The sequence below is a fragment of the Cupressus sempervirens genome, chromosome 3, assembly GCF_028749045.1.
Source record: "Cupressus sempervirens isolate cs-2001-9-10 chromosome 3, ASM2874904v1, whole genome shotgun sequence".
Classification (NCBI taxonomy): Eukaryota; Viridiplantae; Streptophyta; class Pinopsida; order Cupressales; family Cupressaceae; genus Cupressus; species Cupressus sempervirens.
This window is the reverse complement of record NC_143120.1, coordinates 376764712-376836800: the sequence shown is the minus strand read 5'-3', so window position 1 is coordinate 376836800 and position 72089 is coordinate 376764712. Positions and strand designations below refer to the sequence as shown.

The following is a 72089-nucleotide window of genomic DNA, read 5'->3' as shown; positions in this document are numbered from 1 at the left end:
TTAAGCTTGACTTATCAAAAGCCTATGATAGGGTGAATTGGAAGTTTTTAAAATGTGGGTTGGAAGCTTTTGGGTTTAATAAAAGATTTTTGGAGATGATCCTTTTGCTAGTTTCCTTTGCCACCTTCTCTATTCTTGTTAATGGTTCTCTAACACCTTTCTTTTGGGCCTCTCGTGGGTTAAGGCAAGGGGATCTACTATCTCCTATCCTATTCATTCTCATGGTTGAATTTTTAGGTAGATATGTGGAAAAAATGGTTACTTTGGGGGAATTTGTTGGACTTGGACCTTCTTCTAAGACTCTTACTTGCTCTCATCAACAATTTGTGGATGACTCTAATGTTATGGGAGAAGCTTCTATGAGGAATGCGAGAAACACCAAGAAAGCTCTTGAGGATTATGAGCAAGCTTCTAGTCAAATAATAAACTGGAATAAAAGTGTGATTTATTTTATCAATGTTAACGAGAATAGACAATATAAAATCAAAAGAATCATTGGTTGTGAGATTGCTACCCTTTTGGGATCATATCTTGGCTTACCCCTCTGTCTTGACCCTCCTGAAACTTTTTGAAGTTCTTTGATTGACAAAATCCACTCAAAGTTAGTAGGCTGGGAAGGATCCCTCCTTAGCTAAGCTAGTAAGGTTATTGTTCCTAAATCCACTTTGTAGAATATGCCTTTGTATGTTGTGAGTGTTTTTAAGATTCTTAGGAAGTTTTCTTTGGCCATTGAGAAAATTTGGAAACAATTTTTATGGATGGTTATGAAAAGAAGGAAATAATAGCTTTGATTGGTTGGGATAAATTTTTCATGCCAATCAATAAAGGAGGACTTAGCTTTAGAAGGGTGATAACTATGAATGATTATTTACTTGCTAAGCTTATTTGGAGATGGAATCAAGAGGAGGGAGAATGGAGAGATATTTGGAATGATAAATATAACAGGGAGAATCAAGGGTTTAACCTCTTCTTTAATAATGAGACTTCTCAAGGGGGTTCTGTGATCTGGAAGCAAGTTTAGAAAAATAAGCAAATTATTAATAAAGGGGTCAAATAAAAGGCTGGAAATTATAGGACTATTCATTTTTGAGATGATATTTGGATTCTTAATCATACCCTTAGTTCTAATCAGAGGTGGAATGGCTTTATGGATCAATGCAAGAACCTTTTTGGAATTTTGTTACACATTATTGGGAAGAGGAAAATCGGGTTAAGCTCAATAGAGTGGATAACAATCTTAATGATCTCAACAAAATCTTGAATGTTGTCTCTTTAGTTGAAGAGTGTTGAGATAATGGGTGTTGCACACATTGCATAATATTTTTATATTTTATTATTTTATTTTATTATGTAATGTTGTGCCTAGATAGATGTGCAACATGTAAAGATTTCCATGAAATATTCTTGATGAGTTGCATTGTAACATTGTGAAAATATTTCATATAATTATTTAATATTGGGGAAAAGAATTAAATGCCCAATATTAAATGTGGGGTCAATGGGTTAGGTAGCACATGGTTTATGTAATACCACTTAGTGGTTTTGTGAGACTTGCTACTATATAAGCAGCCACAAGGGTAGTTGTTCTAGAGTATAAGAGTGAGAAAGGAAAGAGTTGAGCGGGACAAGGCTTGACAGGTTAGCCAAGGGAGCATTTGTGAAGGTTAGAAGCATGGCATGGGATGTGTGGATTCATGCTTGTTCACATAGTTTTCTCGGTTGTGGCTATGGCCATGAAGGCTTCCATGGTTGTATTGCAATGGTATTTTTGCTAAATAATACATGGTGATGGATGCTTTTGGAGGCTGGGTTTTTCTCTCTATGAGGGTTTCCTAGGGTATATCTTGTGTCACATTTTTGTGGGTATGTTGTCTATTCTCTTGCATGTGAATTTTAATTCTGTATTTATTTTAGATCTATTATGGGTTATGTGGAAATGGTTATATTCTTTGTTGCCAAGTTTCTTTACAAGTGGTATCAAAGATATGGTTTCATTATTGTAACCCTAGATTGAATCCATGAGAATGCATGAGAGGATAAAAGAAAAGAGCAAGATATATGAATGATTTATTGTAGATCTAAGGGCTTTGGGTTTGCTGTTATGATGGGATGTTAAAATATTTGGGCATGTGAAATTGTTGGACAAAAGAGTTTTTTTTAATGTTTCATTTAAAATGAGGGTTTTGGGGGGAGCTTGTAGAAATGACCTCTTGGGTAAAAACATACCTCACCATTGGATCTAGGTTGACATTTTCATAAATTTTGATATATAATATGCCCTAGTTTGGCCATGTTCAAAGGAAAAGAAAGAATTTTTTGATTTCATCCCATGATGGCCGTCAAATTTAATCCCATCAAAATTTTCGTCACAAAAAAAATAAAATGAAAAATCGCAGCGAAAATGGTAAAAAGACTGTCTTAGTAAAATGGCCATAACTTTCTCTCAGATATTGGATTTTAGAGTTATTACAGGCATTGGAAAGCTAATTCAAAGCACTCCAAGATGGTGTAGTTTGGTTCTATGATTTTAAAATTTTGGCAGGTTTTAAGAGCCCTAAAGTCAGATGTTATTTGGGTCTTTCTTAGATCCTATTGCTGTAGAAGCATCTTTGACATTTGCATGGTGCACTTGTTATCTTCATGGTGTGTGAAGATGGTTAGATCTTGAGGACTCATGGAGTTCTTGGTTATCTTCATGGTGTGTGGAGATGGTTCTTCCTGGTATGTGGAGATGGTTTTCTTCATGCTGTGTGGAGATGGTTGCATCTTGACGACTCATAGGGTTCTTGGTAAAGGTGTGGTTTATGCTTTTATTTGGCATATTATCCTTGGTGTGAGGATGGTTTCATTATTATGTCATGGTATACTCTCGATACATGTTTAGAGTTGTGACATGTTATAGTATGTTCATGTGGAGCATGTTATCTCTTTAGTTGAGATGGTTAGATCATGTTGTCATGTTTATGTTCCTGAGGCCATGGTTGGAACTTTGACATTGATCTTGGTTTAGTTTCTTGGTATTGAGTACACTGATCATAAGCTGGATAGTTAGAGATGGTGGTGATGTTGATTTCTCTTGGATTAGAGAAGTATTTGTTGGGATGGTTGATGGTTTCAGCAAGAAGTTCGAAGAGCAGTCACCTGATATGGACTTGAGAGGAGATTGTTCTTAGATGAGTCTTGGTTGGAGACTTGGGTATCTTGATGAGCATTCTCATTCTCCACTCGTGGTCTACTCGGCAGTTTGCTACTTGAGAGGTATAGCCTATTGTTTCTCTCAGTTGCATTATATTTATGCTTGTCTTTCATGGATATGGATCTTGAGCTATGATACATGAGTTAGTTCTAGAGGGTTCATTTGAGAGATGGTTTAGCATTGGTTATCTCCATTTTCATATGTTGTTATAATGGTTGAGTTTAGGAGATGGTTTTATATTGGCCATATTCCTTGGATTAGGAATGGTTTATGAGTTTGATCTTCTTGTGAGAGGCTTACATCCATGATTAGCTATATGGTATGGTTTGGGTCTTGTTGAGGCTTCTTGTTGGGGTTTAATGGAGGAGATCATACTTGCGTGTGCAGAAGGACATGATACAGGTTATGATTTGCATGGTTTCTTTGGTCTTGGTTATCTTCCTAGATGTTCAGTTTTGCTTACATTGGATTTGAGATTGGTTAGAGATTGTGATCACTAATTTGTGCTCGTGTATGTCATGTGAGAGATGACATGGTTATTCCTTTATCTCTTTTCTCTTTTGGTTGTGGAGAATTTGGGAGACTATTGGAGACTTGTTACAAGAGTTGTTCTTGCAGGATATCAGTTTATGTATTGTGGATGTCCTTGATACTACATGGATTCACTTCTTTGAGATGTTGTCAAAGGATTGGTTATAGATTTGACATTATCTTTTGCAGTGGGAGCTTCTTGGTATATATGTGGCACGTATTTCTCTTGAGGCTTGTGATTGTAGGTTACAGATTAGATATGTTGATGATGTGAGATTCACTTGGTATACCTTTTGGAGGTATGGATAGTTGGATGGGTTTGGCACTTTTCTGTGGGTGTTATTTCAGCTATGGATATTTTGACAACTATGGATACATGTGATTACCTTTGGATTAGATTTATTTGTGCTTTGAATTTTAGTTGGTACATGATTTTATGATCTTCTAATGCGATAGGTTGGGTGGCTTTCTCTTTGGATGGCTTCTATGTATGTCTAGTGGCAGTGGCATAATAGGAGGTGAGATCATTCATGTTTGAGATGCTGGATACTTTGATTTTGTTGCAGGTACTAGGATGGAGCACTTGGTGTGTTTTGATCCATGATGGTGGATGTGCTTGGAGGGATTGTTCCCTTGTTCATTTATGTGGCTAGGGATTGACCCTATGCAATGTATACAACAAGTAGGAGATTGTTGAGATAATGGGTGTTGCACACATTACATAATATTGTTATATTTCATTATTTTATTTTATTATATAATGTTGTGCCTAGATGGACGTGCAACATGTAAAGATTCTCATAGAATATTCTTGATGAGTTGTATTGTAACATTGTGAAAATATTTCATGTAATTATTTAATATTAGGGAAAAGAATTAAATGCCCAATATTAAATGTGGGGTCAGTGGGTTAGGTAGCACATGGTTTATGTAATACCACTTAGTGGTTTTGTGAGACTTGCTACTATATAAGTAGTCACAAGGGTATTTTTTGTAGAGTATAAGAGTGAGAAAGGCAAGAGTTGAGCGGGACAAGGCTTGACAGGTTAGCCAAGGGAGCATTTGTGAAGGTTAGAAGCATGGGATGGGATGTGTGGATTCATGCTTGTTCGAATAGTTTGCTCGATTGTGGCTATGGCCATGAAGGCTTCCATGGTTGTATTGCAATGGTATTTTTGTTGAATAATACATGGTGATGGATGCTTTTGGAGGTTGGGTTTTTCCCTCAATGAGGGTTTCCCAGGGTATATCTTGTGTCACAATTTTGTGGATATGTTGTCTATTCTCTTGCATGTGGATTTTAATTCTATATTTATTTCAGATCTATTATGGGTTAATGTGGAAACGGTTATATTCTTTGTTGCCAAGTTTCCTTACAAAGAGGAGGATTCTTTAATATGGAAATATAACCCCAATGGGTTGTTCTCTATTTCTTCTTTGTATGCCAATGTTTTTGAGGAATATTAGGTGCCTTGTTGGGCTAAAGCTTGGTTTAAAGGAATGAACCCCAAGGTTAACATATTTTCTTGGATTCTCTTATATGATAAAATTCTTACCACTGATAATTTGATGAAGAGGTATGAATCTTTTCATTAGGTCCTATCTTTGTAAGGAAGCGAAAGAGTTAGTTAATCATCTGATTATTCACTATTCTTATACTAGAAGGTTATGGGAAAGGATCTGTGGTTTGCTGGATATGGTTTGGGTCTTCCCCCTTAGTATTCAAGAGTTTTTTAAAGGATGGAAGTCTACCTCTCATAATACTTTGATTATGAAGTTATGGATTTCATCCCCCCTTTTCTTTGTTGGGGTGTATGGAAGGAAAGAAATGATAGGGTGTTTATGGGTAAGGAGACTAATTATGTTCAGTTGTTCTATAAGATTAAGCATCTGGTGATAGAGAATATTAGGACTATTGGGAAAGGGCATCAATATCAGAATGAATGGGAAGAAAAGGTGATTTAGAACTAGAATTTGGAAGGGTTAAGTGTTATTCAAAATAGTAATAACCTTAGGAATTTGGCTAGGCAAGATTGCCCTCCTTAGGGTTGGTGTAAGATTAATTTTGATGGGGCCATAAAGGGCAACCCAAGGATTGCAGTTTGCAAAGTCATCATCAAAAATATGAATGGGAAAAATTTGGGTGTGATGGCCATCCTTATTGGGGAACAAACAAATCATGTGGCGAAAGCTAGTGCGAATCTCTATGGTCCTAGTTATGCCAAGAGTATGAATTTGGACAAGATTTGGCTTGAGGGGGACTCCCTTAATATTATTAATTATCTTAATAAAATTAAAAATCCTTCTTGGAAAATTCATAATATTATATGTAAGACCATTTATTTAATTAATCCATTTGAGATTTGGGTTATCACTCACAACTATAGAGAAACTAACCATGTTGTTGATTGGCCTACGAATGTGGCTTGCAAAAGTCATGAAAAGTTGATTTGGAATCATGGTGATAATATTCCCATCAAGGGGTTATCCTTGATTGAGAATGGAAAGGTGAGAAGTAGGCAAAAAAAAATTATTAATGATGAATATGGCACTAAGGATTAATTATGATTTGGGAAAATCTAGGGTGTGGCAGGTTATAATTAGATTGGCAAGGACTTTTCATTCATTGTCACATGGATTGTGGGTTTGTTTATTTATCAATATTCTTTGCTATGATATTGACATTGGGTTTTTCTTTCTGAATGTTTATTCTGAGATAGTGAGGATCTACAACAACTTGAAGAAGATGGGAGGAAGGACAAAGAGGGTTGAACTAGCTAGCTGCAAGGACTGGAAGAAGAAGACGAAGATTTGGGAAATTCTAGAATAGGGGAATTTCACAGGTTTTATAGAGAAGATTAGAGGTTGCAACTCTTCTATTACTCACCAATTTATTAAGACCTAGAAGGATGGGAGTATTTTGGTGAGTAATCTAAGAACGGTGGTTATAGAGGACATCATTGCAAAAGTTGTGAGCCTTGATATAAAGGGAATCAATTTTTACAAGGATAGGAAGCTTTCCGATCAAGCAGTGGAAGAATTCATGGATACGGCTAAAGAGTGTAATAGGTTGGTTAAAATTGGTAATTCTTATTTTAGCCCTGATTCCATATCTCATCCTTGGAGGTTTTTCATGTTCATAGTAATTGAATACTTAACTTTGGATGACCATTTTACTAAGATATTTGGGTACCATTTTATGCTAGTAAACCATTTTAGGCATAGGGTTAGGCTTAATTTTCCCTTCTACCTCAGGCAATCATTGGATAATACAAGTTTAGCTATTCAAAAGGATCATGATGGTGATTGTAGTTGTCATGAGGGGCTTAATGGTTCTATTTATGAACCTCCTCAAATCTAAAAAAGTGGACAAACCCCATTATAGTAAGAAAACTCTAGAATGTGAGACTGAGGGGAGTGAATAGGATGAGGGATTTGATGAGGATATAGAGGATGAGGTTGTGGAGATAGAGGTTAGGAAGAGGAAAAATCTCAATCTTGGGAGCTCGTCTAGGAAGAAAAGGAAGATTAAGGAGGTTGAATCTGAGATGGATACATAATCTAAAGAGGAGCTTGAAGAGGGTAATGGGAAAAGTGGCATCGCTGGTATGGTTACTAGAAACAAGGGGAAGAATATGTACAAGGTTTCAAACATACCTTTTGATGATGAACCTTCAATTAAGAGGATGGAGTGAAAGGGAAGAATGCACTTTCTCAAGGGAAAGCTAATGTTAAAGGGCCTAAGGAGATTGATTATGAAAGAGACAATTTGGGTGGGGATGAGGATTACCTAACTCATAACAAGGACAATGAAGACCAAGGGTTTTTGAAAGGGATCTTTGGTAAACCAGGGCTAATGAAGATGGACATCAGTAGTTTGACGCAGCAGATGCAAGGCATTTTGAGAGAGTTTGATCAGCTCAACAAAACTACTTGAGACGAGAGAACTCTAAGACAACATATTGATAGACTTTTCGAGTTGATTGGTAATGCTAAAGGGGTTAAGAATCTTATGAAATTTGTTCCACCCCTGGAAGCCAAGAATAGAGCTTTGGATTAGTTGAATAAAGATTTCCATAAAAGGTTGGATGGTCTGGATAACAAAGTGGTTAATATGGAGAAGTCAGTTAAGAAATTGGTTGATCAGAATTGTTCTATTCTGAAGACTATATCAAACAACATTAATATTCTTCTAAACAAATTTGAATAGGCGAAAGGTTAAGGCACCAAGGATATGAAAGATGACCATGAACCTAGCAAGCGTACCAGGGCTAATTCAAAAAAGATTGAGGTTGTCGAAGCCAAAGAAATGGATGATCTAAAGACTTGTGCAAATAACATGAACATCCTTGTAAGCCAGACAATGGATTTACTGACGACCCTGTAGCTGATTTTGTGCTATCTTTTTTCTTTCTTTTTGCTATCTTTTCCTACTGGTTGTTTTATGGCTACATGTTTTAGCTAGTTCTATTCTTAGGTGCTGATGCATAGTTCTAGATTTTTCAGCTATTGTTCTTATGTTCCTTTATAAAAGGTTTTAGGGCCTTTACCTATTTTTACTTAATCAAAACTATTAATTTTTAATTGAATAAAGAATTATTAAAAAATAGAAAACATGAGAAAGTTAAAATTAAAAATAATATTTCTATGTTTATTTCTTAAAATTATAATTATTTTGATTATTAGTTTTTATAAAACAAAACACTCACATTATAATATAAAATAATTATATTGAAATGAACTTTTCTATTTTTTATCCCTCTCAACATATCCTCTCTCGATTTTTATTTTCATTTCCATTTCCATTATATACCTCTATTCTCCGTTTTTTACTATTTGCATAATTTCAATGCATTGTCCCTTGTTTAGGTGATAGGCTATTTGTAGAAACTTTGTTCTCGAAAATTGAATTTTTGACAGAAAAGTTGAGATGGCCAAAAATTTGTATATCCTTCTCGTTAATTATTTATCAGTTAGTTTTTATCTCACTCCACTTTTAAAAGTTATTTAGTTATTGTTATTTAGATTAAAAGTTATTTAGTTATTGTTTCTTTTTCTTAATTATTTATTAGTTAGTTTTTATCTCACTCCACTTTTAACTCTTGTTTTGATATTTATTAGTTGTCATCTCCAATTATGATCTCCACATTAGTTAATGTTGTGATCTCTATTTATTTAACTTTTGATTTTAAAAATTGATTTAACTTTTAGTTTTGAAATTATTTTAATTATTTTAATATTAATTTAGTTTTTTCTTTAAATATTTTTTTTTCATTTCTATAATTTATTTAGTCAATAGAATATTTGTTAAAGAGGTTGCTATTTTTTGATATTCCTCTCATTAATTTTTCATAATAGATTTTTTGATGGGTTTTTTTAAATGTTTTTTTTTAAAATTTGATAAACTGAATTTAAATAAATAATATTTATTAATCTATTTAAAATATTTTAGTAAATATTATGTTATTTAAATTGAAAATTATTAATAATCTAATTTGTTCAATAAGATTTTTTTTAAATCTTCATTTTTGGCTATTGTTTTTCTTTTCCTATTTATTTAAAAAATAATTACCTGATCTCCACATTAGCACTCAAGTTGTGATCTCTATTTATTTAACTTCTAATTTTTAAAATTGATTTAGGTTATAGTTTTTTAATTTTTAAATTTTTAAATTTTTTTTAATATTAGTTTATTTTTCTCTAAATATTATTTTTTAGTTTCTATAATTTATTTAGTTAATAGAATATTTGTTAGAGACGGTTATTTTTTCATATTTCTCTTATTAATTTTTCATAATAGATTTTTTTTTTATCGGTAAATGGCCAAGGCCATGATAATATATTATTATTAGAAATAATTAATTACATTAGCATTCCACTGTTCAAATGGGCACTGGTAGGAAAGAACAGGGAAAGAAAACCTCCAGTCTCGCTCAGGACTATAGTCCAATATTATTACAAATTAAAAGGGGCATAACCTAGTCAGAATATCTAAAAATACCTTTAGCATCAAAATTGGTTACATCAAAATCAAAATACAATGCTTAGACCACCACCTTCTCTTGGCAAGATATCCATCTTGAATAACCAAAGAGACCAATGTGATCAACCCTATCTAGTTATCTTGCAATCAAATTGGTTAATAAAGAATATCGAGCATGATATAAAGTTTTGTCTAAATCTAAGGCAAGAATGATAAGATCCTAAATAGATACTAATGATAACATCATTCATGATTTCAAAACAAATACAATTAGTAAGAAATCATTATGCCTATTTTAACCAGATAAAAGAGAATGAAATAGACCTATACATAAAGGTAACATTGATATCGTAATAGTTCTCAAAACTACAACTAAATCTCAAATAAAATATAAATAGCCAAATCTTAATTTACAAATGGGCCAACAACATAAATAATAGATCAAACATTAAACTGTCAAACCAGAGAAAAGCTTAACAAATTAAAAACACAGACTGAAAGGAAAACAAGACGACATCAAAATTAGCAAAGAACAAGGAACTACAATCACAAACCATTAATCGAATGCATACCAATTATTAGCCATACTGCACATAATTAATTAACTAAAACCCTCTATCATACATAGGAAAAAGAAAATATAAAAGAAGAACAGGAGTTTCCATACATCTAGGTTAACACCAAACCTCAATTAGCCAAGAAGAATAGGAGCTTCCCCTTAATCGAAAGTAAGCAATCTCCAAATAACCAAAAAAATGGATTACGAAATGAGAATTTGCTAAATCATACTGAACTAGCTAACTCAAAGATGATTATCTACAATATTTTATACAGTCATAGCAAAAAAAATTACTATGATCTTGAGCAGGATTTACAAACATCAACTCAAAAAAATACTAGTAGAAATCAGTAAAAGTTCTACCCTATTCATACATGCTCTAGAAACAAAAATTGAAACTTGATTCCATGAGTCATATAAAAGGACTAATAGGGCCACCAAACAGTGCTAATAATTGTTTGTATTGATGATAATATATCTATTTACAAATCCATAATATAAGAGTATCAGCAACTATCAACTTCTGAATTTTAGATATTAATACAAAATGCTTTAAACCATCTAGATACACCAATACTATATAATTATAGATAGTTACAAAACTTAACAAGGCTACTATGGAATCACACGAGACACTAGACCTAAAAAACTACTACCATCTAGAAGCCCTATTTTGGGAAAACCATAATGACCTCAGAGATGTCATTAGGGTTTTCCATATGAAAGTTGGGGGGAAATTCGAAGGCAGATTTTACTCTGTTGTTCTTTTTTGCATTGGGAGTGCAAAATATTAGGGCATCTAGATCATCAAATGTTACTCCAGGATGGATATAGGCATGGAAAACATTGAGATATTTGGTAAGCCAAGCCCTATTTTCCTCTGCCACAATGCCCCTCCAATGCATAAGAAATTGGATACTTACCACCATCTTGGGTCATTCTTTGTAAAAAGCTAAGTTCTCCCAAATGATCAAAGATGGATGTCAAAATGCAACCTCCAAGTCTAGATCCCCCGGTGGAAGAGCCATATACTTTTTCGGAGCAAAATTCAAAACTTATTGTCAATGCTCCTTACCGCTTGTTCAAGCCCCTTCCTCCAAGTTGAGTGAAAAATGACACAGCAAAGATGGATTATATCCTCATGCTCCACCCTAGCTCTTGCCAGGCAACCAATGAAGGATCTAATAATGTCATTGTTTGTTCTCTAGGTGAATTTGTAGTCAAAGACTCCTTCCCCGATTGCCCTGCTCACCGCCATCCTAGTCATATCATCTATCAGGTTCAATATTCTATTCCAACATTTTGGTTTCACGTTCCCATAGAAGGTCATCATGTAGGATTCCTTAGTATGGAAAACATGAACGTTGGGTTCTATTGCAAGTAAGACCAAATTAGAATGCATAAAGAAAATGATAGCAGTGGAACCCAACACTCCGAAACCAATGAAATGCCACAACAAAAAACCTACAAAATGAATAGTCTAGAAGATCTCTCTATCATGACCTAGAGTCAAGATGATGCAAACAGCTCACTTCATGGGGTAGACATCAAAAGGCAAGAATCCAATCCAAATCATAATAGCAAGGCAATCAATGAAACTATCACAAGTAGATTTAAAATCATCACCTAAGCAAACCATAAGAAGGAAAGATAAAACAAAAGGAAAGAAAAAATTGAGGGACTAACGAATCAAAAACCAAATAAAGTTAAATAACATTAAAATTAAAATAAAATAAAATTCCAAAAGAGCCTAGGGTTAATATATAGATAGAAAGATAAAGAAGCCACTATATTAAATTGATAATCTAGAAATTGATACCATCTGCTCCTTTATTGGCTAAATGATCTGCCTTTTGATTTCCTTCTTGGAATATATGATTTATTCGCCAATCAGCAAGCTAGTCAAGAAGAATGAGGACCTCACCTAGCTTCGAGTTAAGAATCCAATTGGGAGTAGCACACTTTCTTATCGCATTTAGGATGATCTGAGAATCACCCTCTATGATGACCCTTTCCAAACCTAACTTATGAAAAAGAAGAAGACCTTTTTCCAAAGCCTCTCATTCAGCCAAATTGTTAGTTGTAGGTTGAATCGATGCGGCTTCCTTAGCTATCTATTTGCAAGTGTCGTCATTGATGATGCAACCTAACCCTGTCGTACCTAGGTTGCCTTTGGTTGCCCCATCAAAATTGAATTTATACCATCCATGTCCTCCCCATCTAAAGATTTCCAGACCCATCTGGAAGATTTTTTCGAGGGGATTTTGATCTTATAGTCACTCACTTTGGTACCCCATATAGAGACTAATTTCTCTTTGAGATCCTATGGAAAGGGTTTAGAGATAATTGGGGGGTGTCTGTCCCAAGAATCCTCCCAAAATAAGGCCTCATCACCCAAACTGACATCCTAGGAAAGAAAGTTGCAAATCAAATGTCGACACTTTATCAAAAAATACCAACTCTCAGATCCTCTGGGAAGGTTCTTCATTCTAAAGATGGATAGAGGATCATCTGTGTTAAGATATTTATTGTAAAATATCTTGGCCCATTTGTGGTTCTTTTCTTTATATAGGCGCCAAATAAGTTTTGCACCTAAGGCTTCATTTTGCCATTGCAAGTTCTTAATACCCAAATCTCCCATGTCTTTAGGTTTACAAATATTCTCCCATTTAATGAGCTCTAGTGTTTTTATCTTCCTCACAATCCTTCCAAAGAAAATTCCTAAGCTTAGCTTCAAATTTAAGAAGATTACTCTTGGAGAGAGGGAGACATGAAAGAGGGAAGGTAGGAATGGAAGATAAAATAAATCTAATTTTTGTACTCTTACCTGCCTTGGAGAGCCATTTATCTTTCCAACTTCCAATCTTAGCATCCACTTTGTCCAAGGTATTGCACCAAACCTTGCTAGACTTTGATCCCTTTTCAAGGGCAATGCTCAAGTATTTACATGGAAACTACCCTTTTTTATAACCCACGATTCTACAAAATTTATTATCCACTTCTTTTTTGGTATTCAAGAAATAAATATCAGATTTGAGCACATTTACTTTTTGTCCAGATGCGCCCATATATGAGTTAATGATGGTTTTTAGCTCGTATGCTTCTGTCGTTGTACTTTTGCCTTAGAGAATTGTGTCATTTGCATATTGCTGATGCATAATATTAGGTATGTTCCTAACAACCTTAATACTAGAATTTTTTTGAGTATTATAAGCATGTGACACAATCCTTCTAAAGGCCTCTGCCATAATAATATATAAGGAAGGAGATAACGGGTCTCCTTGTCTAATTCCCCTAGAAATTTCAAAAAAACTTTTTGGTGTTCCATTGATCAGAACTAAAATCTTGGGGGTGGAGATGAATTTAAAAATGAGATTGATCCATTACCGCGAAAATCCAAAGGACTCAAGGACCTTGCATAGGAACCACCAATCAACCATGTCATAGGCCTTTTTAATATCTAATTTTATGAACATGCAAGGTTCCTTGCTCTTGCATGCTGAATGAATAGTTTCTTGGATGGTGAGAATACCATCAAGGATCGGCCTTCCTGGGACAAAGCTCGATTATTCCTCAGAGATCAATCTTGGTAGGAACTCCTTAAACCTATTTGCCAAAATCTTTGAGAAAATTTTATACACCATATTACAGAGGGTGATAGGTCATAAATCCCTAGGTGTCTTAGGTTCAAGATTTTTGGGTATCAGCATGAGAAAGGAGTAAATGATTTCTGATAACAAAGCACCACCATTCCTCGAACCTTCAATAGCTTTCCAGAAATCTTCTCCAATGATTTCCCAACATTTCTAAAAAAAGAAAGCCTAGAAACTATGGGGGCCCAGAGATTTATCGAGATTCATATTGAAGATGACCCTTCTAACCTCTTCTAAGGAAATAGGTTTATTCAAAACCTTATTATCCCCAAGAGTAATTAATTTTGGGATAAATTTGAGCATTTTGACTTACTCCTCTATGTTCGACCCTTCATAATTATTTAAAAGTCCCTGAAATTGCAAAATGAAGGTATCTACAATTTCACAAGGATTTTTGATCTGAACACCCAACTAGTTTTTAATACTGACTATTCTACTCTTTGCCTTGTTATGTAGGGTGGAGTTATGGAAAAATTTGGTATTCCAATTCCCCTCATCTAACCATTTCTCTCTTGACTTTTGTCTCCATAAAGTTTCCTCTTTGGATAATATTTCCTCTTGTTTAGCTAGGAGTTCTTTTTCTAAAAAATAACACTCATTGTTCATACCTAATTTGATAACTTCCAGATTTAAGTTGCTTAGTTTCTCTTCTATGCCACTTTTTTCTTTGAAGATATTGTTGAAATGTTCTCTATTCCATCTAAGAATTTGTTCTTTAAGCATTTTCAACTTAGAAACAAAAATAAACATTTTTGAGCCTTTGACTTTATCTTGCTCCCGCCATTCCTTTATATTTTTGATGAAGTTAGGATCTTGAAACCACATTTTCTCGCATTTAAATGGGTTCCTAGTAGGTTTACTAGGTTCTACAAATTCTAATTGGACCAGGTAATGATCTGACCCAACAATAGGCAATATAGAAGAATGAACGTTGGAGTTATTTGAAATCAGATCTTTAAAGAAAAACCTATCTAACTTTGCAATGTACGCAAAATCTTGCCTCCTATTATTCCACGTACAATTCCCATTATTGATAGGGATATCAATTAGATTATGATAATTACAACATGCTCTAAAATCTAGAGATGACTGCGAGAGATGTCTAATGCCTCCTATTTTTTCAGAAAGATCTAAAACAGTATTAAAGTCACCGCCTATTATAAAAAAACTATCCTCCAAATTATGTATGAACATACTAATTTCTTCTCAAACAACTTTCTTCCCTATATGACTAATAGGACCATATACATTAATTAAAATGAACTGAAGATTGGATTTCAAACTCTGGACCCTAACACTAATCCAATTATTGTTACATTTCAAATAGTTTATGCAAACTTTCTCAGGGTTCCAAAAAATACCTAAGCCCCCTGAAGCACCTTTTGATTCCTGAAATATTGTAGCCCATACACCAAGAATCTTGTCTAATTTCAATCCTTCAGCCTTATCCAGCTTTGTTTCCTATACCAAAATAATATCTGACTCAAATAGTTTAAGGTCATGTTTTAATAACCTTTTCTTGCTAGGGGCATTTAAGCCCCTAGCATTCCAAGTAGTAATTTTCATGGCTCTTCGGGAAGCCACTTCCCCTTCCCAATGTTAAATAACTAATCTATCTTTTGTTGTTCTTTGCTAAGACCATCCGCTTCTTTGAGTTCCTTCAAAGACCTTCTACCTCTTTTTCCTTTGGCTTTGCCATATCTGGGAGTGGACAGACCCTCCTGGTTCATCTGAATACCTCGATGCTCTAAGTTAGTTTGAGCACTAACAATCTTATTGTAGACCTTTCTTTCTTATTCATCCTTTTCAAGTTCTCTTAAGATATGATTCATTGTTTGACTAATCTCCTATTTCTACAACTACACCATCTAAATTATCTTTATTTTCCCCTTTATCTTTTTGTTATGAAGATACTGCATATTCACTAAACTAATTCTGACCCCTATTATTGTCCTCAGCCTCAATGTTTTGTAGATCTCATCACAAATCCTCACATGTATAGTTATTTCCACCCAATTTAAGAATCTTCTAGATCAAATCCTTCTTCTGAATTTCTGTACTATTGTTAATGTCCTCAAAACAAAAGACCTAAATTAAATCATCCATTAACTGATCAAGATACTCATCTTTTGATTCTTGCATTGTCAAATCTAGATCCAAAACACTATCCTTATTTAGAAAGTTCTATAATTCTTTTGTCACAAAGATTTTTGCACTCTCAATGTTTCCGTCTTCATCTTTCTGATTACCAACTGGGGTAAATGGTGAACTGACAATAGCTATTGGAGTCTACCAAAACTTGGAAGCTTTGTAGAATCTCTCTCTGTTAGGTGAAGTAAATCTGTCCCTTGGCTGACTTCCTTCCCTTTTAGTGATTTCCTAAGTTATAGAGTGATTTCTTTCATTAACTGGACTTGATTCAAATAACAATGAGTTTTCTAGATCCTCTATATTCTCTTTCCCCAGATCTCGTGTTGCCTTTTGCTGGGAAGATGATAGTTTCTATCTGAATTATCCTTAGTTATGCAATTTGAATTTTTGTTTGGAGTGATTTTGCAGATAGGTGTATGCAATTCCGGCTGAATATTATCACTAGTGCTTAATACATTTACTCCCCTTTCGCTGGGATCCGATTGATCTTGAGAATAGCTTGGCTTAATCACGCTTTTAACCCTACCATCGTCTTCTTTTGAAAACTTGCTTTGCCCTGTAACTTTCTTTGAACCTTCTTTCCTTTTTTTGGATCTCTGTTTTGTTGTTGACTTGTTCCCATGAGTCTTAATAGGACTCTTCTTCTTATCAACCACAATAATTGATTTGAGCCTTACCTTAGCTTCTATTAAATTCTTATCCTTATCCAAGTCTTTCCTATCGGTCTACAAAGAATCAATTGATCTCTCATTGTTATGATCTAGCGATATGGAAGTTTCTGGATCTAAGCACCCTTGTCTAAATTTCTTCTTTTGAATTCTTATCCAGGGAAACTTGCTGTTAAAGTAAAAAGTAAGTAGCATAGTTTTGAATCGAATTTTCCTATCATCATCTAGCTTGATGATTTTGGATATTTTCCCTTCAAATGTTTGAATTTTTAGGTCATAATCTGCTCTGTTTGTTTTCACCTTCCCATGCATTTGAAGTGGTTGATTGAACTTGGTTTTGATGAGCAGCTTCACATCATTGCAGTACTTAAAAGAAGAGTCAACACTTATGAGCTCTCCTAATGTAGACCCTAGTGACCTAAGGATCTCTATTTGGTTTAATTATGGTGGCAAGGATTGGACACTAAACCATGTAGAACACATAAATTCTAACCCTACTATATTGAAATTTGGCCTCCACTCCACAAAATCAACAACATAACCATTGAAAAAGCATTCAGACACATCAATAAACTCTTTTTTGATGGATTCATCCATACACTATAGATAAAGAATTCTATCTGAAAAGTGAGAAATACTTACCTGTTCTTCGCAGTTGTCTTCTAACCAATATGAGAGAAGACATAGATCTCCCTTCGGGCCATTCCATATTGCAAAGATTCCCACTTCTTGACAATCACACCATAAATCTTTAATTTCTTCATTGGTGATGAAGATGGGGTTAACTTCAACATTGGAGGGTGCCTAAGAGCCTAGTTGACCCTTAGGGTTTGGAGAAACTACAAAGATCTTAGCCACTGGTCGGCGGTGCAGAGGAATATATAAACTCGGATATGGAAAACCAGAGGCTTCATTAGACTTATAACTAGTGAATTGCAAAAAGATTGGTAGTCTCAAACAAATTGGATCCTACTGGATAAGGAGGTAACTTGCTTGGACCTGTATGAGCATACTTTGTTAGGTTAAAAACCCTAATCTTCTCGTCCAAGCTATCAATGGTAAAAATAGGCTGAGGTTGGAAGTCACCCAAAATTTCTAAAATAATATGACCAGGATCACTCTGGGAAGTATTAGAGATGGCTATCTGTTCATTTGCTTCCTTTTGTTGGGTAAACGTTTCATGGTGGGTGTGCTCGTTCTGACCTTCTATATCTTCCAGTTTATCTAAAGCTGAGAATCTATTCACAATTTTGATCGGAACATTACAATTCTTCCAATGGATGGCCGAGGGGTGAGGTCTAAATTGATCCCTCAGAGCAAACGATGAATGTCTGCCTATGACTTGTGCTTTCTTAGGGTTTTTGATTCTCTGCTCGCGAGTCTGTTCACGACTCTACTCTGCTTTTTTGGTTCTAAGGCCGAAATTTGCCATTTTTTTAGTTTCTTTTTTATTTCATAATAGATTTTTTTGATGGGGTTTTCTTAAATGATTATTCTTTTCCATATTTGATAAATTGATCTATTTAAAGATTTTAGTAAATATTATGTTATTTAAATTGAAAATTATTAATAATCTAATTTGTTTACATAAGATTATATTTTAGCCAACAGGGTATGTAGGAACTTTGTTCCTAAAAATTGAGTTTTTGACATAAGTTGAAAAATTTGTTAGTTTGGCCGAAAAATTGCAAATCATTCTCATTAATTATTTACAAATTAATTTTTATCTCACTCCACTTTTAACTCTTGTTTTTATATTTATTACTTGTTATCTCCACTTTTAACTATTGTTTTTCTTTTTCTATTTATTTAAAAAAAAATTACTTGTGATCTCCATATTAGCTCATATTGTGATATTTATTTATTTAACTTTTGATTTTAAAAATGTGTTTAGATTTTAGTTTTAAAATTATTTTAATTAATTTATTTTTATATTAGTTTAGTTTTTATTTAAATATTTTAGCCGATAAGTTATTTGTGGGAACTTTGTTCCAGAAAATTCAATTTTTAACGAAAAATTTGCAAGTTGGTCGAGAAAGTTGTCAGTTTGGTCGAAAAATTAAAAATCCTTCCCGTTAATTATTTACCAGCAAGTTTTTATCTCCCTCCATTTTTAACTCTTGTTTTGATATTTATTAGTTGTTAACTCTACTTTTAACTATTATTTTTCTTTTTCTATTTATTAATTGTGATCTCCACATTAGGTCATGTTGTGATCTATTTATTTAACTTTTGATTTTTAAAATTGATTTAAATTTTAGTTTTTAAATTATTATTATTATTATTTTTATATTAGTTTAAATTTTTTCTTCAAATATTATTTTTTACTTTCTATAATTTATTTAGTCAATAGAATATTTGTTAGACATATTATTTTTCTCTATTTCTCTTATCAAGTTTTTATAATAGATTTTTTTATGGATTTTTAAAAATGATTATTTTTTCATATTTGATAAATTTAATTAAAACAAATAATATTTATTAATCTATTTAAAAGATTTTAGAAATATTATGTTATTTAAATTAAAAATTATTAATAATCTAATTTGTTCGCATAAGATTAAATTTTAAATATCCACTTTTAACTATTGTTTTTCTTTTCTTATTTATTTTAAAAAAATTACTTGTGATCTTCAATTAGATTATGTTGTGATATCTATTTATTAAACTTTTGATTTTTTAATTGATTTAGGTTTTAGTTTTTAAATTACTTAATTTTTTTTTAATTTTTTTTTATATTAGTTTAGTTTTTTCTTTAAATATTGTTTTTTCAGTTTCTATAATTTATTTAGTCAATAGAATATTGTTAGAGATGTCACTATTTTTCATATTATTTTTTTGTATTTCTCTTATTAATTTTTTGTAATAATTTTTTTGATGGGTTTGTTTTTTAAATGATTTTTTTTTCATATTTGATAAATTGAATTTAATTGTAAAATCTTGAAATTTTGTGATCTCTATTTATTTAACTTTTTATTTTTAAAATTGATTTAAGTTTTAGTTTTTAAATTATTTTAATTTTAATTTTTTTTATTAATTTAACTTTTTCTTTAAATATTATTTTTTAGTTTCTTTAACAAAACCTACCAAATAAAAAAACTCTGCTTGCGAAAATGCTGAAAGCGAACACTTCACTCAGTTATCGAGGCCCGAATCGAGGGCAGAGGAACAAACGGAGACTCTCCAGAAATGCATGCGCCATCGAAATAGCGAGACATGGAAGCTCTCTAGCGAACCAGAGCAAATTTCTTAACCTAAAATATGGTAAAATAGATATAAGATTCGATGTTCCTACGACCAACAGATTCAAGGCTCTAGATAAATCAGTAGTTGAGGCCACCAGCTTCCGTCCAAAAGAAGGGCCTCAAAGACTTACAATCAATGCGGAAGCTTCCTCTGATATCAAAAACCTATCTGGAATGCGCCCCCAGTTGCCTATATTCACAGTAGAACATCTCGATAACCAGATCCAGGTTTTTAACATGACTAAATATGTATTTCCAAATTCTTTCAAATCTTTGTCCCCTCCAGGAAGCGCTTCAATTCCCTCTAATCTTCCAGATGTTAAATCTGATTTAAAACCAACCTCCTCTCCAATCTATATACCCCCTCATAAACGGCTTAGCAACCCATCCCCTTCTCCTAACCCTAATTGTTCTCTTGGATCGCTGCAACCAAACCCCCTTGACAAACCAGTTCACATCACCATTGATGATGTTGAAGATTCTTGGTTCGACTGTCTGAAGAGAGGGATCTTCGCAATTTGGACTGGCCCTTCCAAAGACATCCATCTCTTAATGGAATGGCTATCGGACAATTGCCAGGAACAGGTAAGTATCTTTCACCATCATGAAAATGTTTTGTTTTTAAAATGTGAAGAAGAGTCTGTTAAAAATGAGTTTATTGTTGTCTCAAAATGTTTCTTTAAAGGTTTCTGTGTCAAATTTGTTGAATGGGTTCCTATTTTTCATATTGATAAGGTGGATTGTATGATCCCATTATGGTATTCCATGTCTCTTCCTCCGGAGCTATGTGATGTTGATATTATCTATGAAATAGGCTCTGCAATAGGAGTAGTTATTGCTATTGATGCTTCCTTTTTTAGCTGTAACAGTATTAAAATTCTCATCAAACTTAATATTAATCACCCTTCAGAGTTCCAAAAGAAAATTATTGCCAAGAAAGCCTCATATGATATAACCTTTCAAGAGTATAAAGGGAAGATCATTGATATACTAAAATCTGAAATTAAAAATAATCACAAACCTGAGGTCCTTCCCCTCACATCGCACTTCAGGGACAAATTCCCAGGACTAAGTTCTAAATTAGACAGAAGGAATAAAAATTCAGGAAACTACCGATCAGAGATTCAGATTGGACAAAATTCTCAGGCAGAACAGAGGGCTTCATTGATAAAAATGATGCCAGATGAGACAGAAGGTACCTTATTAATCTCAAAAGCAGATTTAATAAAGGATACAAGAGTATTGAAGAACGGTGTTTGTAGGAAAAATGACAAGGAACTCAAGGGAACAGAAAAATGTGACAACAAACATAAGACCAACAAAAGGGGATCTGATGGAATTAAGATTCAGCTTCCAAATGACAGAAGAGAGCACCCCAGAAAAATGAAAGAACCAACTGTTAGACAGTACAAGGAAAAAAGCAAGGCCTTAGAGAGAAATGAATTATTAGACAGAGCAGACAGTAAGGATTATAGGACAAACAAGGAGAATTTGGGAGATCAAGTTTTCCCTCCCTCAGAATTGGATTCTATGAATCATATAGAGAAGGAAGCCCAGGATGATAGAAAATGGAAGGAGAAGGAAGAATCAGCAAAAATCAGAATTGAGGTAGGCAATAGAGAAAAATTTGGTCAAAATCATGAAACAACATGCAAATCAGATGGGATTTGGAACAAAGACCAAAATCCTGAGCAAGGCACAGTAAGGCATGAGGCTCCTGCAAAGTATAAAGAAAGATGTAATAAGGAGGATGGAAATGAAGAAAGCAGTCGAAAATCAAAAAAAATGAAGGGGCCTAACATATACATATATCAGGAGGAGATTGATGGGAACAAGGATACTGCAGGACAAGGAGAGATACAAAACAGCATTACAGAATCAACAGATAATCAAGATATAGGTGAAGCAAAAAATGTCATGCTTTTCTCTTCTCCCAAGGTGTGGATGGAAAAAGCAGCTTCTAGAGCAGAAAAACAGGATTCTCAGCATTTGAACACTGATCTTATCCCTGAATCAGAGTTAACCACCCCGCAAATTGAAGGTGCTAGAAGAACTTCAAAATTTTGGCAAACACCAGATGGATATCCTTCCTCGCCGTTCACCCCAGAGGAGATTCAGTCACAGATTCGGAATGATGGCAAAAGACTAGAAGTCTCTATCATTAAAGACTTTCAGCAATTTTTAAATGAGGACCTAGAATTTACACCAGAGGTTGGATTATCAGAGGTTGAGGCTAACAGTCTTGAGCAACTATCAGAGGAACTTATTAAGGTGTTTGACTTTGATAATTTATATAAGAGTACTACCTCTCAGAAAGAGAGGCTGATCCAAAAAATTATCAAATTGGGAGGAGATGATTATACTGCTGAAGATCTCCAAAGGGATATGATAAAGATCCAGATGGAGGATAGTGCAAGGAAGCAGGACAAACAGAGTGAGAAGAAGTCAAAAGACAATCAGGTAGGTGAACGGACAAACATGGGAGAAAGAGAGAATAAAAAATTGGAGGAGGACAGTCTCGGGAGTAAAATCTGCAAAGAATTGGAAATGGAAGAATTTGAAAGAACAGAGGAATGCATTTGTCCAACAGCATAAGAACTGGGTATATTTCAGCAAGAGCTTGGTATATAAATGAATTAGGAAGGTATAACCTCTCCAAAATATGGTAAGCCGAAAGGAAAAAGGGGGAGGAGATCACTGAAGGATTTGCGTGAGGCTGAAGGCCTAGCTAGAGAATAGAGGAAAATTGATGAACTCCTAAACATGGGTAAGGGGAAGTGCCTTCCTAAGACTACATGAGGATAACTTCATGGAATGCTAGGGATCTAAATGCCCCCAGCAAGAAAAGGTTATTAAAACAACATTTAAAAAGTTTTAATTCAAAAATAATATTAATTCAGGAAACAAAACTAAATAAAGTAGAAGGAGACAAATTTAACAAAATGTTAGGAATGTGGGGTTCAATCTTCATAGAGGCAATAGGTGCCTCAGGGGGTTTAGGAATTGTTTGGAACTCTAAGAAAGTTAGTCTAACTTATTTAGTTAATAACAATAATTGGATGTGTGCTAGTATACAGAGCCTAAAATCAGATACGAAATTCATCCTAATCAATGTGTATGGTCCTAATAATACAATAGGAAAAAAAACTGTTTGGGCTGAATTAAGTATGGTTATTTCATAACACAAAGATTGTCCGATTATATTAGGAGGCGATTTTAATACGATTTTAAGTTTAAATGAGAAAATAGGGGGTACTCAACATCTCTCACTATCATCAATAGAATTCAAAGTATGGATCGACAAATTTAGTTTATTAGAAATTCCTCCAAGCAATGGTATATTTGCGTGGAATAATAGAAGAAAGGATAATGATTATATTGCAGAAAAGTTAGATAGATTCTTTATTGTAGGAAATATCTCTTCTTACAATAAGAACTTCCAATCCTCCATTCTTCCCTTCGCAGGATCAGATCATTTCCCAGTATGTTTGGAGATTTCAGAACCTTCTAAACCATAGAGAAATCCTTTTAAGTGTGAAAAGATATGGTTTCAGGATTCAAAATTTTTAGAACTGATTAAGACATGGTGGACTCAAGCGGACTTCACTGGGTCCAGAATGTTCGTTTTCATTTCGAAACTCAAATTGTTGAAAGAAAACATTTTGAGGTGGAACAAAGAACACTTCAACAACATTTTTTAAGAAAAGTTGGAAGTTGAAGATAAACTGAAAAACCTGAACCAGGAAATTATAAAATATGGCATGAATTATGAGAAATATACTTTAGAAAAAGAGCTCCTCATGAAACAAGAAGATATTTTATCCAAAGAGGAAACCTTCTGGAGACAAAAATCCAGAGAGAAATGGTTGGAAGAGGGAGATCGAAACACAAATTTTTTTCACAATTCTACTATTTAGAACCAATCTCTACAGAAGATATCTAGTATCTAGACTCCGCAGGGTTTGCGTACAGAAAATCCTATAGAAATTGCAGACACGATAGTCTCTCACTTAAAAAATTTACTAAATAATTATGAAGGGTCTAATAGGGAAGCACAGGCCCGAATGCTCAAATTTATTCCAAAATTGGTCATGACAGAAGAAAATAAAAATCTAAATAGACCAATAACATTGGAAGAGGTAAGGACTGTGGTCTTTAATATGAGTCCAAAAAAATCTCCAGGCCCAGATGGGTTTCAAGCTTTCTTTTTTCAAAAATGTTGGGATATACTTGGAGAAGACCTATGGAGAGCAATTGAAGCGTCAAGAAATGGTGGATCCTTGCTGGCTGAAATCAATTATTCATTCTTCACACTTATCCCTAAGAAGGAATGTTCGAAAAATCCTGGAGACTTCCGCCCTATAGCTCTGTGCAACACTATTTACAAAATTTTCTCAAAAGTTATAGCCAATAGACTCAAGGCAATTATGCCAAAATTGATTTATGAGGAACAAATAGGTTTTGTTCTAGGTAGATCCATTTTGGATGGCATACTCATTATTCAGGAAGCTATCCACTCGGCTGCCATAGATAAAGAACCATGTATGTTTATGAAATTAGATATACAAAAGGCTTACAATATGGTTGATTGGCATTTCCTACGCAAAGTTCTAGAAGCATTTGGCTTTTCACGTCAATGGGTAAATCTAATATTTAAGTTTATCTCAACTCCGAAGATTTCTGTTCTCATAAATGGGACTCCTGAAGGTTTCTTTGAAATCTCCAGGGGTATTAGGCAAGGAGACCCTCTATCTCCCTCTCTCTTCATTCTAATGGCTGAAGCCTTTGGTAGAGCAGTCTCCTATGCTTATCAGGTTCGAAAGATTTCAGGGATTTCTGTTACCAGAAACCTCCCTAACATTACCCATCAACAGTATGCAGATGACACTATTTTGCCTGGCAAGAGTTCGATCCAAGAAGCTATGGGTTTTAAAAATATACTTCAAAATTATATGGATGCTTTAGGGCAGAAGGTTAATAAAGATAAATCCGAAATATTCTTTATGAAAACCTCTCCGAAAATGGAAAACAAGATATGTGGAATTATGGGATATAGAAAGGGTAATGTTCCCTTGTAAGTATTTGGGTATCTCCTTGGAAAAGAACTCGAGATACATCAAAGTTTGGCAGGATATGATTGAAAAGGTGGAAAAGCGGATTGGGAGTTGGAAGAATAGATGGCTCTCTAAGGCTGGTAAGATTACTAAGATACGATCTGTCCTCTCAGCCATCCCAATTTTCCCTTTGGCATGTCTTCCTCTCACAAATTGGATGTCCAAGCGATTCGAATCTAAACTTAGGAATTTCCTTTGGAAGGATAAGGAAAATGATAAGAAACTCGCTCTCATTAAATGGGACAATTTATGCAAACCTAAAGAATGTGGAGGTTTAGGATTGAGGAAACCACAATGGAAAAATGAGGCTCTGGGAGCCAAACTTGTATGGAGATTATACCAAGAACATGAGCACAAATGGGCTAAAATTTTATATCATAAATATCTGGATCCGACGAAGCCGGAATCGCTGTTCAAAATGGGAAATTTGCCGAAAGGGTCGAAATGCTGGAATTTCATGGTAAAATGCAGGGGTATTATCAGCAAATACCTAACGTGGGACGTGGCTGCAAGAGATAAAGCCTTGTTTTGGGAAGACTCCTGGGATGGGCTCCCCCCTTTAAACACACCTCCCAATTTAGAAAACCTAATAATAAGGCTAAAACCATTGTGGGGTAGTAAGGTTAAAGATTACAAAATTAAAGAGTTGATTGATGGGGAGCTTTGATGGAGATGGTAGTCAATAGATGATTTAGATCTTGATCCGGAATCAGTTGTAGCCTTCAAAAAGATCATCTCGAATAGGAAAATAAAACAATCCGAAAGGCCAGATAGTCTTATTTGGGCTGGTTCAAAGGATGGATTATACAGTGTAAAACAAGGTTATCAGGCTATTATTCATTCACAGCAATGGAACTCGGTGGAGATCCCATTAAAATTGTGTTGGGATACAACTTGTCTTCCTAAGGCCGATTTCTTTCTATGGCTTGCCCTTCAGAACAGAGCTTTAACAGTAGACAAACTCGCTAGATTTGGTATAAATGGTCCTAATTGGTGTGTCATGTGTAAACAGAACAATGAAGATGCTGATCATCTCTTTCTCAACTGTCCTTTTGCACAAAATTGCTAGGAATGGCTCAAGTCCCAACTAAACTGGGCTACCCCTCTACAGAATTCTCTTAAAGGGCTCCTACGTTCATGGCCCACAAATATGGGACATGGGGTCTATAGAAAATTTTGGAATATTTGCCCATCCATAGTTGTATGGGAAATATGGAAAGAAAGAAACCGTCGTATTTTTAAAGATCAAGAGTGGAATCTAGGTAGATTTATTCTAAATCTAGAAGCTTCAATAATAGAAGTAATGAATGCTAATCTGAGGAAGACAACGCATGTGGAAGGATCTTTCTCATATTGGGATGGAATTATGAAGAAATTATGGTCCAACCTTATCAATCCACCACTGGTGTATGCGGCAAGCAATAAAGAGGCAATGGAAAAATGTAAATGGGTCCCTCCTGCCCCAGGTTGGCACAAATTGAACTTTGATGGGACAGCGAGAGGGAACCCGGGTATAGTTGGGGTAGGATGTATTTTAAATGATGAGAATGGCAGATGGGTAGCAAAGCTAGTTGCCCCCCTTCCTCCTGTTTCCAATAACGTGGCAGAACTTGAAGCCTTTGAGAAGGGTCTTCAACTCTGTCTTAAATTAAGCCTCCCCAAAATCCACATTAAAGGCGATTCTCAAGTCGTTCTTAACGCTATCAGACAAAAAAAGACCCCAAATTGGGTCTTGAATTCGAAACTCCAAGAAGTGCTAATTTTAATAGAGCATTTCGAGGAGATCAATATCAGTCATATTTATCGAGAAGGTAACTCATTGGTAGATGAACTTGCCAATAAGGGTGTGGATGGAGAATCAATTTTATTGTTCAAGTTAGATATCTCCCCTCCTTTATAATAACAAGATAGTTACTTATCAATATAATCAACTGCAGATTGATACGAAAGTTACCTTTTTGGGCAAATCCCAAGCCTAGATATAGTTCCTATTCAAAAGAATTTCATTTATATTCAACCAATTCACAAGCATTAATATTTAGCAAAATATTATCACATCAACTCAAGATATAATTTAAGCAATGTATCATATTGTCAAATATTTATATTCTTTAAAATAATGCTAATTCCTATATCCTTCTAATTTATAATCCTTCATAATAAATCACCTATCTTATAGTATTTAAAAATTATTTTGAAGGTCCAAATTTTAATAATTACTTAATACTGGTTTTTATATATTTATAGTCATATATATATAATAATAATAATAATAATAATAATAATAATAATAATAATAATAATAATAATAATAATAATAATAGTATCATTTATATTATTTTAAACTACAGGTATATAGATATAATAATATTTTCTTATATATATATAACCAGAGATCAAATATGTTAATCTATTCAGAGATATTAACATACCTGTGTTAGATAGTAACATTAACAAGTATTATAAGTATATAATTAGAATTTAATTATTGAGTACTTTTGGATTAGGATTAAGGCTATTATTTTAATCATTAATAAATTACGCCTTATTTATGATATGTAATTAGCATTCGTAATCTAATTATTAGATAAAACTATCCAAAACCTCCTTCTTCTAGCAACATGAATGATTATTCAGTACTGATATTAATTTTCATTATTCTTTCATTTCAGAAAGAGTACGCGTTGTTCCTTTTTCCCTATATGTCTCTCCGAAATCGTTCCTAGTGGAATATTTAATTATAGTTAGTTAATACCCGTATGATTCGAGCATGCCAAAGCTGAGCATGATCTCACTCCCATCATCACAAGATATGGAAGGATCTCCCAAGCTTGTATGAATGACCTAAATTATCATGACAGGATACGAAGTTAGGTTCCAACATCTGTGTGAGGTATATGTTAGAGTTCAAGCCAGTTCGTGATTATTCATGACCGCTAGTTCATTTAAAACTTTAAGGCATTCCCAGAATTGTAGCAGAAGGAAAGGTTTAGAGTGAAGATCTCTGGTCATAGTTTCCTCCCCTCTTAGTCTCTGCTTAGAACCTTTGGTATTGTAGTCCTCTGATCGAAGATGGAATCCAACATTCACGTCTTTCACTCTACCGAAACTAGAACTATGGCATTCTTAGGCAAAATCAAGCCTGAAAGATGGAGCCGGTTGTTGAGAATCACTGATGACATGATTAGATTTGCTGTTAACAGAGCACTGGGTGAAGAAATTTTTGATTATTCTGCAACTTGGATGACAAACAGCTCCATCATCGGCTCTTTTATTGGGATAATGGTTAGGGCTAAGATCCCTAAGGAGGACATTATACGACTTTGTTTTGACATTCTCAGCCTGACGTGGAGGAAGGGGCTGAAAAAGGCCGTATACAGCATAGATGATGATGGCAAAATTCCATACCCTGAAAAATACATGGGTCTCCCGGAGGGTGATGAAGAATTGAAGACGACCCCTCGTCGACAAGCCCTAATCATGAGGGAAGGCCTAGCCTTTTATAAGGAATGGCCTCGTATGGAAGCCAGCATTAATTTTCTTTTACGCTGGAGAGGGATCATTGAAGAAGACAACAACGAATGGGTATACAACTACCTCAAACTGTTTAATACATACATTGAGCCGGGAGTCTCCTTCGAGGATCTGAATGCTATCAATTTCGACATCCTCAAGTCTGAAAAAACAAGCAGGGTCTCACTACGAATCGATCTGCCCATGAATATGGCCACGGATGATATTGAAGATGAACCCGAAGTGCTTATGGTCACTCGGATAGAATAAGGATGGGGTAGGTCTCTCAGTAGTAAGGACTTTTATATGTAATGTGTTAATATAACTTGAAGAATCCGGTCTTAGGTTTGGTTTAAGTAGCTGGAGTAGCTCAGTAGTAGTATAAACTTTATGTTATACTCTGTATCGGATAGATTGATACCTCCTAATTTTGCGCTCTGTTTTGGGAATACTAAGGGTCTAGGATCTAATCTCCTCCCATATAAAATCTTTTCTATGGTATATATATGAACACGATAGAATTTCAAAAGTTTAAAATCCCCCTGTAACTTGGGTTTGGATGGAAAACGTGTATATATAACTTTGTCTTTTAAACAATAGTATTTAGTTTAGAAGTATGAATGTTGTAGATGCTTCGGTTGGCTATGAGAAATTGATCATCTGATTAAATTTAGGACTTCATGTAGTAATCCTCTGATGTATGAACATTATAGAACTAATTTGTCTCTGTGTTAAATTTCTTCTGGGTTTCTTTCGCTTCCTTTTAGAATAGTATGTGTTTGTTTCTTATGGTTCCCCTGTAAGTTTATTCTAGAAGAAGTGCTTAATCAGAACTTTCATCTTATTGATGCTTCCTATTATGATTGTTTTCCGAGTTTGTTTCTTATTATGTTGATGGGATTATCATAGATTAATAACAGTGCTCTGATCTAAAATTAGAGGATATGCTCTTTAAAATTCCGTTGTACGAATGAGGCTACTATTGAGATATCTAGATAATCTTTCTTGAGCAAGATTAACTAGGTCTATTTTGGTTGGAGAAGCACTTGATTAATCTGCTGGAGTATTTATTCTCAAACCCTCAACCCAAACAGGGTATCCTCTTGGTATGCCTTCGTGAAAGAGTGGATTAATGGATAATTCTTAGGAATTATTTGGATAGAGATTTAGTCTACTGGATTGGTCTTTTAAAGTATATGATATGAGCAGTCATCTGTGATTAATCCTATGACTTGAGATTTTCACAATATCTGTGTCTTGGAAAATACTTTATTACTGCTTTCCCAACTATTGGTGTTTCATAGGTATTGATTAGGTGATATCCCATTTTGGTAATTAATTTTCTCTCCCTCTCTTGTATTTCAAATTTAAATTAGGAAAGATGAGGTATTTTTTGGATAGATTTCCAAAATAAGTTGTAGTAAAGATGCTGATAGATCTTCATTATCAGACAGAATAGTTTATGATTAACCAGTCCTTTGAAAAGGTTTTTAGAAAGATAGGTATATTTGGCATAGGTTGGCAAGGAATGTACTCCTATAAACAGAGTTGCAGTTTAATAGGAAAGATATAGACAGCCAAAAGATGGATACGAGCAGATTCTTTTGCTTTAGATCTTTCTTTTAGGTTGGAGATAAGAGGATATTTGTATTTTACTCACCTCGAAAGCAAATGTAAATAATAGGGGTATGCCCCGAAACCATATGTATTGAAAATTTGAAATTGTGATATTATCTATTGGGGTATGCTCCTTTTATCATTGTAAAAACTGGGGTATGCCCCTTTTATCAATGTATAATAGAGGACTGCGGTCCCAGGCAAGACTGGAGGGTTTCTTTCCCCGTTCTTCCCTACCAGTGCTTGTCAGAATGGGGGACTTTCTGTAAGACTTTGATTTAATTATAATTTAATCAAGGCTTCGGCCGTTTATCGATAAAAAAAATAAATAATTTTTTTTTAGTTTCTATAATTTATTTAGTCAATAGAATATTTGTTACAATGTCGTTATTTTTTTTTTTTGTATTTCTCTTATTAATTCTTCATACTAGATTTTTTGATGTGGTTTTTTTAAATATATATTTTTTCATATTAGATAAATTGAATTTAAATAAATAATATTTATTAATTTATTTAAAAAATTTTAGTAAATATTATGTTGTTAAAATTGAAAATTATTAATAATATAATTTGTTCACATAAGATAATATTTTTAAAAATAATTTTATTATCGAACACTTATTGACTTATCGTTGCAAAGACGAAAGCATGCAACTGCTAGTTTTAAAAATAATTTTATTATCAGGCACTTATCAACTTATTGTTGCAAGCACAAAAACGTGCAACTGCTACTTTATCAATTGTAACTCTTATTGAGAGGAAATAAATAAGTTCCCTTATCATATAACTTCCTACTTCCTACCTTTTTGAGGATTCCAATAGCTAGTGCATGTTTATTTATCAATTTTAACTTTTACGGGGGACTTATGCAGATGAGATGAGAATGTTGGAGAGCATCTAAATTGGGTCATGGGCATCTGCTAAAATGAAATTGGAGATGGGTTCCATCACCATGCGACTGACTACAGGTAATGGTCTCCGGAGGGAGAGGCACAGTCTGAGGAATGAATGGGTAAGCAGGTGTTCTAGTGTATTTACAGGTGTGCTATATTCGATGTTTTCGATTTTGTAAGGAACACCAGCAGCTGCATAAGTTTTAGCTTGAACTTTGATATCATTTTTAAAAATTAATGCTCGCACCAAACTTCTTCCAGTTCCAGAAACCATGCTTTGCTGAAAATGGCTACGGCTTGAAGATTCATATTTCTTGGGTTCAATCATCTTACAATCTCTTTGAATCTAGTAAATATACACAAATCAAACAGGCTATGGCTTGGCAAGTATTCAAAGAAACGAATGCTAATGGTCTCCTCCACTTCTACACCTTTCTGTTGAGTTTGAGGAATGCCCATGGGTTTTGCAAGGTGGGTTTGATGATAATTCAAGGAACCGAACATTACAGTACGCAATATGACGTGGTTAGTTATAATAACACAGACTTGCCAATGGTAGGAAGTCGGGAAAATGCGATGGAGGAGGAGGGAGATAGTGGTACAGTTAAACTAAAAAATAGACTGTGTAAACCTGGGCCAAATCTCTCAACTTACGATACAAAAGTTAATGGGCTTTACAAGCAAAAGAAAATGGAGGTAGGGCATGCCGTGAATGGAACGAAATCAAGAGACACGTTTCCGGATTCCAACATCTACTCAACGATGATAACTAGATATGCCAAGTTAGGTAAACTGGATGATGCATTTCTATTGTTCTGTGAGATGGTGAAGCAAGGTATCAGACCAACCGTTTCTGTTTACAGTACTTTGATTGGTGGATATTGCAGAGAAGGAAAAAGCGAAGATGCACTTAATATGTGTAATAAAATGATTGAAAATGGTCTTGCATCTGATATACTAACTTGTAATGCACTAATACTTGGATTTTGCAAAAATGGGAAGATGAAGAAAACCATGAAGATTCTTTGTCAAATGTGGAAAAATGGTTTGATTACACATGAGAGTTGTCTAAATTGTTGTCCCAAATTGATTGATGACTATTATAAGGAAGGTAAACTAGAAGAGGTGTGTAAATCTTGTACAGATAAGAATGAAAAAAATCTCAGAATTGATACAGTTAGAGATGATGCACTTATTGGAAGTTTTTGTAACAGAGGGTTGCTCCTTGATGCAAACATTCTTCTACACAAGGTACTTGAGATAGGCCAAAACCCAAGTGCCAGTTCCTATGAGATGCTTATTGCTGGATACTTAAAGGTGGGGAGCATGGAACAGGTCTTTAATTTGAGCTCTGAAATGCTTGGCTTGGGATATATTCCTAACCTTATTTTGGCCACTGCATTGTTTAGTGGACTATGCAAGAGATGCAAAATGAATGACGCCAACCACTTATTGAATTTAATGGTTCGAAAAGGTTTTCTTCCTGATGATGTCATTTATAACCTAATGATTCTAGAGAACTGCAAGGCATGTAACTTGCAGGAAGCTTTAAAATGGAATGACCATATGTTGAGAAAAGGGATTTTGCCTTGCAAAGATACTCTTGATGTTCTCATTAATGAACTGTCTAAAAATCATTACACGAGAGAAGCAACCAAGCTATTAAATGCTATGCTAGAAATAAACCTTGTCCCGGATGATAGAACAGTCAGGTCACTTCTTGACATGTATACCAAGGCAGGAAATTTACAAGAAGCTTTTAAGCTGTATGATAAATGGATAAGTAATGAAGGAATGCAGCATGCTATGACCGGTCATATACCCATTGACTGTGTTAGAGACAACCCTGTTCAAGAGGTTAAGAAACCTTTAGATAGGATCCCATATAATGCTTCAGGGCTTCGTATCTCAACTTACAGCTGGCTGAATGATGAAAACTATGGAAATAGTACTAAAAAGGAGGCATTCAATCTGCAGAAGGAACTGATGGAAAGGGGGATTTTATAAATGTGTGATGAAAACAACAAAAATTGGATCTGAGGATCCGGGTGATAAGGTCCTAGTTTGTTATATGGGTGCCACTGAAGAGGAGTTCAGATTGGAGGTTTGAGGAATCCTGTGAGATATGGTTGTCATGTACCAGCAAAGACATAGCTCAGTAATTTAACAGCTCAGAATTAGCTACTGCACAGTCAATGCTTGAATGCAAGAAAAATGCTGACTGCAATCATGTTTTCATACTTTTTTCCAATGTACCTCAAGCTATGAAAAATGAAATGAGGTTAACTAATTATCATCATCTGTCTCTTTTCCCTGGTGTTTTAGATGCTAAGCATACCCTGTTCAGAGTAGAGGTAAAATGTTCAAATGTTCATTAATTCTAAAGGACTTGCAAAGGCTTTTCAAATATCTTCTCTCATGTATGTCTCATCATGTACTAATTGTGGCCTGGGTGAAGGTGCCTTCTGTGCTGATTCAAGCTCTCAATTCCTTCTATTCCACCATGCACGCTGCATCAGAACCATTAGGAAGATAGTTGTGACTTGTGATTATTTTGGAAGTTTAAATGTAATGTATGTTAGTTGATCTAGATATTTATTAGTCATTACAATGAAGTACTAGATAAATGTGATCCCACACTAATACAATCTAGAATGTAAGCAACTTACTAGCTACACTATTTGACATCATAGCGAAGGGAGGTGGCCTAAGTGCACATTAGCATAGATCTGTATTTAGTATCTTGTTTTACATGGAACTGATATATATTAAGAAGTATCCAAGAGAATGCAGGTACCAATCCTTGTGTTTTTCTACTATAGCCAAAGAAGAAATAATATCCTACAACAGTTTAAAAATTTGTAATTTACCAGAACATATTTGATCAATTCCTAATCCTCACAGTAAAAAATATTCTTCTATCAAGATCTGCATAACAAGAAATCATTCTTTTATAAAGCAGGAGTAAAGCATTCAAGCATTTGCAAATGTTTATGACATAGTTTTCAAACTCTGGGACTACTCTCTGAGTTCCCAAGTTCTTTATTCTTTTGTTGGGCAAGTTTTCACACATTTAACCCTCACAATTTTATAGACACCAAAAAGTGTGGTGAAAATTGTAGTGCGTAATTTCGCAATAAAAGTAATTATGTAGTTGTTAGGAGGAGTTGTACCAAGTGTTGCGTCAGTTGGTATTAGTAACCAACTAGGGCACTATATTTAGTATGCATATGGAATAGATTGGGATGGTAATTTCTGGACAATCATTTGGTACGAGTATGTAACTCTGTTTGGTACAATTAATAAAAGACATATTTTACACTCTTGTGTATTTTTCCAATTACTTAGATAGATGTAATAGTAATACTGTGAATTATATATGCATATGTTGTTGGTGACATTTCCTACCATATTGGCATAAACATTTCTGGCTTTGTTGCCTAAGTATGTAATATCCTTTGCTAATATGCCCTTAACTTGTTGATTTATGGCTCAAAGAATATTGTCAAACACTTGTCATGAATCCTCTAGTTTGCTGTCATTTGTTTCAGATTGATTTTTTTTCCTTGAAATGGTTTCAAATGATGTTTAAATGCTTGCAAGTTAACTGTACAATGTCTAAGAAAAAAAATAAGATGAAAATGCAACTTCTTTTGGTCTTTTGAAATGCATATGTAAGAATTCTACATGTAAAATGTGCACCTACAGCCAATGGTCATTTTCACAAACACTTAGCATGCAAACTAAATACTTATCATTATGAGCATTACAACAACATGAGGCATGCAACTTATAACTCCATCAAATGAATGCAATCCCAAGTACATGACAATGTAGATATGCCAAGACTCTTGGCTTACAAGGATGACCACAGCAATACCAAAGTAATTCTGATTTTTTTTTTCTTACAACAGCAAATTATATGCCTAAGATGACAATGCTAATTACTAATAGTTGCAAGAGGAACCTGAATAGTGATGCCCAATGATGGAGATGAACAATTACGATTGAAACGAAACAAAAGTACTGTAGCACGAGCACTGTAGCGTAGTACTGTAGCACGGTACTGTAGCGCGACACTGTTCATGGAACTGTTCACAGCACTGTTCATGTCATCAGCAATTTCAAATCTGTTTAAGCACTAAATCCCTTTCAATTTGCAGCCCTTCGGAGGATATTTCAACACCTCAGTTATGCCAAACAATGAGAGTTTCCATTCCCAAAGACCAAATAGACAATATGCAGAAACCTTTGGCTCCACAAGAACTCATCCAATGCAATTAACAGTAATCCGATGCTAAAAAGAGAACCTCTCATGTTCATTTATACTTTCCTTGTGCAAGCTCCCTTACTTTTCCCCTGATGTGGGATAAAAAAAATTCTTATATTCGCACCTTAATATAAAAGTGACTTTATTATTATAAGTTATTTTATAACTTTATAATAATATAAGAATATTTAAATAATAAGTCACTTAAACTTTAATATCCATGCCAAGGTGACCCTCTATCCAATCCTACTAGCCTACGAGGGTCTTTGATAGGCTAATCACAAGCTAGAGTGATGTCTCTAGCTAGAAGGGGACATCACAATCCACCCTCACTGAAATTGCTTGTCCTCAAGCAATCTCAACTCTGGATGTTGTAAAATCTCCTCGCTCCCAAGTAGCATCCTCTACTGGCAAATCCTTCCACTTCACCAAATATTCTTGGATGGTACGTCTCCTCAAGTTCCTCTCTCTAAAATCAATGATAGCCTCCGGTATCAAAACAAGTTTTCCTCATCATCCAGGGGTGGTAGTACTGTAGAAGGTACAATATGATGTCCTAATGCCTTCTTGAGGTGTGACACATGAAAAACGTTGTGCACCTTGCTCTCCACCAGCAAATCTAACTCATAAGCCACCTCTCCCACTTTCCTGATAATCCTAAATGGACCATAGTATCGTGGCTTAAGTTTCTCAGCACCACTCTTCTTGAGAGTGGATTGACGGTAAGACTGCAACATAAGATACACCATATCTCTAGCCTCAAAAGTTCGCTCAGTCCTCTTCTAATCTGCATACTGCTTCTGTTAATTCTGTGTCTTCGTTATGTTATCCTTATCTTGACTCTCCTATAATAAATCACCTGCACTGGGCACTCTATTGTCACTCAAAAGCATATCTATAAAATTGAGTGCCTCATACTCATACAAGGCCATAAAGGGTGACATCTAAATAGACATGTGATAAGTGGTATTGTAGCAATACTCATAGAGATAAATCCACTTTAGCCATGCCTTCTATTGCCCTGCTATATAATTTCTGAGATATCCCTCCACCCACATGTTCACTACTTCGTCTGACCATCTGTTTGAGGGTGGTAGCTAGTACTTAGAGTGAGCTTTGTCGCACACAATTTGAATAGCTCTTGCCAAAAGTGACTCTTAAATTTGCTATCTCTGTCACTCACAATGCTCCGAAGTAAGCCATGTAATCTGAATATCTCCTTGAAGAACAACTCTATCACCTATGTAGCAGTGATTAGAAAGAAGCGTGCAAACTTCGTAAGACAATCCACAACCACATATATGCAGTCTTTGCCTTGGGCTCTAGGTAGTCCTGTGATGAAGTCCATAGACAAACACTGCTACTTCCTATTAGGAATTGGAAGTGGCTGAAGTAAACCGGCTGGATAGGAATGTTCCTACTTATTTTGCTGGCAAGTGGGATGCTCCCTAACATGCTCGAGTACCTATGCTTTGAGCCCTTTCCATGTGAAGCGCTCTCTAATTTTCCTGTATGTCTTGTAGAAACCAGGATGTCTTGCCATAGGTGAATCATGAAAAGATTTCAATACCATCCTCCTCACTATTGATCCTGGGACCAAAAATATTCGCCCTTTGTAAATGATGAGCTCATTCACAAGGGTGTATCTGCTGTCCTGAATAGTCCCATCTATGAATCTAGTTGCCCAAGTATCCTTTGCATACTCTACAAAGATCAAGTGTCTCCAATCCTCCGATATGTCTGTCAATAAGCACAGATGGGGCCTACATGATAAGGCATTTGTTGTCCTGCATTTTGTCACCACAAAATGTAGGTAACAGTATGAAACTTTTTCAAATTAGTTTCGCATTTCTCTGAGTTTATTTCATTATTTAATTGGTTAGTATCAATTAACCAATCGGTACCAATTGATACAATGAATCCTTTTACTAAAAGCCTTCGTCAAGTCGTTTTTGTTTTGCTTTCTATCAAGCTTTTGTTGATTTTTGAAGCCTTCACAGTCCATTCTTTGCTTTTGAGTTTGCGTTTGTTTGATTTTAGTCCTTTGGTTTTGCTTATGTCATGCCTTTCGTTTTCCCCTTAGATTCGATCTAACCTAGAGGTCAATCAGAGTTGTCAATCAAGAGATATGGTCATTTTAGTGCCTCAAAAGTGGACATTTTAGGTGCAACAACATGAATTAAAAAAATGATGTTATATTTTCATTTTGACATTCACTTTTTCAAAAATATAACATTTTATTCATTTTTTGTTATGTGTTGAAGTTACTTTTCATTTAAATTTATAACTTAAAGTGACTATAGTGCACTTTATGTTATAAATTTTTTTTTTTTTTATGAATAGTCCTTTTCAATTAATAAAATTTACTAAGATTACAATTCACAAAAAAAGGGCTGGGGGATACAGGATCACCCCGCGAATGAGTTCAAACGGCTGAAGTCGGAATAAACAACATGGCCTCAGCCAGAAACTATAAACTATTCATAAAAAAAAAACACTTTTAACAACCTCAGGCTGCCAAGGCAGTACCAGCAGAGGGAGGAGGATCATTTTTATCAAGAAATCCCCACGCATCAGTGGGATTATGAGGCGGACTGGGAACAGTCCAGCCGTCAGCAACATTAGCAGGATCTGGGGTAGTCGCAGTCTCCGCATCCTTCTTGTCTGGCCGTGGAGGAGAAATTGCCAAGGCCAGCCGAGGAAACTTGCCAGAGTGCGCCCGTCTAGGGGGAGGAGCCGGAGATTGGCCAGAAGCCTGCCCAGGGGGAGGAGCCGGGGACCAGCCAGAACCACCACGCGGTGTTATAATTTTAAGTTGAGTTACTTTTTAATTTTTCACTTAAAGTGACTATAGAACTATATAGTTACTTTTTAAATTTTTGATTTTTAAATCAAATACTTATATAAATGTCACTTTAATATAATGTTTATGTATTATATTGATTACTATGATGCATAAATGTTATTTTTGACCCATATTGTTGACATTTTTATAAAAATAAGTGAAATGCATAACTTAAAAGTCTAAAAATGGACATTTTATATGCATATGCATGTAAAAAACTATGAAAAGTGAACTTTTCATGCTAATGCATATAAAAATTTATTTTTAGAACCTTTTTCAAGTCATTACATCAAAAACTTCTAAAAGTGGACCTTTTTGATGCAATGACATGAAAAGTTGAGTTTTCATGCTTGTGCATGAAAAAGGTGAGATATGTTTATAAAATATGTAAGTGACTCCAAAAAGTGAGATTTTGGAGACTTGCACATTTTAAAATATGTAATGGGCTTCAAAAAGTGAGATTATATCTCAAGACATATTTTAAAACATGCATTGGACTCAAAAAGGTCCTCTTTTGCCTTCCTACATGGTTTAAAATATGTAATGAACATAAAAATGTTCTATTATGTGAAGAAAACATTTTCTTGCTCCAAAAACCTCCTATTTTGATCATAACTTTTAATTTTCTCTATGAATTTGGATGAAATCAGTTGCATTCAAAACGTTTTGGAGAGGTGATCATTTTGCCCTCATCAAAAATCAGTATATTGTACCCAAAAATGTGTTCAAAACTCCCAAGCTAGGGCACAATTTTGCAAAAAACTCCATAACTCTTCAAATTTGGAACATGTTTTTGCTTGGAATCAAATTGTTTTGACCTTATTTGTTGATTCCATTACATTGTGATTATTATTTTGGTGTTAAAACACCAAATCATTTTTGCTTGGAGAAACACGTTTTTGCTTAAAATGTCCAAAAATTGGAGTTTTAATCCACTTTTATGTGTTTTGAAGCCACTTTTTTGCATTTTGATCCATGTATATCCATTTGGGAAAGTCATTTTTGCATTCACAAGTCAAAAATGACTTTAAAACATGCATCTTTTAGTCACGTTTTTGCAAAAACGGCCCAGATTTTTGAATAAAAAAGTCATATTTTTGTTCAAAAAACTCAAAAAAATGCATTTCCAGCCCATACCTTTGATCAAAAGAGATTTTTTTGAGTTTTAAATGCATGATATTGTCTTTAGAGACCATTTATTTGGCACTTTCATGTCAAATCCGACCATTGAATGTTCATTACATACAAGTGCGGAAAAAGTCAAAAGATTGTTTGAAAATCTGGATTTAAGGGAGAATTTGTCTTACGTCTACAAAACTTGCTATTTTGGCTCTTTCTCCTTCATTTTTGGCATTTAATCTTCATACAAGTGGACTCTTTCTTTCTTGCTATTTAATTTGTGCTAATCTTGCTATTTCCATGCATATTTTAGCTTGAAATTGCCCATTTGTCCATATATATGCCATGAAAAGTGCATTTTGCCTTTAAAAATGATGAAAACTCTCATTTTCACACTTTTAGAATTTCCCCAAACTCCAAATTCGAATTTGCATATTGAAGTGGTTTCCTTATTGACATGTTTGAGTATTTTGCCAAAAGCATGTGTTTATTTTGTGTTTGTTTTTATGTTTTGTTTGTTTGCATTTCGGTTTTTTCTCCATTTGGAAGAAATTGCAAGTTCTTTTCCAAAAACTTGAGCACGTTTCACTTCACTCCACTTTCCATTTCCATGTCACAACACTTCATCTCTCACTCAATGAAATGTGATTACATGTTTTTCATCCCATTCGCCATCCGCATATGCATGTAATCCCATTCTCCATTTCCATTTTCATCCATCTCATTTTTCGCTTCCATTCGCACGACACGATTTCACGAAATGCTCTACATGTAATTGCATCCAAAAGGTCCAATTTTGACTAAAAGTCATTTTTTGTAAAGTCAAAAAGATGTCATTTTCTCCTCTCCATATGCATTCGCACTTCCATGAGAAAATATATGTTTTCGTATCTTTCCATGCTTTCCATCTTAGCCTTCATCCGCATATGCATATAAAGCATATCTTTCACTCACACTTGCATCTCATTTCACCCTCCACCTTCCGTTACATGTTGCATTTTCATGTAATCCATTTTCCGTGCAATGACATCTTGAAAGCCCAAGTCACTTATTGAAAATCAGCAATTTCCATTTACATGCATTCCCATGCGCCAAGCACTTTACTTCAAAAAAAAAAGAAAAAAGGGGGAGTTAAAGGTGCTGATAGAAAGTTGTTTTGAGTGTACATCCGAACATCGTCAAGAAGGTTTTCAAAGTGTCAAAGACTCTAGTTTGTGCTGATCTACAAAGGAGAATTCATGATAATTTGAGCAAGAAAAGATGGATTACATCAAGTTTCCACATGATAATGGACAATTCATCAAAGAGAGCTAGAGGTTGTCAAAAGACGCAGCACGGTTATCAACGTGAATGCAGCAGTACAAGATACAGGAACTTCCAATCTTGTTATCATCTAGGATTGCATCATCAATTACAAGGCCTTTCAGAATTGTTCTTTTCTCTTCCGTCTTCTTTTTTCTTCTTTCATGTTTGTAGTTGGAGAAGATGCATTACATGAAAAAGTGTAATTGTATGTAATGCGAGTTACATGTGTATGTAAAAGATGTAATGTGAGTTGCACGTGCAGTTGCATGTAACCCTTTATTTTCTCTTGTAGTTAGACTTGGTCAAAGTTAGTTGAGTTGCTCCCACTTTTTCCTCTCCCTTTTTTTCAACTTCTTTGCCTATATAAAGGAGTGCCCCCTCATTGTAAAAATTATCTTTTGTTGTATGCAAGAAAGCTCTGCCACATTTGTGCAAGCATAACTTTGATTGTGTGGTACGAATTTGAGAGAAAAGTGAATAAAAGAAACAATTGGATTCGAAGCTTTGACTGGAAGCAATTGTGATAGAACAAATTAGAAGCTTTGACTATAATTTGTGCCTATTGTTTTGATTCATGTTATTATTGTGTGTTCAATAAAAGAGCATAGAGAGTTAAGAAATAATTGAAGCCTGAGCTTTGACTAGGAACAATTGTGAAAATTCATAGCTAGAAGCTTTGTCTGTAGTTTGTATTTTCATTTTAATTCGCAAAATAGTTAGATTGTTATTACTTTTAGGAGTCCTTGTGCCCTAATTGTAAAACTTTTACCATATAGAAGTACGATTGGACTTAGAGCCAAACCGGTATGTTTTAGCTAGCCTTTGAGTTAGTGAAGATTTATCGGTATCACTGTTTCCAGCTCTTGATAGAAGTGTAGTTAGAGATTTACCTTGCCCATTATTCATTCTACGAGTAAGTGGATCTTTTCTTGAAAATTAAGAAGAAAGGATATTAGTAACACCCTGTTTAAGATCTCTCGACTTCTTGCTTACCTTGAGTTGATCCAAGGAACGGTGAGAAGGGGGAGCCTTCCCTTTAAGGTAGGAGAGACTTTGTCTCACACGCTGTGGTTGGTCATCCTATTTTGCGACTGAATTTTTACCCAAAACTGTCGATTGCAAAATATCCACCCAACAATTTTTTGGCGACTCCGCTGGGGATACGACAAACATTTGAGAGCCTCATGCTTTCATTTGAAGCATACCCGTATCCTTTTTCATTGTAATAATATTCATTGAAATTGTTTCATGCATTTACCAAGGACATGTAAATGGCCCAACGATCTTGGGGAAATGCTTTTGGACCGTTGAATCTAGCTCCACTTCTACATGATCTTCCTGATGGCTCACGAAAGAATTTTCTCAAATTCTTTGGTGATGATGAACAACATCCTGATGAGCATATTGCTTTTTTCTACATTGCATGCGGTGTTCATGCTATTGAATACGAGGACGTGTCTGTTAGGTTGTTCGTGGAAACTCTACAAGGTGTGGCTGCTGATTGGTTTTACCATTTACCACCACGTACTATCACAAACTGGGCTACCCTCATAGCCAAGTTTGAAGAAAGATTCAAGCTTCCTGAAGATGCCCATGCATTATTGGCTCAACTTGCTCAGCTGAAGAAGTCATCTCACATGCCTATGCGCAAATTTGTTGCTCATTTCAACAAATTGACACGAAGAATTCCAGTTGCTGCTCAACCTACAATTGCCAATTTGAAGTGTTTCTTTATCAATGCTCAAATTCCTGAAGTTAGTTTTCTATTAAGGAGAGAAGCCTCGACTACTCTTGCAGCTGCACAGACATTAGCAATTGAAATTGAAGATGATTTTATTCTTGCTAGGAAAATAAGAATCGAAGCAAGTGAATTTGAAGAAAGTTATTATTCTTTTAATTCACCTTCTAGCGCAAGAATAGATCCTGCGGTGCAGAGATTAGCAAATGAGATACTTGCCCTCAAAAAACAAATAGCTCAAGGCATGTTCTTTGTTCCTCATGAAGATGTACCAAGGAGACCTCTTCCAACTATTCTGCAAAGTTCTCTTGTTGGGAATCAGCAAAAGTTAGCTTGATCATCTAAGAAGCTTGCAATTGAAGCTCCATTAGCAAAGACAACAGTGAAGCATCTTGAATCTGAAGCTAGTGATCTTGCTATTCTCTTCCAAGAAAAGGAAGAAGACATAGCTGACAACTCTCATATCTGGTGTATGCAGTCTCAGAATGCCCGTGATGAAAAGATGAAGGAAAAAATTTCTTCCAAGGTTTAAGATGGTTATGTCATTAAAGTTGACATGCAAGCAAGTTCGAATCAAGCTGAAAATGATATGTTTGTGTCTCAAGGTCATGAACTTGGAAACACTTTGCATAAATGTTCTACCCTGGAGCTTGAAAAAGAATTTCTCATAATCAGTAAAGACTTTCCCAAGTCAAAAGTTTGTGAGTAGCATGTTGAGGCAGGCAGTACAATCATGTCATCACTGAAATCACATGAGCGAGGTTTTCTTGAGCATCTTAAGGTAGTGGTGATTGATGAACCAGTCAAGAAAATTGCAGTTGGCAAGAAAATTTCTGAATTTGTTCGATCAAGAGGATGTCCAATCCGACATCTTGCTTAGTTGGAGGCTAATAGAAAGCTAGAGATTATACATGTACCTGAATATGAAAATACTATCAAAGAAGATGTTAAAGAAGAATTTTCAGTTATGGAGGGGAAATTTCAATTCATGGACCTTTTTTGGAGCAGCAGTACATATCAATCATCTCAAAAGGGTGAATTCTTCCATCTCTTCCAGGAGGTGTTACATCAGGCCTTGACATCATTGCTCCAGTTGTTCATGTTCCATCTCTATGAAGTTGCATATGAACATGCAAGGTACTGCAAGCTACTAAAAAAAGGTAGCTATTTTGTTGAACCTGTAAATGGTTTCATTTAAAATTTGCATTTTTTGTTAGTTTTAATTAGGTAGGTTTTCCTTTGTTTTCAATAAGTGCACTTGCACATTTTTGTTTTATTAGATTTGCTGTGCTTTAGTCGCTTTAGATCTCTTTTTATTTTTGGTCGCCTGACTCTATACCCCAATGGAGTGGATAAAGACACTTAGAGAACTGGATTCTATGTCACTCTTTGTTTCTAAGAATAAACAAGTGACATTCCCCAGACAAAGCCAACTGTTGTCCTGCATTTTGTCACCACAAAATGTAGGTAACAGTACGAAACTTTTTCAAATTAGTTTCGCATTTCTCTAAGTTTATTTCATTATTTAATTGGTTAGTATCGATTAACCAATCGGTAGCAATTGATACAATGAATCCTTTTACTGAAAGCCTTCATCAAGTCATTTTTGTTTTGCTTTCTGTCGAGCCTTTGCTTGATTTTTGAAGCCTTCACAGTCCGTTCTTTGCTTTTGAGTTTGCGTTTGTTTGATTTTAGTCCTTTGGTTTTGCTTATGTCATGCTTTTCATTTTTCCCTTCGATTCGGTCTAACCTAGAGGTCAATCGGAGTTGTCAATCAAGATATATGGTCATTTTAGTGCTTCAAAAGTGGACATTTTAGGTGCAACAACATGAATTAAAAAAATGATGTTATATTTTCATTTTGATATTCACTTTTTAAAAAATGTAACATTTTATTCACTTTTTGTTATGTTTTGAAGTTACTTTTCATTTAAATTTATAACTTAAAGTGACTATAGTGCACTTTATGTTATAATTTTAAGTTGAGTTACTTTTTAGTTTTTCACTTAAAGTGACTAAAGAACTATATAGTTACTTTTTAAATTTTTTATTTTTAAATCAAATACTTATATAAATGTCACTTTAATATAATGTTTATGTATTATATTGATTAATATGATACATAAATGTTATTTTTGACCCATATTGTTGACATTTTTATAAAAATAATTGAAATGCATAACTTAAAAGTCTAAAAATAGACATTTTATATGCATATGTATGTAAAAAACTATGAAAAGTGGAAACTTTTCATGCTAATGCATATAAAAATTCATTTTGAGGACCTTTTTCAAGTCATTACATCAAAAGCTTCTAAAAGTGGACCTTTTTGATGCAATGACATGAAAAGTTGAGTTTTCATGCTTGTGCATGAAAAAGGTGAGATATGTTTATAAAATATGTAAGTGACTCCAAAAAGTGAGATTTTGGAGACTTGCACATTTTAAAATATGTAATGGGCTTCAAAAAGTGAGATTATATCTCAAGACATATTTTAAAACATGCATTGGACTCAAAAAGGTCCTCTTTTGCCTTCCTACATGTTTTAAAATATGTAATGAACATAAAAATGTTCTATTATGTGAAGAAAACATGTTCTTGCTCCAAAAGCCTCCTATTTTGATCAGAACTTTTAATTTTCTCCATGGATTTGGATGAAATCAGTTGCATTCAAAACGTTTTGGAGAGGTGATCATTTTGCCCTCATCAAAAATCAGTATATTGCACCCAAAAATGTGTTCAAAACTCCTAAGCTAGGGCACAATTTTGCAAAAATCTCCATAACTCTTCAAATCTGGAACATGGTTTTGCTTGGAATCAAATCGTTTTGACCTTATTTGTTGATTCCATTACATTGTGATTATTATTTTGGTGTTAAAACACCAAATCATTTTTGCTTGGAGAAACACGTTTTTGCTTAAACTGTCCAAAAATTGGAGTTTTAATCCACTTTTATGTGTTTTGAAGCCACTTTTTTGCATTTTGATCCATGTATATCCATTTGGGGAAGTCATTTTTGCATTCACAAGTCAAAAATGACTTTAAAACATGCATTTTTTAGTCACGTTTTTGCAAAAACGGCCCAGATTTTTGAATAAAAAAGTCATATTTTTGTTCAAAAAACTCAAAAAAATGCATTTCCAGCCCATACCTTTGATCAAAAGGAATTTTTTTTGAGTTTTAAATGCATGATATTGTCTTTAGAGATCATTTATTTGGCACTTTCATGTCAAATCCGACCATTGAATGTTCATTACATACAAGTGCGGAAAAAGTCCAAAGATTGTTTGAAAATCTGGATTTAAGGGAGAATTTGTCTTAAGTCTACAAAACTTGCTATTTTGGCTCCTCCTTCATTTTTGGCATTTAATCTTCATACAAGTGGACTCTTTCTTTCTTGCTATTTAATTTGTGCCAATCTTGCTATTTCCATGCATATTTTAGCTTGAAATTGCCCATTTGTTCATATATATGCCATGAAAAGTGCATTTTGCCTTTAAAAATGATGAAAACTCTCATTTTCACACTTTTAGAATTTCCCCAAACTCCAAATTCGAATTTGCATATTGAAGTGGTTTCCTTATTGACATGTTTGAGTATTTTGCCAAAAGCATGTGTTTATTTTGTGTTTGTTTCTATGTTTTGTTTGTTTGCATTTCAATTTTTTCTCCATTTGGAAGAAATTGCAAGTTCTTTCCCAAAAACTTGAGCACGTTTCACTTCACTCCACTTTCCATTTCCATGTCACAACACTTCATCTCTCACTCAATGAAATGTGATTACATGTTTTTCATCCCATTCGCCATCCGCATATGCATATAATCCCATTCTTCGTTTCCATTTTCATCCATCTCATTTTTCGTTTCCATTCACACAACATGATTTCACGAAATGCCCTACATGTAATTGCATCCAAAAGGTCCAATTTTGACTAAAAGTCACTTTTTGTAAAGTCAAAAAGATGTCATTTTCTCCTCTCCATATCTATTCGCACTTCCATGAGCAAATACATGTTTCCGTATCTTTCCATGCTTTCCATCTTAGCCTTCATCCGCATATGCATGTAAAGCGTATCTTTCACTCACACTTGCATCTCATTTCACCCTCCACCTTCTGTTACATGTTGCATTTACATGCAATCCATTTTTCGTGCAATGACATCTTAAAAGCCCAAGTCATTTTTTGAAAATCAGCAATTTCCATTTACACGCATTCCTATGCGCCAAGCACTTTACTTCAAAAAAAAAAAAAAAAGGGGAGTTAAAGGTGCTGATGGAAAGTTGTTTTGAGTGTACATCCGAACATCGTCAAGAAGGTTTTCAAATTGTCGAAGACTCTAGTTTGTGCTGATCTACAAAGGAGAATTCACGATAATTTGAGCGAGAAAAGATGGATTACATCAAGTTTCCACATGATAATGGACAATTCATCAAAGAGAGCTAGAGGTTGTCAAAAGACGCAACACGGTTATCAACGTGAATGCAACAGTACAAGATACATGAACTCTCAATCTTGTTATCATCTAGGATTGCATCATCAAGTACAAGACCTTTTAGAATTGTTCTTTTCTCTTCCGTCTTCTTTCTTCTTCTTTCATGTTTGTAGTTGGAGAAGATGCATTACATGAAAAAGTGTAATTACATGTAATGCGAGTTACATGTATATGTAAAAGATGTAATGTGAGTTGCACGTGCAGTTGCATGTAACTCTTTATTTTTTCTTGTAGTTAGACTTGGAGTTGCTCCCACTTTTTCCTCCCCCTTTTTCTCAACTTCTTGGCCTATATAAAGGAGTGCCCCCTCATTGTAAAAATTATCTTTTGTTGTATGCAAGAAAGCTCTGCCACATTTGTGCAAGCATAACTTTGATTGTGTAGTACGAATTTGGGAGAAAAGTGAATAAAAGAAACAATTGGATTCGAAGCTTTGACTGGAAGCAATTGTGATAGAACAAATTAGAAGCTTTGACTATAATTTGTGCCTATTGTCTTGATTCATGTTATTATTGTGTTCAATAAAAGAGCATAGAGAGTTAAGAAATAATTGAAGCCTGAGCTTTGACTAGGAACAATTGTGAAAATCCATAGCTAGAAGCTTTGTCTGTAGTTTGTATTTTCGTCTTAATTCGCAAAATAGTTAGATTGTTATTACTTTTAGGAGTCTTTGTGCCCTAATTGTAAAACTCTTACCATATAGAAGTACGATTGAACTTAGAGCCAAACCGGTATGTTTTAGTTAGCCTTTGAGTTAGTGAAGATTTATTGGTATCATTGTTTCCAGCTCTTGATAGAAGTGTAGTTAGAGATTTACCTTGCCCATTATTCATTCTACAAGTAAGTGGATCTTTTCTTGAAAGTTAAGAAGAAAGGATATTAGTAACACCCTGTTTAAGATCTCTCGACTTCTTGCTTACCTTGAGTTGATCCAAGGAACGGTGAGAAGGGGGAGCCTTCCCTTTAAGGTAGGAGAGACTTTGTCTCACACGCTGTGGCTAGTCATCCTATTTTGCGACTGAATTTTTACCCAAAACTGTTGGTTGCAAAATATCCACCCAACAGCATCAATAACTACATTCTGTGTCCCCTTAAAATATGTAATATCAAAGTCATAGGATTGTAACTTGCCCACCCACTTTTGCTGCCTATCATTGAGATCTTGCTGCCTCAAAAAGTGCTTTAGGCTATTATGGTCGGTGCCTACCAAATATTGCCTGAATTTAGCCAAAGCATGCATAATGGTTAACATCTCCTTATCATATATGCTGAAGCTCCGCTCTGGCCCTCTCAATTTTCTGCTCTCATAAGCAATAGGGTGCTTTTCTTGCATAAGCACCGCTCCAATGCCCTCTCCAGAAGCATCACAGTGTACCTCAAAAGGTCTGCTGAAATCTGGTAATGCTAACACTGGACAAGAAGTCATCAACTTCTTAAATTGCTCAAAACACTCCTGTGCCTCAGGAGTCCACAAGAAAGCTCCCTTTCTCATCAAATCTATCAAGAGTGCTGCATGCCTAGAATATCCATCCACAAACCTCTTGTAGAAACCACATAATCCCAGAAAGCCCCTCAATTGTGTAAGGTTCATAGGTGAAGGGGCCTCCACAATGGCACGAATCTTTTTAGGATCCATGTGTACACCCTCTGCACTAATGATGTGACCCAAGTACAACAACTCTGTCATGCCCAAATCACACTTCGACTCCTTTGCATACAAGGACTCTCTGCCCAATACATCCAACACCGTGTCGAGGTGAACCAAGCGCTCCTCCCAAGATCTACTGTACACCAAGATATCATCGAAGAAGACAAGTACAAATTTTCTCAACTGAGGATGGAAAACCCTATTCATTGTTGTCTGAAAAGTAGCAGGTGCGTTAGTTAGCCCAAATGGCATAACTACAAACTCAAAATGGCCACAATGACATCTAAAGGCTGACTTCTCGATGTCCTGCTCTCTAACTCTAATCTGGTGATAATCTGATCTCAAATCTATCTTTGAGAAGAAGAAAGCTCCATGAAGCTCATCTATCAACTCATCGATCCTAGGAGTGGGGTACCTATTTTTATTTGTCTTCCTATTAAGCACCTTGTAATCAATGCATATCCTCAATGTCCCATCCTTCTTCTTTACTAATACCACTAAAGAAGTGAAAGGAGACTTACTCAGTCTAATGTGGCCCATAGCAAGTAACTCCTTTATGGTTTTCTCAATTTCATCCTTCAACCTCTTCAGATGCCTGTAAGGTATAATCATGATGGGCTTAGCCCCCTCCTCTAACTCAATGATGTGCTCGATACCCCTGTTTGGTGGTCTACCTGGTGGAATGTCACTGAACACCTTAGAGTGCTTAACTCTAAGCTTCAGGAGGATATTGAGTCTTCTGTTGTCCCTCTTGTGATGGCATCAACATGCACTCTGCTGCCCACTCCATCTGATCATGACGAATCAATCTAGCCATCCTCCAGAAAGAGACCATCCTGAGATCACTGTCCTTGATTGCCTTAAGAATATGTGTCTTCCCATTCACTTTAAACCTCATCTCCATCTCCTTGAGGTCAAGAGTGAATTGACCAATATCGTGCAACCAACTCATCCTAAGGACTATATCTGTATCTCCCATAAGCACAACATAGAAATCTACCTTAAAGTCATAATTACTAACTTTCAATGGGAGTCCGGTGATCTTACGATCACATTTGAGGACATTGCCATCAGCTACCCTCACTCTAATTCCTCCAAACTCCTCTGTTTTTATGCCACACTTCTCCACCATCCTAGCATCAATGAAATTATGGGTGGCACCTGTATCAACCAAAGTTATAACTCGATGTCCAGCAAGTACTCCTCTCATCCAGAATGACCCTTCTTGCTTAATACTAGTGAGACGAACTTCCCTAAGTTGCCCATCTCCTTCCCCATCCTGGGACTCCATTTTAGACAAGTTTTCAGCCTCGTCTTCCTCTTTTTCACCAGCTATTTCCTCTGTATCAGACTGCTGATCTGAATTATCGGATTCTGATTCCTCATAGCATGCCCACATAACTCTATTAGCTTTTCCCTTTGGTCTAAGAGGGCAATCATGGTTCATGTCATAAGGTCTTTTATAATAGAAACATAATTTTTCTTCCTTAAACCATTCAATGTTTCCCTGTCAAAATTGCTGGAGTTTTATCTTTAGAATCATTTTAAAAATCGGTCCTTTCCGATTTTTTATAAAATGGTTTGTTATCCTTACTAGAAGATGCCCCTTTGAACTGAAATTTGTTTGTTGGAATTGTATGTTTCATACTTCTTTCCTTTTGCATAGCTTTCTGTAAAGAAATAGGATCAAATGCCTTTATCCAACCTCTCAGTGGTTCGGATAGGCCCTCAATAAAAAGGACTATCAATTTACGCTCTGAAATATTTGGCACCATGACTGCCAACTGCTGAAATTCCCCAATGAAAGACTCCAAGTTGCCTGTTTGTTTCAGTTGTGCTAAGTCCTGGAAGTAAACCTCTGGATCTTTCTTGTCAAATCTTTCGACCAACCTATCCACGAAGTCCTGGTACTCTGTCACCTGATTATGCTGAAGTGTTACCATCCCATGGTACCACCAATCATGTGCTACTCCCTCTAAATGTAAAGTGACATATTTGATAGTTTCAATCTCTATCATTGGTCTCAATGCTAAGAATGTGTCAAGCTTATGAATCCAAGCTTGAGCTTTCATTTTACCACTTCCATCAAATGTAGGCATAATAAGCTTGCATGTAGCCCTCTTCAGTTCACTATTTTGACCCCTAGGCCTCTTATCCTGTCTGAGTGACCTATAATGTTCTCTCCTCTAATTTACAAAGTGTTCAAAGGTCATTCTCCTCCGAACTTGAGGAACTAATAATTCCCATTCATCATTTGCAGCCATAAGGATATTTGCAAATGTCTCATCCTCAACTTCCTCTATTGGTTCCTCTCTAACAAAGGTAGGACGTGTGGGCCTATCTACTGTCCTAGAAAGAGTTCTATGAACTCTAGGTGATCCCACTGCACTCCTATTATCCCCTTGCTCCTGATTCCGTCTGTCCTGTGGGTTCATGCGTTCAACCATGGTGGTGAGTGCCTGCAAAGCCTGAGCCATCCATTCTTGTCCTATAACCATTGCTCTAAAACTTCTCTTATTTCCTGATCCTCATTCCTATTGTCTCTTGGTGGGCTACGCTCTTGTCTATCACCCATGGTGTCTGGCTGCTTTTCAAAATCTTGTTCCCTGTCACACAAAGTTTGCCTACGAGTGTAAAATCTGTGAGAGCCAACCCCAGGTGGCTGCATGTGATTGCTAAACCCTCAGGATGGCAGGATTTAGCTTTGATATCAGTGTAATATCCCTTGCTAATATGCCCTTAACTTGTTGATTTATGGCTCAAGGAATATTGTCAAACACTTGTCACGAATCCTCTAGTTTGCTGTCATTTGTTTTAGATTGATTTATTTCCCTTGAAATGGTTTCAAATGATGTTCAAATGCTTGCAAATTAACTGTACAATGTCTAAGAAAAAAAACTAGATGAAAATGCAACTTCTTTTGGTCTTTTGAAATGCATATGTAAGAATTCTACATGTAAAATGTGCACCTAATTGTTATTTTCACAAACACTTAGCCTACAAGCTAAATACTTATCATTATGAACATTACAACAACATGAGGCATGCAACCTATAACTCCATCAAATGAATGCAATCCCAAGTACATGACAATGTAGATATTCCAAGACTCTTGGCTTACAAGGATGACTATAGCAATACCAAACTAATTCTGATTTTTTCTTCTTACAACAGCAAATTATATGCCCAAGATGACAATGCTAATTACTAATAGTTGCAAGAGGAATCTGAATAGTGATGCCCAATGATGGAGATGAAGAATTACAATTGAAACCAAGCAAAAATATTGTAGCATGAGCACTGTAGCGTAGTACTATAGCGCAAGTACTATAGCACGGTACTATAGCGCGACATTGTTCACAACACTGTTCATGTCATCAGCAATTTTAAATCTACCATCAACAATTTCAGATCTATTTAAGCACTAAATCCCTTTCAATTTGCAGCCCTTCGGAGGATATTTCACCACCTTAGTTATGCCAACCAATGGGAGTTTCTGTTCCCAAAGATCAAATAGACAATATGCAGAAACCTTTAGCTCCACAAGAACTCATCCAATGCAATTAACAATAATCCGATGCTGAAAAGAGAACCTCTCATGTTCATTTATACTTTCCTTGTGCAAGCTCCCTTACTTTTCCCCCAATGTGGGATAAAAGAAATTCTTATATTCGCACCTTAATATAAAAGTGACTTTATTATTATAAGTTATTTTATAACTTTATAATAATATAATAATATTTAAATAATAAGTCACTTAAACTTTAATATCCATGCCAAGGTGACCCTCTATCCAATCCTACTAGCCTACGAGGGTCTCTGATAGGCTAATCACAAGCTAGAGTGACGTCTCTAGCTAGAAGGGGACATCACAAAGTAGAACCCAAGGTACAATAGGCAGAATGAAGATGGACGTATAATGGGTTGTCCCTTCAACCAACAAACAGTAATAATAGATAGCAACATTGAGGAAGAGTAAGTGACCAAAGAGGATCAATTGATGCAAGGCCTCGTGCAGGCGTGGGATGTTGAGGTTGACGAGTACGTCCAGCGAGAGGCAAAGAAGAGGGCTCTCCCCACTGATGCGGTATATGCTGAACTCACAGTGAATGAGGCTATGTACAATCTCATAGGAAGTCTTCCAAGACTACTCGCCCAGAGGCTGGTAGTAGTGTAAGAGCAAAGAGAGCCGGACCTGAGAGAGCAAAAGAGGCAGAAAACATCATAAAGGTTCTATCAAATGGTCCATAGAGAGGAGGAGCCCAAAGATACTAGTAACCATAGAATGAATTCTCCGTGGAGGAATCGAAGGACACAAGGAGCTGCAGAGGAAACCACTACCTCCACATTTAACACCCCTCCTTCCCAACAAGGATAGACGATGTAGGAAGGGCACTTCATTAGGAATCATTGAGGAAGACGTAAGGCATGTGTTGTTGGCACACCAAGGAGAGAGGAGGCAGAGATTGCACGACCTTGCCTAGCAAGCACGTGGACCATAACATACCTTCAGTGAGGACAAGGAAGAAAATCTAGAGGGACAAATAGCAAAATTATTGGAAAGTACAATAAAGGGAATTGAAAGGCTAGCTATTTTAGAGCCATTGATCATAGGGTACCTCAAATTAGAAACCCTTGGAAGGTGGGACTCCCACTTCCACCAAGGTGGAGGAGGAGAAGAGCGTGAAAATATGGAAGTCCCACAACCTCTTGGGGGAGGAGCAGAAGAATGTGAGAAACGGATTCCGAGGAGTCAAGAAGGAGAAAATTCACAACAAACAAATAAAAGGACAATGTCGAACATGCCAGATAAACAAAAACTTCCTAAATTTAAAGGTGAAGGATTAGAAGACTCCATAAGGCATTGCAAGACGTGTAACCATCTGGGAGCAGGAGGACAAGACGATGAAGATCATTGGTTGAAGGCCTTTCCTGTCACCCTACAAGGAGTGGCAATCAATTGGTTCAAAGGTTTGGCGGATACATAAAAGAAAACATGGGATGATCTAAGGAAAGCCTTTGAGGCAGAATTCAAATTGTTAAGAGATGATGATGAGGTGATAGTGGAAACATATAACATTTGCCAAGGAAAAAATGAAAGCGTGCGGGTATACCACAGGAGATGAATTGATAGAGAAGCTGGAGAACAAACTAGCCGACGAATTGAAAAAAAGGTGGTTCATTGAAGGATTGAGTCCTTCCATCTGGAAAATAATGAAGGTGGTACCTCCATCCACCTATAAAAAGGCCTAGAACAGAGCTATGTATATTGAGAGCAAAGACAAAATGTCCAGGAATAAGAAGAAAATAGTGATGCCAGTAGTGAGGAAGAAAGCGAGGAAGAATCAAAAACCATTTAGGACCTCCACAAAGACATGATGCAAATGATGAAGGAAATCAAGGGAGAAAAAGAAGTTAAAGAAGGCAAAGAAGTTTGATGTACAGAATGTTGAGGTGAAGGGCACACAAAGGCTAATTGCTCGAAGAATTTTTTTTGCGACATCTATCAAGTAGTGGGACATTCCCTTAAAGAATGCCCATACAACTTGAAGGTTCAGAGTACATAAGCACTCCTCACGGGAGAACAATCTACACCTCCCATTACCCCTCCAAGGAACACAAATTTCGATGCCTCCCCAAGGGGATATCGAAACACAAGACGAGGAGGCAATAGCAACACCAACACACCGCACAGTCGCATCCAGTACAACGAAAAAGGCCTACCAATGATCTAGTGCCAAAGGTGTAATGAATGGGGGCACTTCTTACAGGACTACCAAAATGATGGGGGGAGTAAGTTGTGCAAGTGGTGTGGGCCAGGGAACCACGAAGATACAGATTGTCCTAAAATGAAGGAAGTCAATATGTTGGAAGTCAAAGAAACAAAAGAGCAAGTAATGACAGTCACTCACCTATAGGCCAAAAAAGCCTCCTACCCTAATCCTCAAACTAAAAAGGAATGATTGAAGGAGGCACGGATGACGCTGGAGGAACAACGCCATCAAAAAGAAACTCCTTCCACTTGACCCGCATCTGAAACCAACATAATAAGACAGATGTTGCAAGCTAGCGTACCAGTACAGGTGGCTGATCTATTGGAAACCTTGCCACAACTAAGGGTAGCAATCTCCCAGAGAGGAGAAGATAACATCAAACATGGAAAAAGTAACCCCAAGTAAGGTGATAGCAAAAAGGAACAAGCATCAGAAGATAAAACGATTCCAGAACCACCACTATTTGCAGTAAGGCTGGAAAGAACTCCAGCCGTGGTAGAAATCTCATGGGTCACCAACTGACTAACACCATAGTGGATGGAGGATCCAAGGTGAACGTGCTTCTTTAAGAGACTTAGAGAGCCTTGGGTAAACCCACGCTCTGGCCACCTACCTTCTAACTGGTGGGAGTGGATTGGCATGGCATTAAACCTTGAGAAGAAGAGCTATGATGCCTTATTAAGTACATTGAGAAGAAGAGCTATTGGCATTGTCCATTGAAAGTAATGGAAGGAAGTACACAATTGACTTACAAAACCAAGTAGTAAGTCAAAAGTTGGCATTCAACTTGGAATCGGAAGGCAAGGAATGCAATGGAAAGAGAGAAATAGAACCAGACAAGGAAGGCATCTTAAGACTTGGAAATTATTTGGAGGATGAAACAAATTCACTAAGTGGATTGTTTCATTGACAAATGGAGGAATATGAGGTATTCAAGCCAAGTTGTAATATGCTGGAAATTGCCGAAATGGAGGAAGAGGACACGTATCCTAAGGAGCACAAGGATGGAATGGTACTGGTAGATGATACACCAGCCCACCAGTTCAGAGGAGAAGAAAATATAAGGTACAAAGAACCAAGGGTGGTGGAACTTAACTTAGGAGATCAAAAGGAACCAAAACCTATAATGGCGGGGGATGACTGGGACCCAACCCTTTAAGGAGTGACACTTCAAATATTCCTCAAATACAAAGATGTCTTTGCATGGACATACAAGGATCTTAAAGGAGTTCTGCCAGAGCTGTGTGTACATAAGATTCCACTAATGTCAGATGCCCAACCAATGCGAAAGCGGCCATACTATATGAATAAGAATTATGCTGCCAAAGTATAGGAGGAAATTGAAAAAATGCCAGATGTTAGGATTATTTTCAAGGTACAAAGCAGTGAGTGGGTATCCCCAATAGTTTTCTCAAAGAAGAAAATCAGATCGGAATATGCATGGATTTTCAATGCTTGAATGTTGTTACAATAAAAGACCCCTTCCCTACCTTTCACAAACACCATATTGGAGGAGGTAGCTACACACGAGATGTACTCATTCATGAATGGGTTCTCAGGATACAATCAAATCAACATAGCAGACGAGGACAAATTGAAGGCTACTTTTGTAGTAGAAGATAGGTTATATGCATATAATAGAATGTTGTTTGGATTATGTATTGCCCCTGCAACATTCCAAAGAATTATACTTCATATACTTGATAGAATGACAACGAACAAGTTCAGGGCATTCCTAGATGACTGGCCGGTATTAAGTGGGAAGGAAACTCATCTACCAATACTACGGGAGTGTATGGAATGGTGCAAGAGGTCATGACTGGCTCTGAATCCCAAGAAATGTTGCTTAATGGTATCTCAAGTGAAATTGTTAGTAAATATTGTATGTAAGGAAGGACTAAACCTTGATCTTGACAAAATCAAAGTCATTGTTGAGATGGAGAACCCCCAAGATGTGTCCAACGTAAAATCATTCCTGGGCCATGTAGGCTATTACAAAAGATTCATTAAGGGTTTTGCTGAAATTACCCTACCATTGGAAAAGCTTATGTAGAAAGGAGAACCATTCATATGGAGAACAAAGCAAAATGATGTGTTGAAGGAACTCAAAACAAGTTTGGTAAGAGTGCCAATACTGGTATATCTTGACTAGAGCAAAGCATTCCACGTACACATAGATGCCTCAAATTTTTCCATTGAGGCAACATTGGCCCAAGTAGGACTGAAAGGACTAGATCACCCGGACTACTTTGCCAACAGATTGCTCTCAAAGGTGGGAAGAAACTACAGTACGACTAAAGGGAAGCATTAGGCATGGTATACTTAGTACAAAAGTTCTACCATTATCTACTTGCCACACCATTCATGTTCTTTGTAGATGACCAAGCACTCCTCTATCTCGTCAACAAACCAATAATTCAAGGGAGGGTAGGTAGGTGGCTTCTCCTACTCGAAGAATTTAAGTTCAAAATTGTAGTACGACCTAGGAAGAGCCATGTCATGGCAAACCATCTTTCCAGAATAAGTTTGGGAGAGCTGACAGGAGGAGTAAATGAGGATTTTCCATACACACATCTCTTTTGCATAGAGGTACTTTCGAGATAGTACAAACAAGTGGGGAGTTACCTATCCACGACATCTTTTCCTTCAGATCTGACAGCCAGTGAAAGGAGGAAGGTAGCCTTAAAAAAAAATGTTTTAGCTCATAAAGGGTCTGCTTTATAAGATGGGGCCTGATTAAGTACTACGAAGATGTGTGATGGAAGAAGAAATACCAAGCATGCTACGAAAATCTCATGATGGATTGGCAGGTGGACACATGGGGCCGGATGCCATAGCTAGGAAGTTTATTGGTGGCCAATGCTATATACAGATGCCAAACAATGGGTGGCAGGATGTGACACATGCCAATGAACGAGGAAGCCAATAAAAAGGGACTTCATGCCACACCACAGGAACTCTTCGAGAGATGGTGACTAGACTTTGTAGGACCATTACAAACAAGTGCAGCTCGACATTGTCGATATATTGTAGTTGCAATTGGATATGCCTTACAAAATGGGTGGAGGCAAGGGCCTGCCTAGACAACACTGTAGTTAGTACAACCAAATTCCTATACAAGCAAATTGTTACATGATTCGGGATACCAATCTCGATTACAAGTGAGAGGGGTGTACATTTTGTGAATTAGGTGATACGAAATATGACTCAGGAATTTTGCATCTTCCACAACTTGTACAATCCATACTACCCATGTGTGAATTGGCAAGCAGAATCCACAAATAAAATTTTGGTATCAATATTGTACAAGACTTGTGGAGTAGAGGATGGTGATTGGGAAGAAAGGCTACCAAAAGTTCTATGGGCTTTTTGAACTTCATACAAGGCAACCACTAGAAGCACGCTCTTCTAGCTGATTTACAACCAAGAAGCAATGGTACCAGCAGAATTCATTATACCAAGCCTAAGGGTGGCAATAGAAAGTAGATGGGGGGAAGAAGACAGCTTAAAGGAAAGACTCAACAACCTCATCAAACTAGAGGAAAGGCAAATGACAACACAATGGGCTATGAAGGTGGCACAATGCCGAATAAAATATTGGCACAATAAACAGCTCTGAAAAATGTATTTTTGGTCAGGATAGTTGTGAAATATAATGGTCATAACGCAATTAAACCAGGGAAACTTAAAGTAAGGTGGTTGGGACCATTCAGAGTAAGGGAAATCGGTAGCAACAGAGCAATCAAATTATCTACCCTCAATGACAGACCAATCAAATAACTAAGAAATGTGTCTAAGTTAAAAGCATACCAAGAGCAACATATTGAAGGAATTAATATGCTGGGGTACACCACCAAAGGAGGATGGACACTAGGACAAAGTAAAGAACCAAAGGAGGACCCGATGATCTCAACAGAACCTTCCATACTAGATACGGACTAGGATAAACTTCTTGTAGAACCAAAAGAACAAATGGTCGAGAAAAAGGTGAAAGGGATAACAGTTCCAAGGATCCATAAACACCTCACAAATGCATTGTTTAGACCTCAATGTATAAGTATTAATAGCTATTGAGGATGAAGGCACCCTACGAAGGGATGAGAGAAGGCTTTGTAGCTTAAGATATTGATGAAGAGGCTAGAAAAGAACAAGACACGGAGGAGTTCCAACAAAGCACAATCAGAGAAGATATAGAAGAAATTAACTTGGAGGAATATGGTGCTACCATTGGACCACCCCTCAAAATGTTGGTAAAAACCGAGGACTTGTTCATCTACTTAGGGGACAACTATGTGGATGAGATAATTGAGAAGTGCCAGAAGGAAGAAGGGAGAGCACCAGATCGACGAAAACCAAATGAAATATGGAAGTGATTCCTAACCCATCGGAGGCACCTATTGTAGATAGGGAAAAAACCACTTGGCATCAAAAGTATGGTGGACAGTATGTAGATGGCAGCTATAAAGGCGTGGGCCTAGCCCCATTGGTGGATAAGATATCCAATCTTGAATATTTAGGGACTTGTTGTGAAAATAAATGCTATTAGACATTTCTAGGTTCCTGCTTGTGGCAATATGTGTCTAAAGTAGAAATCCAAGACTAGGAAGAAAAGGGGACGAAAAGGAAGTTGAACCAATCAAACATAAAAAGGTACGAATTTCTTTAGATAGTAGAATGAAACAAAAAACGACCATAAAAAAGTCAAGAAGCTCGAAATATACATCCAAAAGAAGAAAGGGAAGGGGCAACAAAGTAAGGAGGAATCTGTATGCTCGTCCTATATGCTAGAAGGAGGCAAGTATTCCATACAAGGTCGTATGCCAGGAGGACATAGGCAAGGTCGTATGCTAGGTGGAGGCAGACAAGGCATTACACTAGGAGGAGGTAGATTAGGTCGTACACTTGGTGGAGGCAGGCAAGGTCGTATGCTAGGGGAAGGTAGACAAGATAGTACGCCAAGAAGAGACTACCAATCCATATGTCAGGCTAGGTCGTACAACAAGCAGGAAAGGAAGGTCGTACAATATTTCATACGCATACAACAAAGTAGAAGGTCGTATGCTAGATTTGGAAAGGAACACCTGCATATGGAAAAGTCACACCTTCTATGCATGTGCCACAAATAGAAGGGAATTGGGCGAAGAGCCTATAGAATACAACAATAAATAAATTAAAGGCATGGTGGGTGGGGACCAAGCAAGGACTAAACCCTCATAGGATTGAGGAAAAGAATAAAAGGGAGAAAGCATAGAGGAGCCAATAGACAAACATCATGGCTGCAGCAAACAAGAGCCACAAGAACAAGGGAAGAATGGAAGAAGTCTCGACAACGAACATCAAAATTCGTTGGGCGAAGAGCCTATAGAATACAACAATAAATAAATTAAAGGCATGGTGGGTGGGGACCAAGCAAGGACTAAACCCTCATAGGATTGAGGAAAAGAATAAAAGGGAGAAAGCATAGAGGAGCCAATAGACAAACATCATGGCTGCAGCAAACAAGAGCCACAAGAACAAGGGAAGAATGGAAGAAGTCTCGACAACGAACATCAAAATTCGAAGGGGTTGCTAGAACAGAATGCAAGAATTGGTGGCAAGAAAAAAATGACCAGCATTCATCAAAGGTGACACTACGAAAAGCAAAGGTAGATAAGAATCAAGATTGCATTTATGCCTATTTTTTATCTTAAGGAGTTTGAACCGGTTTTGCAAACCCTAGTGCATGGCTATGACAAGAAGGGCCATAAGTCCACTATTCAATAGTTGCAGAGAATGTGTCAATCTCCTTTGCACCACAAAATTTTACAAAGGTATTTGAGGTGCCTAGCAAAAGGGCAACAAGTGGATAAAGCTCCGAAGATGACCATAGAAGAAATGACACATTTGGCAAAATTAGTGTGCAAGGATAATTTGACATAAAAGTAGTGGGACAACATTTGAAGCAGCAGTAGAGGCATCAAAAAGACTTTTGTGAGGAATGTAGAATGAAGGTGTGTGGTAGATCTGTCAAAGAGTAAATTAACCGAAGGTAGTAACACATCGGATATTGCACTCTCCATGATTCCAAAAGTAAAAGGCTTGTATGAGGGTAAGGTTCATAACTGGGCTCAGTTACTTTCAGATAGGCTAAAGGAGTTTTTTCTATTAAAGTACAAGACTTTCTATATGCCACATTATACTATAGCATTGTTTCTAGAGGCCCTACACATAGGTTTGTCTCGAGCATAGGGGAAGTTTTGTCCCAGCAAACAAGGTTGAGCCCTATTAGCCTGCCATGCTATATTGGATTCACATGGATACCATAGTAGGGGGAGGAAGTGCCAAGAGCATGAAACCTCACAAAAAGAGGCAAGACAGGATGAACCCAACACACAAAATTTTGGCATGGATAGCAATGCAGAAGAAGAGGAAGAAACATTCTTGGAAGAGGAATCCAGTTGGCAGGAAGAATAAGAATATCAAACTTCACAAACAACGCTGATGGGACACATCCAAGGAAGTGGAAATGGTAGAAGTCATGGAAAGGTCACTCCCAACGATGACGAAAGGCATGCAACAGGCAGAGGAGAAACCAAGTTGCACAAAGAGCATCAGTCATACGGCTACTTGTCATACATGTTGTACAAACACAGGTTGTATGGGAGCAAGTTGTATGGACCCTGAGAAGGAAGGCACAAGAAGTCATACGGACCATACAAATACTAGCCATATGGCCCATGAGAAGGAAAGCATGGGTTGTCATACAGGTATGAGTACAAAAAGAGATGAAGGCACTACTAGTAGACCCACCTTTGTCGATTGGGGTGCCAAGAAGATAAATTTTGCACTTGCTAAGCTATCGGAAATGACTCATCTTGTTTCGGGAGGTAGAATGTCTTGTGCCAAATTAGTAGATTTGAGGTGCACTAAAGCGGGCAGCTACATAGTATGACTTGCTGTGCCATAGGGGATTGAAATAGGACAACTGATTGCATTATTAGTGACACCTAAGACAACATCAATGGAGACATCCACACTAGCCCCTCCTCCCACCTCTGTGACAACCTCGCACTTAATAGGGGAGCCACAACATCAAGAGCATAGAGAGTGAGAGGAGGACATTGGAGAACAAGAAGATATAGACTGATGCCCTACTAGCACAATATGAGTTGGGAGTGGCAAATATACCACCTCCATCCTCACATTTGCTAGGAGGGACCACCCTACCTATACTAGAGGAACAACCACACAGGGAAACCATGAATATTCAAGAAGAATGGGCAATAGCAGGAAGCCATCCAGATGGAGAAGAAACCATGTCCACATCATGTGATGAACGCACCCAACAAATTCTGGCAAAGTTGGAGATCATAACCAAGGCAACATAGGAAATCTAATAGAGGGCCATAGAGGTGGAAATGGCTACTATAGTTTCCTAAGCTGAGACCCTCTTACATTTCATGAGGATTGGATGCCACAAAGATATTTAGAGGGCATTTGCAGACCATGGTTGGCCTATTGATGAGATGTAGTGATCCCAACAGTGGCAGGCATCATGAGTAGTACAAACATGTGGGCCTTTAACTCCTGTTTTGTCTGACATAGAGGGAACTTTTTGGGCCCTGTTCCTTCATTTATAGAAGGCCACTTGGGAAGTGGCAAAAATAGAGGAGGATCGATTAATTCTAACCGAGTAAGTTGAGAAGTTGGAAGCCCAACTTAAGAGGGAACATACTAATCATGCAGAAAAATTGGCAGTAGCAGACAAAGACAGGATGAATCCACAAAGGCTTCTACATGGCGCACATACTAAGCAACTTGTGGCAGAATAGGATGTACAACTACTTAAGCAGCAACTCGCCCATCTCACGGCCTCAACCACTCCAACCGCAGCGTCAATTTCAGCTTCAACTCCAAGGACTTTGTCTCATCTCTCTTCCTAGTCATGTGGAAATGACTCTTTTTATTTGGGTGGGGAGATAATGTACTGAGTAATTTCGCAATAAAAGTAATTAAGTAGTTGTTAGGAGGAGTTGTACCAAGCATTGCATCGGTTGGTATTAGTAATCAACTGGAGCGCTATATGTAGTACGCACATGGAATAGATTGGATGGTAATTTCTGGACAATCATTTGGTATGGGTATGTAAGTCTGTTTGGTACAATTAATAAAAGACATATTTTACCATCTTGTGTATTGTTCCAATTACTTAGGCAGATGTGATAGTAATACTGTGAATTATATATGCATATGTTGTTGATGACAAGTACTACCATATTGGCATAAACAAATATGTTGATGCAGGTAAATGTTGGTTAAAATGCATTTTTCACGTGTTGTCATGACCCCTTCTAAGTCAAACGCTATATAAAGGGCATTCAGTATCAACAACAATAACAAATTGATATCTGATAGAGAAGTCTAATGCAGTGAGCAGATAACAACTAGGAAGGAAACAATAACTATAAGAACAGTGTTTATCATTACTAATAGGTGCAAAGCAATTCATGTAATAAAAGACAGTGATTACAATCTAGTAGAAATGTGATTACCTATGCTAAAAATATAGAAATCATTATTAGAAGGAATAATCTGCAAAAGTGTCATCTTATGAAATTAGCAGTTAGTAATGAATCACAATTGACTTGAAGAAAGGCACCCCTCGCAAGGTGAAGGGTGGGTCCTTAGCATTGAAAGATATAAGAAAGGAAACCAATGCATTGGAAGAGAGGGCATCTAAGAAAAGGAAACAATAATGATCGGAAGATTGAACATCAGTCAAGACAACCACATCAAGAAGAAAGAACCAGGAAAAACATTAGCTATTGCATACATTGTTGAAGAGAGAAGTTTTGAACAAGAAAAATAAGGCAACGATCCATATCTATAACATGGGGAAAATGTAAACAGAATCAAGCGCTATTTAATATTATTGATAGGCAAGAATAGGCAGTGTTAGTAGCACTAGGACAAAAGGCCACTGATCATAATGTAGAAGCATTCAGACAATCAATCCAAAAAAACACATCTTCAAATATCAGTCTCAATCATCAAGAAGCAATCCAATATATCTTCAGATCTTAGCAGCAGAAGTTAGCAAGCACGTCTTAAGAAGATATAAGCATCAGGCAGAATCTGCAGAAATATACATGTTGGATCAGTAGATAGCCACCTTTACACATTCACATATTGCCAAGGCAGATTAAATTATCAGCATAGCATCGAGCACCAGCAGATCAGATCATACAAGAGCATATGGTCCATCAGTTGATAGCAATTGAGGAATTGCAATCTAACCGTACATTCAACATCTCGGTATAAATTATACTCACATCATATTTCTCAATTCTATTAACGCATATTCGCATCTTTCTGCAAGATTAACGCTTAAGTGCATACCTCTATGATATGCCAATTGTATACCACTATGATATGTTCCCTCTAGGATCGCATACAGAAGATTATATTTGCACCGAAAGAAGCCAAGCATGTGAGCCTTATGTAGGACTATCTCTTTCATAAAGATTGTCTTATAAAAATATAGCTTCTAAAGCTTATGTTGTATTTTCTCTTTTACAAATGTTGGTGTTGTTTAGCTTCAGATTTTAATTCAAAGGTTTTCATCTATATTGGCTTCATTTTTCTTGAAAATTGCAGGAGTTTGTTGCATTAAAGGATCAACCGAGATCATAAATGATAAAAGTGACTCTGTTAGTAGAAATCAGCTTAGAGAAAATCTTGTATTCAAGTTCTCTCATCTATTTGCCGTTAGAGTTGCTTTGCTATCTAAAAACCCCAACAAAAATATCTAAAATAACAAGATCCAGATTTCCTAGTATATGTCTCTCAATTTGTTTTAAAAAATACTGAAGTAAATGATGGAAACTGTTTCCTTCACAGAGATAGTGAAACCTACTTGTATCCTTTCATTAGTCCATAGGGCCCTAAAGCCCTTGTGCAATTTTATCTTGACTCATAAGATTGTAAGGGATTTTGTCTAGCCAATTACTCAATATTTGTTTTGAGCAAATGTGGTGCAGGAAAAATTTCAATATATACCTTGCAGAATCTCTAATGTCTTCTTCTTGAGCCAATTTTTATATGAGAATTTGATGACCATTTTTGTTTATCAAGCATTGGGGAAAGATGATAAAATTTTGGCAGCTAGAAGAGCAGATAAGTCGTAAAATTTAATATATGTTTAATTCCTGCATGACATTTTCTGTATGTGATTGGAGCAAAAGTGGATTTTCAAAATATAAATGGAATTGCTATTTGGAACATGTGCCTGATTGATTTCATTCTTTTTGTTGTTTGTGACTGCGTTTTTGAAATGGGAATTACTGGGGCACATTTTTCAGAATCTATGCAGGTAGCAATTTAATCTCTTTTGATGCCAATCTCTGATTATTTTTTGGGTGCTGTAAATTTTAGTCATGCTCTACCAAACATTTTGAACTTTTGATCTCCAAGCGATGGCACCTCTGATCTTTACATGCATTTATTTTGCAGCTTTCGCATAGCCATGGAGGCCCCTTGGATGGTTGTTTCCAAGTGAAAATTTTCCCCCGGAAATTTGACTGAAAGGGTAGAGCATCAAGGTTTGTGTCAACCTCCTCCTTACTTCATCATTGTCCAAGCCTTTATAGCCTTGCTCTGCCATTTGAAGTTTGGGTTGTTCATTTTTTTTCTGGATAGTTTCTGATCTTAAGCATTTTCATCTATACTTTCCTCGCAGAGACCAAGGGTGTACTGATTGAAAAGATGAGCCTTGTCTGGAAGTCACATTGGGCAAACAAGATGCAATGACTTAGTTTTTCCTGCTATGCGTGGCCTGCCTATTTCTAGACTAGATATTGTAATATTTAATTAAACGTGTTTTGGGTTCTCCACAAGATGTAGCCCTCCTTGTCTTATTCATCCTATTTTTAGATTATTGGCAAGGAAGCTTGAATTCATGCAAATCATTATTATAATTTAAACATGCTGAACTTAATGGAAAAAAAGTTTATGATTTTATATTTTGTTAATATCTGCCGAATAGATGGTTTGTAAGAAAGCCTGAATTCATTTGAGTCATTTGATTTTATTTAATTAAAATTATTTCACCAGCAGAGAAAAAACTTGCATCTCTGAACTCCCTTGCTGAGGAAACTGATGCCTTTTAAGTCTCTATAATTCTATTTTTCTGCTTACTTTACATCTATAGAATTTAATTTTGGTTCAAACTTGATTCGTTTTATTGCCCCTTAGAGGAGTGCTTTTTTCAAGTCCAATAGCCTTTGTTACCCCCAGAGCTAACACCTACTGCTGCATGTCAAAGACCTTGGTAACTAATCACACGTGCATTAAATATCTCAAAAGGCGAGTCTGGTGTACCTCAAGATATTATCAACATCTACCTGGAGAAAGTTTAAAATATATTGGAGTGCTCTGAACCTATCAAAGCATTCACATGAGAAAAAGCCTATATGTTTTTCCATCATTTATTTAGCTTTGCATTTTGAGTGACAAAGTGGTTCCCCACGCCCAAGGCAATCATGTCTTCTCTGAGCAAGATGACCTACTCTGGATGGCAAAACAAGGAGCTACTCACAATCTTTGGCATGCTAGCTGGCAGTGCTCATATTGGGATTTTGAAGAAAATTGCAATTGAATTATCAATCGATGTTTGGGTTATTTCCTAAAATTAACAATTTCTTGTCATGGGAATGATTGAGATACTGTAAAATTAATTATTTGTTGTTGTGGGACTAATTGGAATGCCTTCCAAGTAAATGATATCTATATTTCAGATTATTGATAACATGTCATTGATGACATGAAAGGAAACTTCCATGGCATCTTACGATTGGAGCCTTTTTATGCATTGATCAAAACTACCTGGGTCATGTTGTCCATCCTGGTCACCTATCTTTCTTCCACACTTTGTGATTGGTAGGGATCTTGAGGACATTCTGGTCTGCAAACAATTGGTATAAGAGTCAATCCAAGGCATTAAGAGCGGAAACTGACCTGTGAGTAAATTTGAGTTAAAAAGCAGGGAAACTTTAGGAAAAGGCTGTGGGTATCAGAAGTTGGTTTAGAAGGAGAATTAGTGATTATTAGTGAAAAATATACTGGTGGAGTAATGCAAAGATCTGGTGGTGTTTTTTGATCCCCAATTTCTGTGAAATGGTAAGGGATTTTTAAATGTTAATAGGTTCCTAGAAAGCAGTACTGCACCTCTTCTTCACTGTTTTTGTGAAGTTACGCAAATGATTCTCACTATCTGCAGTATGCACTTAATATCGGATATGTCTGAGAGCTATACTTTATTAGACAAGAATTTTTTTCTGTATGCCAGTTCTTGACTGAAGTAGCTGGATGATTTTGAGGGTGTAGATTATCTTCTACTTTAGTTGAATTTTGGACAAATTTGTGAGATGTTCATCTTTAGAGAAGTTCAGACGTGAATTTCACTTCTTTCTCTAACAGATCTTACAAAATGCAAACTCCTTTCCCTTTTGGTTCTTGAGATGCTTTGGAGTTAATCAGGAAGATTTTAGGACAATTATCAGAACTTGTGATAGCAATGAAGAATTGAAGTAATGTTCATCGTCTTGCTCAGTACTCGATATCACAATTTGACTAGCTGTGGAAATTATCTCCTACTTATCAATGTTTTAACTTGTTAGGGATGCATTTATCTATTCTCTGACTAAGTTATTAAGACTTGGGGCATCCACTTTCTGGGCTTAAATTTATGGTAAATAAAATTCTGATCACTTTTTTGACACACATCTATATTTTGCTAGGAAATTTTCTTATCTATCACATTGTTTAGAGTTCTTTGTCAATATCTTGATTGCAACACTTAAGAGGTTGTCAACATTATAATAATTGGCATTCTAAACCACAGTTCGCAAACTCTCCGAGTACCCCCCGAGTTGCCAAGTACACTCTATTCTTTTTGTTGGGTGAGTACTCACAAGTTTAACTCACGATTTTATAGACACAAAAAACAATGGGTAAAAATATCGATGCAAGTAAACTACTGGATTAAATATGTTTTTCATATGCTGTTTTGCTATAAAACCTTGAATTTTCTCTTTCGAGATGTCAATTTTTAATTTTATATATTTTGTAATTGAATTTTATGAAAAAATATAGATTTCTATAAGAGACTTTAATTTTTAGTTCTTTCTAAATTGCTGAGTATCTGTTGAATTTTTTCCTAGTTTTTGCCAAGTTGAAAATTTTGAACTTGTCAAGTACTCTCCAAGTCCGAGTCTGTAAACCACTTTCTAAACAATTCCTCCCTGTTTGATGTTTCTCACATTGACTCTCTGGTATGTTGGTGCTGGGATGAATATTGCTTTGTCTATTCGTTATTGTCTGCTATAAATTTGCACGAACTTTTGTTACCATGTGATGCTAACCACTTGAAGAGGTCACGCAGGTTGGTAACCAATAACCATCCTTAAAATTTCTTGAAATTTCCGTATCTCTGATTTTCTCACATCTACCATATTTGCACGATAATCTCTATATTATAGTTTGATTTCACTGTTTTCATTTCATTTGAATTGACTAGTTTCTCTTCCTTATTCAATCATAAAGGGCGCCTTAATTACCCAAGAGAATAAAATAGCCATAAGTGAAAATACACAAGAACAAATTGCATATAGGCAACATAAACGGTGGTGTTGAATATATAATTGCAACTGAAGAGCAATATGATGTAGCTGCCATTTCCACTTAAATATGATGGTAATTATAGGTTTATCAAAGAAACTAAGTTGCTATCTGTTAATAATTTTTCATTGAGTAGTGATGGCTGCAGTTAATTTTTACAGTGTGACATAGACATAATGGCTGATTAGGTGTAGATGCTGGTAACAATTTCAACTTTGACTGCTGTTTGGAAGGTTGTTTGGTAAGTCGGACTTTTTGGAAGGTTGTTTGGTAAGTCAGACTTCTCGTGGGGCAGACTTATTTGCTTAAAACAATATTTTTTAACATATACTGTTGTCTTTAAATCAAAAGCAAGCTAACTACATTCTCGGGACCAATTATTTTGTGCAATGTTTCACTGCCAATGAGGAAAACTCACCTATAACAACAGTGACCAATAAACTATTATATAACAAGATATATTATACAATACAGTAGAGCATTAAACAAAAAAAAAATGGCAATTGTAGCCAAATTCCAAAATGCAGGGTTACCTTTTTAGTCCTTGCCGTAAGGCAGGAGACTAAAGTTTTCAATGGCCTAAAAAAATAGCAATTGTAACCTAATTCCAAAATGCAGTGATACCTTTTTAGTCACTGCCATAAGGCAAAAGACTAAAGTTTTCGATAGCCTTCAAAGCATTAGTTCATTTCTTGAAAATTGTGCACTGCAATAATACTGTTCAAAACTATTTGACAAAAAGAGGGGTAAAAATTTATTAAGACAGAAAGGAATACAACAAGGAGAGCTCAACAAGGAGCTCGATCCTGAGCAACAAGATCATCAAATTCTTGCACCATCTCAAAGGACAGTTGCCTCCTATCCCTAATATTCCAACCCGGATCATGACTAGAAGCCCATTTGGCTAAACAATCAGCATTTCTATTCCATTCACGAGGAATATACGTGAACCTAATGAACTGAAAAGAGGAAGAGAAGAAAAGAATTTGCTTAACAACAGTGGCCAGCTGCCAACTAACATCCTCAAGCTCTTGCGAAGAAAGCATGTTCACCACCACCTGTGAATCAGACTCACAGATAATCTTACTCCATCCCCGCAAGCAACACTGTTCCACAGCATATAAAATAGCCTGAGCTTCCATGAGATTGTTAGTATAATCACCCTTATGAACTGAGAAGAAAAATTTAGCATCCCCAGAACTACAACGAGCCACTCCGCCAATACCAGCCGGACCAGGATTCCCACGGGAAGAACCATCAGTGTTAATTTTCAGAACTCCACAGGGAGGAGGAGTCCAGTGCCCATCCCGGTTAACCCGACCCTTCCTCCGATGGTGAAGCTGCCTGGACATAGAAGGAAACCTATGAGCTATAGCCCCATCCTGCAGATGAAAATTGAGGCGATTACAGATAGCAAGATCAACTGGATCCATACCCCCATCAAGCTCACACTTCACAAGAATAGTTTCCTGAAGAGAATGTGATATTTTCCACCAAAAATGCAAAACACCAAGCCGAACATCTTGGAATATGCAACGATTCCTCTCCAACCAGATATGCCAAAGCATGAAAGATGGGCCAGCAATCCAAGCAGCATGGAGAGAAGAAGACTTGGAGGGAGCACTACCCAAGTGGGCCCAGAACTTAGGCAAAGAGGAAGCATGCCGACAAGAGCAACCCCAAGCGATCCACCAAAGGTGCCATATTTGAGTAGAATAGGAGCAATGGAAGAATAGATGGGAGACAGACTCCTCTCCATTACCACACAAAACACAATAAGAGGGGCCCTAAAATCCACGTTTACAAAGATTATCCCAGGTAAGACAACGGTTGTGAGCCACTAGCCACATGAAAAAATTGCACTTGGACCAAGAAACTTTATTCCAAACTTGCTTCCACCAAGGGACCTCAGCATCCCCAAATAATTGTCTAGTTATCTCTTGATACCCAACAGAGACATGATATTTACCAGACAAGGTACCGCCCCAAGCCAAAACATCTGGACCAAGCAAAGAAGAACACTCTCTAGAGGCCAGAATTTGAGAAAGCTCCTGACGATCCATGTCTGTACCTCCAGGAGGCCAATCAGAAGAATGCTTCCATCTGTAACCAACAACAGGTCCCAATTGATAAGGAGTCTTGTAATGAGCCACTTTATCCCATCCAGCGGCAAGAAAAGAGTCACAAAGAGGCTGAAGATGAGGGTATATGGATAAAATGGAAGGGAATCCATCCCAAGCATCAGACCAAAACAAAGCCTGAGAACCTCCTTTACATATCTAGAATAGACCCCTCTTCACCAACATCGCACCTGTCTTCAAAGTATGCCAAACCATTGAGCCACGACCTTCAAGAGGAAGTGCAGAAACAGAGCAAGGATCAGCACCATGAAAATATATGTAAATTACATTTTTCCTATTCATTGTTGCTAATTTCCCTGGTAGTCTTTTCTTTTTATCGTAGAAATATTATGAAATTTTTTACATTTCATGTGACATTTTGTGAAGAGTTAAGTAGCTGGAGGTTTTTCCCATTTGCAATTATTGTGTTTCCCAATAATTGTGTGGTCCATAAAAAACTATATTTAAATTATGGTTATTTATTTTCCCATTAAATAGAATTTTGTAATTTTATAATCTTTTTTCAGATTAATGTTAGTTTTTAATAATTTTGTGCTATCAAAACTTCATATAGAAAAATAAGCATGAGTGTGGCGCTTTGCATGAAGTAGGGGTGTCAATTAAGGGAGGATTATGTGGCATTGTGCATGGTTGTGCAGTAGATTGAAAAATGGTAAAATAATATCATCCATATTTACAATTGATCGTCTACATTTCTGCTTTCAATTGGAAGAAAAATAAAATGAAACGACATAACGAATGGGAGAGAAAAATGGGATCTAACAAACTTAGGATTGAACAGATAATGAATTCTTTTATATTTTCTATAATTAGTTTGCATTTTGTTTAGATTCTTGTGCAACTTTCCCTTTTCTTTAAACTGTTTTTCCTGTACTTTGTTTTGTTTTATGATCTAAAAAAAATGAAGTAGTGAAACAACGAGAATGAGCTCTATCAGTGCTGATACCTAGAGATATCAAACCAAATTCATTGCTTCTTTGTGATACTAAATATAACTCTAAATATAACTCAAATAAGAGATTTCATTTCATATTTATTTCTCTCTCCTATTTTACATGGATTCATAAATGAGAATTGGGAAGTTCCATCTCCTCTGAAGACGTTTTCAAAGAAAGGATTACAATCGCTTTAACAATTACATTTGGAGAAATGATGTACCTGAATATTTTCTTTGTGATGATAACAAATGGGATATACATGTGCTTCATGATCTTCAAATGCATTTTTTTTTTTTTACCAGCTGCTGCATCTCATACATACATCATAGGAAAGAAGATTTCAGTTCTAGTTTGAGGAAAGCAAAAACAGAGATTGCACTTTATCAATAATCAATTGTTGAGCAAGAATTTATAGCTCTGTCACTGCTCTTACCTCCGATCACATCCCATTTCTCAAGTGTTTTGGTCACAGTCACCTGCCAAAAAGTTGAAATACATGAATTAGCAAAAATCAATGGCATCGCATGGAAAGAGAAGGAGATGAGCTTAAGGTGAGCTAGTAAAGCCAAGTCTTCTAATAACAAATAATTTGGAAAGGTCCAACTATTTTGTTAAGAAAAGCTATCAAACATTCAAAAATAATAATGTAGTGTACCTTGCCTCTATACCAGTAACCACAACTGATTTTCGTAATAACAATGGCAATGCAAATATTTCACAAGATCCAACTAAGCATTTTCCTCAAGAATACATCTAATAGACTAACTTGTGAAGTTCTTGTTCATTGTTCACTTAGTAGCAGTTACGTGTAAAATATTATTACTGGAGCTAATTGGTCAACCAAAAAACTAGATGACTATTCCATAAATCTACAGTGAGATATAACCAATTGCGTCGTTGCATCAATAGAGACTTTAATTTTATTTTACTTTATCATATTTTATAACATATTTAACACAAGAAATAACCAATCAATTTGTTTTTTAAACAAAATTTACATGTTTCAAAATTTCAATTTCTACATAAAAATAAAAAACTTT

General features: G+C 36.0%; 1 protein-coding gene across 2 annotated transcripts; it reads left to right on the top strand.

Moving 5' to 3' along the window:
- Nucleotides 1-31046: 31046 nt before the first annotated feature.
- Nucleotides 31047-65312, top strand: LOC149566568 (uncharacterized). Of its 2 annotated transcripts, XR_016362221.1 has the most exons (3): nucleotides 31047-31270; nucleotides 64806-64894; nucleotides 65032-65312. XR_016362221.1 is itself a non-coding variant. In XM_089819872.1 (2 exons), exon 2 carries the CDS (start codon nucleotides 31499-31501, stop codon nucleotides 33128-33130), a length of 1632 nt encoding a protein of 543 aa, XP_089675998.1. In that variant the 5' UTR covers nucleotides 31047-31270; nucleotides 31385-31498; the 3' UTR covers nucleotides 33131-33530. The 2 variants fall into 2 exon arrangements, 1 of the variants encoding a protein (XP_089675998.1); XM_089819872.1 differs by lacking the exons at nucleotides 64806-64894; nucleotides 65032-65312 and adding an exon at nucleotides 31385-33530.
- The last annotated feature ends 6777 nt before the right edge of the window (nucleotides 65313-72089 follow it).

What these genes read in the sequence shown, in the direction of transcription:
- LOC149566568 (XM_089819872.1), top strand. Translation starts at nt 31,499, where the DNA reads ATGGCTTGGCAAGTATTCAAAGAAACGAATGCTAATGGTCTCCTCCAC.